Source organism: Macrotis lagotis, chromosome 5 (genome assembly GCF_037893015.1).
Source record: "Macrotis lagotis isolate mMagLag1 chromosome 5, bilby.v1.9.chrom.fasta, whole genome shotgun sequence".
NCBI classification, from domain to species: Eukaryota; Metazoa; Chordata; class Mammalia; order Peramelemorphia; family Peramelidae; genus Macrotis; species Macrotis lagotis.
Genome location: NC_133662.1, coordinates 256256382 through 256328470, shown reverse-complemented (window position 1 = coordinate 256328470; position 72089 = coordinate 256256382). Strand labels below are relative to the sequence as shown.

Sequence of the window (72089 nt, the reverse complement as noted above, 5' to 3'; positions counted from 1 at the left end):
GTTCTTTAAAACCACCTGGCCAATTATGGGGATCCCTCTCCTACTGGAAAATGAAAGTTTCTAAAGGAAATACATTAGGGATTTGGGGTTTTTTTTGGGGGGGGAGACATTTGGAAGCAGATTATTGAAGAAGAGATCATATATGAGACTGTTGGAAGGCCTCTGAATCATTAAAATGGGGAGGAATGGGGAGGAGAATTTGGCCTCCAAGCAGGATCTTAAAGATACTTTAATCCCTTCACCTGAAAGTAAAGGAAACTGAAGCACATAGAGCAAAAGTGACCTGCAAAATGGCCTTTGGAGAGCATGTAGGTACATCAGAAAGAGCATTGGACTTCATTTTCCTCAAGGAGGAACTAATGACAAACACACACACACACACACACACACACACACACACACACACACACACACACAGAGGCATCTTTACTCCCATTCACATTTCAGATCAAACATTTCATATAAATACAGCATTTTATAATGGAATGGAACCTGAGAGGTCATTTGAATCAATCTCAGTCAGGTAATAATGACCAAAAGTGTTCCAATGGAAAGTCAACTTCCCTTTCTAAGAAAACTCCCCTCACCCATAAAATGGGAACAATAATAAAGCATAATTCTATTGTATCTCATTTCTGTCTCTACCTGTGTATTTTTAGGTAAGTCAATGAATCTCACTTGACTTTGGCTTTTCCTTGGTAAAATTAGTGGGTTGGGCTAGAGGACCACTATAGTTAAATTTATGGCTGTATTCTTTTTTTTCAATTGATATTTTATTTTTCCAATTACATGCTATGAAAGTTTTTCAACATTCATCCATATGCATATGCTAAGTTATATAATTTGCTTCCACCCTCCCTTTCTACCTCTTTCCCCTCAGTAGTGAACAGTCTGGTAAATATTGTACATACACATTTGCATTTAATATGTTTATAGATTAGTCATTTTCTGCATGAGGAATTAAGATTAAAGGAAAAGAAAGAAAGCCAGGAGATAGGGGGGAAAAAACGAGAGAAATTTTTAAAAAGTGATTGTAGTGTTCATTCAGATTCTGTAGATTTTTTTTGGTTTCGTTTTGTTTTGTTTTTCTTCCTCTGGATGGGGATAGCATTGTCCATAGCAGGTCTCCTAGAGTTGTTCTAGCTCTCTAACTGCTGAAAGGAGTTGCATCCATCAAGGGTGATCGACTCACAATGTTATTATTAATATTCTTTTGGTTCTGCTCCCTTCACTCAGCATCAGTTCCTGTAATTCATTCCATGCTTCTCTAGAGTCCAACCATTTATGGTTTCTTATAGCACAGTAGTGCTCCATAACATTCATGTACTATAACTTGTTCAATCATGGGGTTTCTTCAATTTCCAATTCTTTGTATGGCTGTATTCTTATTAAAATTCATAAGTAGCTTGTTCTGAAATCTTATTAGGATTCAGCTGGTTGTGATGGCTCACATCTGTAATCTCTGCCGCATGGAGATGTCAGTCTGGTGGAGTATTGGAAGTGAGAAGAGTTAGCTGATGGACGGGTAAATCTCTTTCAGATAAAGTTAAATCCTACAAAAATATGGAGACACCCCCCCCCCCCCCCCGGAGCAGAGGGCCACCAGGCTGCCCACAAAGGAACAAAGAAAACTTGGGAGAAGGTCAAAGTTTCTGTGCTGATCAGTTTGGGGATGGAACTTGTGAGAAACCACTGCATTCCAGCCTGGGTCAAATACAAAAATTTAGTCTACAAAAAACCAAAAAACAAAACTATAAATAATTCTTAGAAGCTGTGATCTCATAAAATGTCATGGTTTACGAAATATTTTATGGATTCAAAGTCTGTCTCTGACATTTAATACCTGTATATATATATATATATATATATATATATATATATATATATATATATGTATCTATAAATGAATAATATATTATATATAAATAAATATAATATATACATAAATATATAATGTTTGACCTAAAGCAATTCTTTGATTTTCTTGGACTTGAGTTTTCTCCTCTATAAAATAAGAGGATTGGATTACATGGCTCCTTCTAGCGCTAAATCTATAATCTTATAATAATTAAAATTCCTATATGGTATGACTCCATAGCATTTTAAAGCTTGTAATGTGTTTTTTCATATAAGGTTCAAACATGATGTTTCCCCAGTTTACAGAAAAGTAAAGAGAAGTTCAGAGAAGTTATGCTATATGATCAATAACCATCTGCATTAGACTTCAAACCGATGTCTCCGGATCCCAACTTCTGTGTTCTTGCTTTTTAAAAATCATTCACTTTGTTTATACATCATCTTCATTTCCAAACTCATCTCTCCCCAATCCCTTTCCTCTGTAACTAGGAATGAAAAAGAAAAGGGAGAAAAACGATGCAGTTGAATTCCAACTAATTAACGAATTAACCAAATCTGACACCATAGGCAATTCCTTAGTCTGCAAAGATGGGAAGAAGATACTTTCCCCTCTCCTCTTCCAGATTCATCTTGACCATTGTGATGACACAATACTAGATTTAGAGTGGGTTTCTTGTTATTTTTTGCGCTACTATTGTAACTGTAGTGTATATGGGTTTCATGACTATGCTCACTTCTCCTTATGTCCCCTAAGTCTTCCTACACTTCTGGATTTTACACATTCACCATTTTGGATGGGACAGCAATTTCTATTACATTCATGCACCACAGTTTGTTCTGCCATTTCCTAAAGGATGGGCCTCTTCGTGTTTTCAGTTCTCTTCCTCCCTCAGCTATGCCTCCATCCAATCCAACAAACTTTTTATGAAGTACAAGCATTATTCAAGGCGTTATGGATACCAAGTTAGATCTAAAAGCACTCATGCCTCAAGGGATGTATAATGCTTCCCTCACCCCCTCCAGAAGAAAGTATTGTCCTCTTTTAAGCATTAGAAAAATGGGAACATTTTTTATGAACGACAAGTGCAGAGCTAGCGAACAATGGATCAAGAACTCAGACGTCTTAACCCTGCAACACATTCTCATTCTTGATTAATAAATTATTTATAATATTCAATAAAATCATATAGCATAAACACATATGGGCAACAAAGTGATATCATAGTGTATAGATCACCAGACATGGAGTGAGAAAGACTCATTTTCCTAAGTTCAATTAGCTGTGTAAGCCTGGACAAGCTACTTCACCTTGTTTGCCTCAGTTTCTTTATCTGTCAAATGAAGAAGGAAATGGCAAGCCACTCCAGTATCTTTGCTGAGAAAACTCCAAATGGGGTGATGAGGGGCTGGACACAACTGAAAATGACTTATTTATAAAAGCTCACATATTCATAGGCAGTCTTCCTTCTATCATTTGTTAATCAAAAGTAAAAATCAATTACTTTGGACAAATCAAAAGTTAATAAAGAGTGATAGAAAATTTCATTCATGATGAAATTATTTCAACTTCTTCTAAAAGCTCTAGACCATACAACTGCAGTGATCAAGCTTGGTCCTAAAGGAGAGAGAAGAAAATGCACCTCTCGGCAGCTAGGTGGCGCAGTGGACAGAGCACCAGCCCTGGAGTCAGGAGGACCTGAGTTCAAATCCAGCCTCAGATATTTAATAATTACCTAGCTGTGTGGCCTTGGGCAAGTCACTTAAGCCCATTGCCTTGCAAAACAAACAAAAAAAAAAAGAAAGAAAATGCACCTGTCACTTTTCTTTTTGCAGAAGTGGAAGACTCCAGGCATTGATCATTATATAGCTGTCAGATTATTTAATTTGTTGGTTAATTTTGACAAGCAGCTTTCTCTTCTAAAATCTTCATTGCAAGAGAGTTCAACAACAGAGAGGGGAATGGAAAAAATATATTTGGAAATTCAAATGATATAGAAACAAAATATACCTTAAAACAGTGACAAATTAAAAATAAAATAAATAAAAATTAAAAATAAAACAGCAGCAGCAAAGCCAGTGGGAAATTATGCTTCTTCAAGATATCCAAGGTGGAAGGGGAGGAACCATTTCTTATTTTGACAATAATCCTGCTAACACAGCTATTGTATTCACAGACAGGGTTATTACCACCCTTCCTGCTCAGAGACTTGGAGGCGTTGAACTCTATGTCATCAACTGAAGTCCCTGACTCCAAAGCCAGATACACTACTACCACAATAAAATAGACATCTATTTATTCTCACTCAATAGGTCAGACATTCATCTCAGTGAGGTAGGGGCTTGCATCAGCTAACTATTCAGGACTCCTTCTTGGGTTCTGAAATATTGCAAAGCTCTTGGTCTCAAATGAGATCGAATAGTCCTTTATTTGGAAAATCCATCTTTATATGGGTAATGTTGGGGACTGGCCAGTGAGAGCCATTCACAACCTATTCTCCCCAGCAATAAACCAGAGGGAGGTTTGGTGAGCCTGCTTCTGGAAATGCCTCCTGGAGGGGCCCCTCTTCCTCCCTAGACTGCACCTCCAATCTAGACCCTTGTCTTCATGACTGCCCATTTGGCTTCAGACCAGCCTAGTTCTCCTTTTCTGGTGCTTTCCCATGTTTTCACAGTCCCCTCCCTGGCTCTGACCTCTTTGGGTCTGCAAAAATTTATAGCAACCTTATTTCTTCAGAGACTATTTTCTCCCTCCCAAAAGGGAAGGAGATTGCATTTTAAGAAAGGGGCCTGGGGAAGGTAATGTTGAGCCCAAAAGAATGACTCTCTAAAGGTTAAATTATAGGTGTCAGGTTCTTGAGAAAGATTCTTCTGGGGGGAAGGTAGAAATAATAACTTTCTCAAAGGCCCTCACATTACACTAATAGGCTATTGTGTCCTCTAACCACACGTATCTCTTTTATGAGCTGGTTCAGATCTCTCTCTGGATCACTTTTTGACATATTCCTGACCCCTGACCCCCATCTTGATACCTGACCAGGGACATTAAATTCATACTTAGTATTCATTCTCCCTTTTCCCTCAAAGCTACACAGAGGAATCTATAGGCCTATGGAGTCATTTGTCCGAAAAGATGAAGGGCAGAAGGGGTACAACTATGGGGCTCTGTCTTACTTGCATCCCAAGTTAAAAGCATTGGGTTGAGAAAGAATATACCCATTATTTTTTTTTTATATTTTGCAAGGCAATGGGGTTAAGTGACTTGCCCAAGGCCACACAGCTAGATAATTAAGTGTCTGAGGTCAGATTTGAACTCAGGTATTCCTGACTCCAAGGCCAGTGCTCTATCCACTGTGCCACCTAGCTGCCTGAATATACCCATTATTGAGGAGATAGAGTTTGGAGCCTGAGTCTGTGGATCTGTAAAATGGGAACTGAATCTGTAGTATATACCACATAGAATCCTAGAGAGTTTCAAATGAACTCTAAAAGAGAAAACTGAAATTCTTAAAAGAAGTATATAAGTCTTCAAACACTGCATAAATGTCAGCTATTGCAATTCTTCTTACATTATTGCCATGTTTTTGAATATTAATATGCTATTGTTGTTAAAGTTTCAGAGACTTTCAAGGCCTTCATAGCACCAGTATTTAGAGAACGTGCAACTTCCCCACTTCTTATTACTTTGATTATAATTTCCCAACTGTATTGGTGTTGTCCCTCCCTATTCATGGCATGGATGATGAGTTGGACTTTGGAGAGGTGTTGTTATTATGATTATTTATATTTAAAACATTTTTAGAGTACATTCAAATAGATATTGTCCTGAGACCAGTCAATAGCTTACAGTTTATAGCTAATGTCTTAGGTGAATAAAATATTTGCAGTTGAATGGAAAAATTAGATTGTCAGTTCACCTTCTCTTGGCTTACTGAAAGCATCCATGTGACAAATTCAGAAGCAGTCAAGATGATGGGGATGGCCTGAGCCTCATCTGTTCTCACATGACTTTGATTTATTCTTCTTGGTCTCTATGTTTAGAAAGCTCTTTGTTCCATACGCCTTGGATGATAAGTATTTGGGATATTCTGGGGATTTTAAATTTTAAATATTTATAAATTTTCAATAGATCAAGGTGAAATCCAGGTAACTGGAGACAATTGTTTAGTCTGGTCCTGGTTCCAGGACAGATTATTTGTTGAATTTTCAAGAATGTGTAGAGGTTTATATTCATTATTGTTACCTCATTCTCATCATTTAGATAGCAAGGGGTCAGATTTGCTATAAAGTTATGATGCCTTTATAGTCACTATCTTTTTTCTTTGGTATTTATATACTTAATGTCCAATTAACTACTTAATAAACGCTAACTTTATGATCTCTCTATATCCACCTATTTATACCCCTATCTCCTGTCTATCCATCATCTATCTAAAACTCTGTCTTCCAGGTAGTAAAACAATTGTTTTTTTGTAATTAAATAAAATACTCGAGTAGCACACTGGCTCATCCTGCTTTACATGACTTTGTATTTTCTTTGATTAGGTCTCCATATTTGAAAAAAAATTTTATAGTGTAGAGATAGTGATGATTTGAAACATAGGGTTTTAAGATTTATAAAATGCTTTACACATGTTTTCTGACTTGAGCCCTGAATAATGCTGTGAAATAGGGGCTTTTGTTGTTCCCATTCTAGAAATGAGGAAATTGAGACTGAGAGATGAACTAAGTCTTTGAGGCAAGATTTGAATACAGGCCTTCCTGACACCAAGTATAATGCTCTAGCTACTGTACTACCTAGATGTCTCATGTGATAATAATCATTAAAATGTTCTTATATTTTATGTAAGAAATGAAATCAAAACAGTCCCGAGGTTTCACCTATCTGGAAAATTGAGAAAAAAAATGACAAAAGATTAGAATAGACCTGGTAGAAGGGTTGTGGAAAGACAGGTACCATAGGGAATTGTTGGTGGAGTTATGAACCAATATTATCATTCTGGAAAGCCATTTAGAATTACAGAAATGAAATGGGTAAAGATGACCATTCCCATTGACCCACTGATTCCACTGTTCGACATTTCCGCCGAGGAGGACATTGACCTCCACGTATGCCTCTTTTTGGAGAAAACCACATACACCAAAATATTTATAGCAGTGCTATTTGTGATGACAGAGAATTTAAAACATAATAGACAAAATAGATGTCGATCAATTGGGAAATCACTAAACAAAATATGGCACATGAATGTAATGGAATACTCTTAAAATGTAAGAAACCGTGTATGTGGTGAATATAAAGAAGCAAAGAAAGCCTTTGAATGAACTGATGCAAAGTGAAGTAAGCAAAATTATGAAAATAATAAACACAATGACTTAGAGCCATAAGGATGAAAAGAAAAATAACCACAAAACTGTTTTAAAACAATGTTGCAAAATTATAAAGAATAAGCTTTTCCCAAGTAAGAATTATGAGAAGATACCCTAAATCTTTTTAGAGGAATGGAAGCACAGGTGTCAAATTTAATTTAATTGGAATTTATCTTACATTTAATATCCATTTTTTTAGTGTATTTGAAATTTTAACCAAAAAACCCTCATCATTCTCTTTTCTTAAAAAAAAATTCTTTGTTGTAAATGATGGTTTTCTGGGATGGAGAGGAGAGTTACAGGGGAAATTTAGATAAAGTAAATAGATATAAATAAAATATTTCTAAGTGTCGATAGATCACTATTATATCAATGTATTATAGATAAGAGGTCACAGTCTTTGATAATGCTCTAGTTCTGGTGCAGGGGATTTGTTGAGTTCTCAAGGATTTTCTTGGGGCCTGTTTTTGTATGAGAATTTATCACCTGTCAGTTCCTGAAAGATAGTGGACTTTTGAAATACAATTCTTTCTACCGGGTTATTTCTGATAGAGATTCAGCAAGTGCTAAATTTTGGCAGTGAGAGGTTGCACAATTTTTACTGTTTTTCTTAATTATCTGTATTGATCATCAAGCTCCTTCAATCGAGCTATCAGAAATAATTTAAGTGCTTACTATGTGTTGATCACTATACTATACTAAGTACAAAGACGAAACAATTCTTACTTGGGAAGACCTTCCATTCTAAAAGGAGGAAAAGTATATACAAAACAAATATATCATGAATACAAAAGGAATAGATACAAAATAGTTGGGAAGGAGGCTCTAGCTGGGGGGGGGAGGGGGTGACCAGTAAAGGCTTCCTATGGAAGGTAATGCCTAAGAAGCATCTTAAAGGAAAAGGGGAGCGCTAATAAGGCAAAGGTAAGGAAGACAGGCATTCTAAGTGTGTTAACAATTGGTGAAAAAACATAGAAATGGGAGATGGAGTAACATGGATGAGGAAGAGAGAGAAGGCCAGTGTGGCTTGATCAAAGGATGTCCAATGTAGTCAGAAAGACTGGATGATGCTAAGTTGTGAATGACTTTCAAAGCTAAACAAGAAAATTTAAATGTTTTATTTCAGAGGCAATAGGGAGCTGGTAGAATTGATTGAGTAGGTAAGTCATGTGATCAGATCTACCCATCAAGAAAATTACTTTGGTAGCATTGTGTTGGATGGATTTGACTTAAAGCAGGGAGACCAATGAGAAGTTGTTACAATCACCTAGGTCACAGGTGATGAGAACCTGAATTAAGGTGGCAGACCTTAGTAAAGAAAAGGATGCTATTTATTATTCATTCAAGAGATGTGAAGGCCAAAAGACCAAGATTCCTCAGCTATTTGTCTATGTAGTATGAGACAGTAATGAGACAAGGAGAATTCTGAGTTTATGAATTTGGAAGACTAGAAAGATGGCATTGCCTTCAACCAAAATAGGGCAGTTTGCCAGGGGAGACAGTTTGGGGGATAGGGGTGGGAAATTAGTTCATTTTTGGATACGTTGAATTTGAAATGTCTTTGTGGCAATCTGTTTAAAAACATCCAATGGCAGTTGGTGATTTAGGACTAAAGTTCATATTGAGTATAGATAGCTGAAATAAAGTGATAGAAATAGAAATTAATAGATTTAAGTATAGCTATGATAGCTATGGATATTTATATAAGTGAATGTGAATTTAGATAAAGATATATCCATAATGAATATCCATATAAATAAGTATATAAAGATATGAATATGAATGTAGAAATTATTATCTGTAAGTCATCTTTACATGACCAAGAGAGAATATAAAAAGGGACCACATAACCCTTTTAAATTTTTGTTGGCAGTAATTTGGTCCTAAATTTCTTTCATTAAACTCTGTTTCCATAAAAAATTTGCTTGACTATTTTTTGGTAAAAACTGCTCTATCCTGATATTCTTATATGAGGGCAGGCAGATCTCACCCACATAGGGCCTTTTGATTTCACTCTTGGATTTAGCCAATTTTAGGACTTAGCGGGCAGAAAAGTTGTTTAGTTATTTTTAATAAATTCAGCACCACATATCTGTTGTCAGCCTTTGCTATTGCCTATTGAAGCAATGTCTTTTGTTCCAAAAATGGTTTTTTACTTACTCCGAGAACATCTATCAATCTTCCTCCTTTTTAGAAGGAGAGTATTAATCTTTCCATAGCCACTTTCAGGGCACTATAGAACTGTCTCATTCATTTGGGGAGGTTTTCATTAGAATACTTTCCCAATCTGCTAAGATCTGTTTTATAGCTCTGAAGAGCTATGAGCAGATATTTGGTCATTGCGAATTGTTGTAAATCTGTTCTTCCCATTCATCTTTGATTTTAGGTTGTCAGTACCTCTTTTAATATACTCAGCCATGGCCTTTTCTTTGACATGATTGAATATGATCCAGTTTTCACTTTCATCCATTGATTCAACTTGACCTTTGGATGCCAGTCTAAGCCTTCAGTCTCTACCATTCCCCGGCGTATATGGAGGATTTGACCCTTATTAAGTAGAAATGATATCTTGATATCAACTGTGAAAAGACTCAATGAGAGAGGAAGGAACGGTCAATGAACCTTTCCATGGAGTCATAGAGTTTGATGTCATCCACATGCACTAAGTGACTATACTTTGGTGCCACTGATGCTTTAATTTGGGAGTTTGGGGGCAGTTAGGTGGTGCAGTAGATAGAGCACTGACACTGGAGTCAGGAGGACCTGAGTTCAAATTTGACCCCAGACATGTAATACTTGCTTAGCTGTGTGACCTTGGACAAATCACTTAACCCCATTGCCTTGAAAAAATCCTCCCCAAAATTTGAGAGCCATCTTACTTTTATTATGAGATCTGATAACAAATTTGAGGCAAGGCAAAACACTAATCATAAAGCTTATCATTTCCATTATTATTGGAATGGGGGGTGAAATAATGTTGTGGAATGTAGATATAGCAATGGATTTAAGAGGATCTGGGTTTGAATTCTGCTTCTTACTCATTGTGTGGCCTTGGACAAATTGCATTCCTTTTCTCTGCCTCACTTCCTTCGTGTAAATAAGGAGATCAGACGAGCAATCTGAAGTGCTTCCCCACTTCAATGATCTTAGGAAGTCCTAGAAAAGGAGAAGACAACCAAGGGCCTGCAAATGAGACAGATTGAGAGCAATGATCATCAAAAGGGTTTCTCTGGGGAGAAAAATGACTTTCCTGTGCATAGAAACTCTTCAGAAGTCAGAGATAACAGCAACAATAATAGCCGCAGCAACAGTAGTTAGGATTTATATGGAAGCTACTATAGAAAGCACTATGGTAAGTGCCTTACAGATTTCATCTCATTTGAATCCTTAAAATAACCTTGGGAGGAAGTTGAGGAAACAGAGGCAACCAGAGGTAAAGTGACGTGTACAAGGTCACACAACTAGTAAGTGTATGAGACTGGATATGAACTCAGGTCTTCCTGACTCTGGGCCCAGTTTCTATTGACTGCACCATGAGGAGAAAAAAATAGTGTTTGTCAAGATTGTAGAGGCCATCATCTTAACGAAAAGAGAAAGGGTTTATTACCAATTCCCTAGTCTCATCCAATAAATTTGTATTAAATGCCTACTATGTGTAAGTTAATTTGTTTGGATAACAAGACAAAACAAAAGTCAAGTGGAGATTCTTGAGATGAAGCTGAAGTTCTGTGCCGATGAGTGACTGACCACACCCAAGGCAATCTGTACTCCTCTGTCCCTTTGGTACCTGAGACCCCACCATTAAAACTCTCTCCTAGGAGGAAACCTCAGAGGTTGCCTAATAAATCCTTTCATTTTACAAGGGAAGAAATGGAGGCTTGGAGAGATGAAGAGACTTTCCCCAAGGCTCCTAAAAGTCCTAAGTATCTGAGGCGGGATCGCTTTCCTTTCAGAATCTTCCTCTTCAGACTCTTGTGTTAAGGATAAAATCCTCTTGGAAGAATTTGAACATTAATCCTTCTAGAGGGGGAAGCTGAGGAGACGTCTTCCCCAGGCAGAGGGGAGGCCAGCACAGGCAGGTAGCTCGTAGTGTCTGGCTGTACTGCTCCCTAGTGTGCCTGGGAAAGAGGCTAACTAAAAAGCATCAACAAACATTTTAAAATGCACAGACTAAAATGAAAGGTGTAAAAAGTAATATAAATGGAGCAACTTTATTATCTTCTTAAATTTAGTCTGTTTATTTTTAAAACTCTATGTAACAGAAACTCTTATTCCTGTGATACAATGATTTTTGTTGTTAAAATGTCACTATGGTTATAAAGCACTCATTAAATAAGAATATTTTAAAGGAAAAAAGAAGGGAGGAAAAAAGAAAGAAAAGAAAGAAGGAAGGGAGGGAGGAAAGAAAGCAAGAAGGGAGGAAGGAAGGAAGGAAGGAAGGAAGGAAGGAAGGAAGGATGAGAGGGAGGGAGGGAGGAAGGGAGGGAGGAAGGAAGAAGGAAGAGGAAGGAAGGAAGGAAGGAAGGACAGAAGGAAAGAAGGAAGGAAGGAAGGATGAGAGGGAGGGAGGGAGGAAGGGAGGAAGGGAGGGAGGGAGGGAGGAAGGAAGGGAGGAAGGAAGGAAGGGAGGGGGAGGGAAGGAAGGAAGGAAGGAAGGAAGGAAGGAAGGAAGGAAGGATGAGAGGGGAGGGGAGGGAGGAAGGGAGGGAGGAAGGAAGGAAGAGAGGAAGGAAGGAAGGAAGGAAGGGAGGGAGGAAGGAAGGAAGGAAGGAAGGAAGGAAGGAAGGAAGGAAGGAAGGAAGGAAGGATGGATGAGAGGGAGGGAGGGAGGGAGGAAGGGAGGAGGGAAGGAAGGGAGGAAGTTTGGTTAAGAGAAACGCAAGAAGAGAGAGAAAGAGAGAAAGGGAGAGGGAGAGACAGACAGAGATAGACAGAGACAGGGAGGCCAGAGAGAAGGGGCGAGGCCCCAGAGGGGAAAGGGAGCACCCCCAGTCAATGCTGTGACCTCCACTGAGTTTGGCCTGGGCCCGGCCCAGCGCCTCAGCTCACTTACAGGGGCCTTGAAGTCCTCTGCCCGCGTTTTTGGCTCCAGTGCCAGGGGGTGAGACTCCTGCGGGCCTCTGAGACTTCAGCTAAGCCAACTCCCCTCCCCACGGCTCCAGAAGCCCCGAGTCTCTCCCAGGAGGCGAGGCCGAGTCCCCCAGCCGCCCCGGCCCCCACGGCTGTCTCTTCCAGCAGAGGCGCCCCTGCCCCAGGGAGGCCTCGGCTCCTGTCCTGTCATGCTCCAGGTGTGCCCCGCCACCCCAGAGACCTGGAGCAAACTTCCCCCCATTTTGGGGCTCTCTTTCCTGGCAGGTTGGGCCCCCCCAGGAGATGGCACTGGGGAGTCGCTGGTGGGCCAGAGACGGAGACGGAGGCGGAGGCCCAGGCCCTGGCCACTCACACACTCATGCTTGCAGACATGACCAGGCTGCCCTCTGCGCGTGCACACACACACACACACACACACACACCCCTTCACACTCACATACCACACTCACACACACACACACACACAGTCACCTACTCATATACACACTCCACATAGATACACACACACTCTCACACACATACTCTGCACAGGCACACACACATTCACATACTAACCATACATACATACATACACACACACTTACACACCACTCACAGACAGACCACACACACACACCCTTTCACACACACACACCACATACACATTCACACACTAACCATACATACAGACACACTAACCATACATACAGACACACACCACACACATCACATACACCCCTTCACACACACACCACACACACATTCACATACCACTCATAGACATGTACCACAATACACATTCACTCACTCAAACCCTCAAATACACCACACTGAGACACATACCACTCACAGACACACAGACACACACATCCCTCCACACACACCACACACACACATACACTCTCACACACCACACACAGACACACACTCTCACACACCTTCACATTCATACACACTCTCACAAAGCACACTCAGACACACACCACACACACACTCACCCACCATACATATAGGCACACATACACACCATCACTCACAGACACACACCACACACATCACACACCACACTGAGACACACACCACATGCACATTCAGACCATCACTCACAGACACACAGACACATCCCTCCACACACACACATTCACTCCCACCCGCTTGGAACCCATTCCAGCCTGCTCTGCCCACAAATACCACCTTATAGAGATAAAAAGTCTTTCACAGAATCTCCCAGGAGGAAGGGGCCCCAGGAGGCCATTGGTCCGAGCCATGTCCATTCCAATGACCCCTTTGTTGTTCTCCTGCCAAGTGGCCAATCACCGGCTGGGAGACCCCCAGCAATGGGGAGCTCAGGACCCGCTAAGCCAGTTTATTAGACTTGGGAATCATTCTAATTATTAGGAAGGTTTTGCCCCCTTTTTTGAGCTGAAACTTTCCTTTCACTCACTTGCCGCTTCTGCTCCTTGTTTTGCCCGCTGGGGCTGAGCGGAACACATAGAATCTCTATTCTGCATGACAGCCCTTCAGACACTTGAAGTCAGCTATCAAGGCGATTGAATTGGACAGGCAGCTGCTATGGAAAAAGGCATCAAGCCGGGGTCTGGGGAGACAGAGACAAAAACCTGGCAGGCTGGGCCCTCAGGGAGCTTCTGATTTCCTGGAGGTACAAATAGGACCCTGGCCTGATAAATACAAGGGAATCTGAGGAAGGAGGCAGCATCCTAGAGAGGAAGGGAGCTCCCGGGCTGAGCCCTAGGAAGCCAGGGATTCAAAGCAACACTGAGGAGGAAGAAGTGCAACATTGCAGACATGGAGGGAATGTCTGTGCAACTCCATGGACAGGGGACGTGGAATACTGAATCAGGGGCCAGCCAGTCATCTGCTTTGGCTAAAGGGAGAGAAATCGTGGAATCAGAAGGTCTGCAAATGCAAGAGAGGACTCGATGGGGAGGACAGTAAATGCCAATCTGTATTTTAAGAAAGAATCACATAGCATACCAGAAGGGGTGTGTGTGTGTGTGTGTGTGTGTGTGTCTTGTATAAGAGAGGGTTTATGTGGTGTGTATATGATGTGTGTTAAAGAGAGAAACAGAGAGACAGAGAGAGAGAGACAGAGAGACAGAGAGTGATTTGTGAGACAGAGGAAAAGAGAGGGAGAAAGAAAGAGGGAGAAAGATTGACAGAGAGAGCAGAGGAACAGAGAGATTGAAAGATTACAAGTTGAGAAGAGTGAGAGAGAGTGAAAGGGAAAGAAAGAGAGAAGGGAAGGAGAGAGAGAGAGAGAGAGAGAGAGAGAGAGAGAGAGAGAGAGAGAGAGAGAGAGAGAGAGAGACAAGAAGACAAGAGAGAGGGAGAGGGACTGGAAGCATAGAGACAAGGAGGAGGCCACTGCAATAGTTTAAATGATAGACTTCTGAAGACCTAAAGTGGGGTGATAGCTTTAGGAAAAGAGAAAAGGGAGTGAATGTTAGAAATAACATGGAGGTTGAATCAACTGGACTTAGCAATTATTGGCTACTGAATGAGAGAGTGGAAATGATCTAAGATGACTTAAAATTAGAACTCAGGTGGCTTGGAGGATAGCAAAACCTTCACAGAGAGGAGGAATTTGGGGGAGGGGCAGGCTTAATTGAAAGGGGGAGGAGGAGGACTTCCTTTAGGAGAGAACACTCATACATATGGAAGCCTCCCCTAAATCTTCTCTTCTCCAGGTGAAGTATTCCAGGCTAAACATTTGCACACAGTGGAACCCTCATCCATATTGATGCACACCCACACAAAGCCTCCTGCCCTCACAGATTCCCAAGCTCACCTTACAAGTCACCCCTTGACTTCAAGGGGAAGATATCAGAACCAAAAGAACTGCAATCACCTTGACTGCAGCTGTGTAGACTGCCTACCAAAGCCAGAGCCCCAGAAGATGAAGTCGAAAAGGGCCTGGAAAACATGGCAAGTGGGCTCCAATCTGTGGAAATCTGTCTTCACATCCCTAGAGATGAGGGGAACAACCAGAGGTCACACAGACAAAAATCAACAGCCATGTGCATGTTTTCTATTTCATTTTATGTCCTTTTTATTGTCTTCCTTGTGTTCCTGATTAGCTAACTCTTTCCTGTCAAAAAGAAATTAGACTGGATCCATAAAGGGGAAGGGTTAGTCCTTTTCAATTTTGTTTGACTCTTCTTGACCCCATTTGGGGTTTTCTTGGCAAAGATACTAGAGTGGTTTGCCATTTCCTTTTCCAATTCATTTTACAGATGAGGAAACTGAGGTAGACAAAGGTAAGTGACTTGTCCAGAATCACACAATTAAGGATCTGGGTTCAAATTTGAACTCAGGTCTTCCTTGCCTCCAGAACCAGTGTTCTGCTGCCTTGAAAAAGGGAGGAACTTCAGGTTAAAAGACTTGAGTTTGAATCTTGCCTCTCTCAAATCTGGATCTCAGTTTCTTCCTCTGTCATATGAGAGGGTCAGGCTAAATGCTTTCTAAGATTCCTTCCAGTCCTAAATCTATGATGTGGTCAGCATAAGAATTATTGATAGGGATGTTCCTCCCCTCTTGTAATTCATGACCCCCCAATCAATGAGGAGACAATTTCTAAGGAGATCCTTGAGGTTAAATGACTTGTCCAGGGTTTTGTTACCGATTATTAAAGATTTCGAGATTGAAGACAGAAGGTTTAAGGCCACTGAAAAGGTGAAGGAATTCACACACTCTCTGGAAATTTAAAACTGCTCAGGATTTTATTAAAGCAATTTATTACAAATATACAGGCTAAAACTCCTAGAAAAGCTTTAAGAATAGGCTAGGTGAAGTTTGAGTTTGTGTGTGTGTGTGTGTGTGTGTGTGTGTGTGTGTGTGTGTGTGTGTGTGTGTGTGTGATTGTGTGTGTGTGTGTGAGAGAGAGAGAGAGAGAGAGAGAGAGAAAGACAGAGAGACAGAGAGACAGAGACAGACAGACAGAGAGACAGAGACAGACAGACACAGAGAGAGACAGAGAAAGAGACAGAGAGGAGAGAGAGAGATGACAGAGAGACAGAGAAAGAGAGAGAGAGAGAGAGGGCAGGTAGCTGTGAGGCTTGGCTTAGTCTGGCCACATGGCCTGGGGGCCATGGTGCTCCATGTGGCCTAAGAATGAGTGTGAGAAAAACCCATCTTGCTAAAGTCAAGGCAAGTCAACAAACATTTATTAAGCTAAGATTATTATCATCAGCCCATTTGACAGATGAAGAAATTGAGAACCAGAGAGGGAAAGTGATTTGTCCTGGGTCACACGGCTAGCAAATGTCTGAGACAGAGTTTGAACTCAGATCTTCCAGAGTGCCATGGTCTATATATCGAGACACTTGACACATAAGGTACATAGTTTCTAGAAGACAGAAGGATGTGGAAGATGAACTTTGCCTCATTTCCCAAAGGAAGTATCCCAATGGCAGAGCAAAGAGGAATCCGATCAGGTCATCCACTACAGTCATCTCCTACCAAATCCGAAGTGGAGGCTAACGTTATTATAATGACTATTGACTTTAACCACAGACTGAGCAGACAATGCCACCAGGGATGATGTCTATCTTTACCTTCGCTTTCAGGCTGATAACCGAAATCGCCAAGAAAGTAGAAAGAGCTTGGTACTATAGGGTTCGTTCATCTTTGCTGGGTCATGGATTTTCATGGCAATAGACTGGGGAAACCCATGGGTCCTTCTCAGATTTGTATTCTTAAATTTATAAAACGAAACACAAAGAATTACAAAAGAAGGAAATTGTATTAAAATCCAGGGATCCAAAAAAGAAAAAAGAAATTCATGGATCTGTAACTAAAAATCCTTGGAGTAAACAGACCCTATGTGACCTTCCAACTCTGAGACTGAGACTAAAAAGTCACTTCAATTCTTTGACCCTCAATTTCTTCATCTTAAAAATGGGAATAATTCCTCCTTACCTTCCTTACTGGATGTAGTGGAAATCAAATGACCTGTGGAATGTAAACATGCTTTTTTAACTGAAAAAGACCATGCAAAAGTCTTCTATTATTATTGCACAATTACTATAAGTTCTCTATTTATTTTTGTTTTTAATTGGGGATTTTTCAATGACTTCTTTCTTGTAGCAAAGTATCTTTGTATCCTTAAGGTTAATTGATGATAACTAATATATTGATCAATGAACAAATATTAATAGATTGTAAAGTATGAATGATCTACCTTGGAGCAAATGCAGGCATTCTCTGCAGGGTTCTAATTTATCACAAGGAAACTTGAGAGGAGTGGACTATAGATATTATGAACCAAAATACAGCTAAGGAAGCACTAGGGGATGGGGCATAGAGAGACAAGGATCCTGTTGTGGCTTTGTTCTAATTGGTTGACTCTTTGTTCTAGTTGCTATCTTCCCTCCTTACTTCCACCTCTTAAAATCCCTGCTTTCCTTCTAGCCTCATCTCAAGCATCATTTCTAAATGAAACTTTTCTTAATCCTCCAACTATTAATATGCTTCCTCCTAAAGCTCTCTTCTTGCATTCATTTTGTACATATTATCTGTGGGGTGTGTGTGTGTGTGTGTGTGTGTGTGTGTGTGTGTGTGTGTGTAAATCTTCTCTAATAGAAGAATGGACTATATCATTTTTTTTGTCTTGGGATTATTAGCACCCAAGCTAATGCACAGCCACAAAAGGAGTTTCATAAATGCTTGTTGAACTTAATGGTAAGATACCACAAAAACACGTTACCCAGCAAAACAAAAGATTTCTATTTTTATAGTAATTTCTCCCAATTACATATCATGAACATTTTAGCATTCATTTTTATAAGATTTTGAATTCCAAGTTTTTCTCCCTAACTCCCACCCTGACCCTTTTCTGACAATGATAGGCAGTTTGATATAGTTTATACATATGATATCATATAACATATTTCCATATTAGTCTCAGTTGTGGAAGAAGAAACAGAGCAAAAGAAAAAATATTTAATTTAATTTTAATGAACAACTATTTCTTTTTTCTCCTTCCCACCTCCTGCCTCCCTTGGAAAAAGAAAAGAAAAAGTAAATAAAACAAGCTGCAACCTTACATAGTGAAGCAAAACAAATTCCTACATTGACCATGTCCAAAATTGTATGTCTTTTCCATCTTGAGTCCATCACCCTTCTGTCATGCATCCTCTGGAATTGTGGTTAACCATTGCACAGATCAAAATTCCTAAGTCTTTCAAAGTTACTTGCCTTTGCAATGTTATTATTGTATAAATTGTTCTGCTAGTTCTGATCACTCTTCATCAGTTCATACAAGTCCTCCAAGGTTTCTCTGAAACATTCCCTTTTGTCATTTTTAGGGCACAATAGTATTCCATTCAGCCATTTCCCAACAGATAGATTACCCCTTACTTTCAATTCTTTGTTACCACAAAAATAAGAGTCACTATAAACATTTGTGTGTGTATATATATATATATATATATATATATATAGGCTACATAAGAATGAACAAATTTAGGTGATAATGCAAGAGATGTGGGCAGGCAGTATATGCCAAGGCATCAATAGTTCAACTCACATTTCTTTAATATTTTATTATATGTAAAGCAATTTCCTCCCAACCTGTTGCACATATTATTGGCCTTATTTTACATACAACCACCAGGAGGTGCTGCTGACCACCTGCCTGAATCTGCTCAGTATTCAGTCACTCACTCAGTTCCAGCAGGTATGCACTCCAAGCCGTGCTACAGGGATTTCTGGAACGATGCTATCATGGTTACTTTTATTCCATGGTTTTTATCCCTTTATAGGCAGTAATATTGGTTTATGAGTCTAAGTATGAGTGTGCATTTTTCCATTCAAGTCTCATAGCTCAATCCTCATTCCACTAGACTACTCTACCCTTCTCAACCTAACTTTTCAGTGATGTTTATTCAGCAAAGCATGTCACCTGCACCCCATCCTCCTCCCCATCCTCCTCTTCTTAGAGTCTTGAACTCTGTCTCATGAAACACATTGTGCCCTGACAGATAAACTTCCACCTTACCTTGTCTGGAATCAGGTTTCTACATTGCTTGATGGCCATTCAAAAACCAAACCACTACAAAATGTCCCCTCTTTCCAATCCTCATTATGTGTTATCTTCCACCAATAGATTGTAAGCTCCTTGAGACCAGACCCTGTCTTTATTTCTACTTATAGTAGGTGCCTAGGAGCTGTTACATAGCAAATGCTTAATAAATTCTTATCATGTGGCATAGGAAGGGCTGGAGGAAGATATAAAAATAAAAGTCCTCCAACAAAAGCATTTTTAAAAATAGATTTCTACTGATACCTTTTGTTCTAACAGTGTCTACATTTCCCACTTCTCCCAAATAGCAATCCCTTATGATATTTTTAAAAGAGAAAAAAATTTGAAAAAACCAACAATACATCAAAAAATTCTGACAATTGTCCACACCCGTGGACCCTCATTTCTGCAAATGAGTGGACATCTTTTCATCCCTCTCATCTGGAAGCAAATGTACTCTTAATAATTTCACAGCTCTTTCTTTACTCTTCTAAAAAATTTCTAACAAATGCACAGCAAAACAAAATCAACCAAAAACATAACAATGAATAAAATCTTAAATAAAGCATTTAACATTTAAAGATAGAACCAAAGAAGTTAGTAATGAAATTACAAAGAAAAAATGCATTTGTTCCAAGTCTCTGATTTGTCCAAAGCTCAGGTCCTTTTTTGTTGTTTTTGTTTTTTCTGTTTGCATTGTTGTAATCATTGTGCACATTTGGAGCAGTTTATTTATTTGTTTATTTATTTATTTTTAGTTTTTTCAAAGCAATGGAGTTAAGTGGCTTACCAAGGCCACACAGCTAGGTAATTATTAAGTGTCTGAGGCCGGATTTGAACTCAAATACTCCTGACTCCAGGGTGGGTGCTCTATCCACTGCGCAACCTATTCACCCCCCAGGAGTTTATTTTCTAGTGGACTCCAAGTCCCAGGTTTTTTCTTACTTGCTCAGATAATCAAGATTTCTTTTTTAAAAAAATTTACTGAAGACATTGGGACAGCATTATGCATGGAATCTAGACATTTGAGTTTTGCTAATTACTCCTGCATTGCCTTGGAAAAGACATTTCCCTTTGCTTGTGCCTCACTTTCCCCATTTGTAAATTTAGTCAACAATCACGTGACAGGCATTGTTGATACTCAAACTGTGTTGAACTACATGTTCTCTATGATCCTTCTAATTCTAAATCTTAAAAGTCTAAAACTACCTTTAGTCTCTTGGTCATTGACCCAAGGCCAGGAAACACACAACCCAAACTGGGGTAACAGCCAGTAACTGGAGGAAGTGGACAACCAAGGTAGCTATTGCTGGTTTCCTAGAAGATAAAAAGCTAGGCTGGAATTTGAGCACCCAGTTTTCCCCAAGGTTACAGCTGCCAGTTGCTTCAACCACAACAGAGACAAAGACCACTAATAACACTGAGCACTTATAATCTCCAAGGCAATTTACCAACATTAAATAATTAATCTTCACAATGCACCTGGCAAATAGGTACATCTGTAGCCTAATCCCCATGGCCCAGCCAGGGAATCTCAGGCAGAACCACAAAGAGAGTTGGGAGAGGCAAAGGCTTGAATGAGAACTCTGGGATGGAAAATTCAATCAGTCCACAGTTTGTCTTCAAGATACCAAATTGGTTTGAGTAATTTGAAGACTGAATTATTTGGCAGAAACTTAATGCCATACCTATGAAATGCTGATCATGTCTTATACTTGCCGGCCACTTTACAACACAATGACCAGCTTCACATACTCTTCTTTGGTCCTCATACCCCCATCCCTCCACCCCAAGGCAGGTGGAACTGGGATTATTGTACCCCATTTGCAGATGTGAATGAAAGGTCAGAAGCACATAAATGGCTTTAGTCCAGTCAAGACTTCTATCCAGATCTTCTAACACTAAGCCTTGAATTCTTTCTTTTATGCCACACCACTCATTCTGCTTATCCATTCAGCCACTCAACAGGCAAGATCTGGCAACCAGCAATGCTATTCAGAGGAGGAGATCTCCCTCAATTCTCAGTTCTCTCCATCTCCTTGTCTAACTTAGCAATATAAAGGTCCCTAGAAACCATCTAGTCCAGCTCCACATTTTAGAAATGAAGAAAAATGAAGGACCTAGGAAAGTTAAGTGATTTAGTGTTACAGAATCATGAATCTAGATCTTTTTTTGAATGTTATTTTATTTTACTTTTTCCAATTACATGCAAAGATAGTTTTCAAAATTCATCTCCTTATAAACTTGAGAGTTCCACCTTTTTCTACCTCCCTCCCTTCCTTCCCTCCTCCCCATGACAACAAATAATCTGATATAGGATATATAAGGCACCTTGAGGGTGAATCTAATCCATGCCCTTCATCTTATAGATGAGAAAACTGAGGCCCAAGAATGTCAAGTTACTTTTTCCAGGGGCACAGAAGTGCCAGAAGTAGAATGAATAAATATGAAAGCATTTCGTATTTGTAGTGAGGAAAAAATGAGATAATTAAGAGAGGCGAATGAGCTTTGAAAAGGTTTTTTTTATTTTTAAAGCTATGTAAATGTCAGCGATTGCTGATGATTTTGTATTGTTTGCTTTTACATGTCAATCTTCCATCCCATCCTTTAATATCTGGACTTATTGAGCAAGTATAAGGGCTCGGTATTTGGAGTCAGGAAGGCCCAGGTTCAAATTCCATTTAGGATATTTCTTAACTATATAAATTTGATCAAGTAATTAGCTTCTCTGAGTCTTGGTTTCTTCATCTGTAAATTGGAGGTATTTATGGCACTTGCCTCATAAGAGGTTGTAAAGTTTGAGTGAGGTAATGTCTGTGAAATGCTTTTCAAGCCTTAAAACATTTTGTGTCTGTGAACTATTCTCAGGATACTTCATCAAGGGATGGAGATAGAGGAAGAGGTAAAGACTAAATAGAGACAAGACAGAGGGAGAGAAGGGTAAGAGGGAGAGGGAAATTGAATGAGAGAAAAAGATAATGAGAAAAAGAGGAAGACAGAGAAAGAATGAAAGAGAAAGAAAAAGAAAGAGAGAGGAGAGAAAGAATGTGTGTATGAGAAAGAGAGAGAGAGAGAGAGAGAGAGAGAGAGAGAGAGAGAGAGAGAGAGAGAATCATACTTAACACTGAAAACATGATTTGATGAATAACACTAAATCACTTAACTTTCCTAGGTCCTTCATTTTTCTTCATTTCTAAAATGTGGGAGCTGGACTAGATGGTTTCTAGCCATAACAACTCATACCTTGGAGGCTAACCCAGCAAGACTGGATATTTCTATAGGGACATTACCAATATCCAAAATAGATAGTCAATCAGTGCTATAGTTCAGCAAAGTTTTATGAAATTATGATGAAACTTGGTTATGTCACCCCTTCATCCCAATTACTTTGTTCATAGTTTGTGTATCAAAATGAAAAATTAAGAGCCAAGAGGAAATTTAGTTCCATCTCATTTGAACCCAACATTTTATAGATAGATGAGAAAAGTGAGAATGAGAGAGAGATAAGTTGACTTTGAACCTAGGTCTCTTTCTCTGCCTCCCTGGTTTCCATATTTAAAGGGGACTAAGAGTTGACATAGAATCAGCATAAGTCAGGGAGAATGGGATTCTATGAAGTCCATTGAGGGAAATAAGAAAGGTAATATTTGAACTCTCACTTGGGTCAACTACCTGTCCTCTGTTTCCCACAATTTCTTGAGGTCCTGAGCAAGCCACTTAACCATCCTTGGCTTCAGTTTCCTTATCTGTAAAATGAAGGGGCTAGAACAGATGGCCTCTGAGCTTATGGTCATGTGATACTTTTTTTTACCCATAATCTATCAATGCAGAACTCTGCTGAAGACTCAAATATTCTTCATAGAATGACCCCTAATATGGCACAACTTCAACCATTTACACTTTCTTTAATGTAGGTTTCCTTCTGCAGATGCACCTGGCAATTGCTCCATGCCTTAGGAATTGCTTTTCATGAACTGCTGAAGCCAAACAAAATCCATCATTTGTTGGACAATCACCTGTGGACAGACCCAACCCAAACATCCCCAGGTCCATCCTTAGAATACCAATGCATATTATATTACCTGACCAGTTCTCAAAGCCTTTCCAGTTTGGTAGCAGCTGTGAACTTCTCCTTAACCTTCAGGAACCCAGGATTCCTGCCATACTATAATGAGGGAGATTAAATCTAAAAATGTTTTAAATTTTTCAAAAAGGGTTCAGGATCCTCAAACATACATAAATGACCGATACCCATTAGTCCCCTCTAATCTCTATATTTATTTACTCTCTCTGGGTGATTAGTGAGGATGATTTTGCCTTACAGAAACACTGTTCCCCTTCCCCTAATTAGTTCTGATAATTTAAATATTAAGGCATCATATGTTTTATCATGATTTTCTTAAGCTTGAGCAGTATGGAAGTGAAAATCACTTACCCCTTATCTCCTTGGGGATACTAGTTTTATATGGTCATCCTTTTGGGGAACTCTTGAGGCTTCTTTACCAAAATATCATCTGAAAAACCTAGGTTTGTTCCCTTACAATAGAGCTGTAGATTGGAAATCAAGAGGCAAGCTATGGGTCTCTGTGATTACTACTGTTTGACCTTGGTCAAATCATTTCTCTTTAGGTCTCAGTTTCCTCATATGTAAAATAAGAGGTTTGGATTACTAGAGAATCTCCAGGACCCATCCATTTTTAACATTTTATGTTTGATTCAAGGAGGTTGGACTATGGCACAGTAGATGGATGCTGGATTGGTTTCAGAAAGACCTGATTCAAATTCCACCTCTACTATTTACTAGTTGTGTGAGCTTGGGCAATTCTTTTAACAACCCTGGGCTTCAGTTTCCTCATCGGGAAAAGGAGAGAATGAGATCTGATAGCTTCTAAAGTCCTTTCCAGTGTTAAATCTGTGGTCTTATGATTCCTCCTCTGGTTCCTTTGCTGCTTTTGAACAAGACATTTCCTATGTTATTATTTCCAAACTTTGGCCTCACATTTTTGTTATTTACTAAATGTCAGAATGAAGGGAAGGAAACATTCCTTCTCTCCTCCATCAGGAGATGTTAGTAAATATTTCCATGTTCTGGAAGGTCTGATTTTAAAGCCTTAGTTGTGTTCAATAATTGAAGCCAGAACAACTCACACCTTGGAGGATAACCTGGCAAGACTGGAATAAGTGAGGGGAAAGTCTGCAGGGAGAAGAAAGACTTACCAGCACTGGCCCTTTAACTTCCTCATCTTTCCTTAGCAAAGAATGAAAGATAATGGGAGACCTCTGTGGTTCCCAAGTCCAGAGAAGAAACCCAGCCCCACCTCTGTCCTCTCACTAACTAACCAGCTGGCTTTCATTAACACCTTTACACAAAGGGCCTTGGAATAGCATTTTCCATTTGTGATGTCTTGGTTCTGAGCACTGGACAGTGGGATACTTACATAAACTTAGTGGGAGTCACTGTTAAAAAGAAACTCCAAATTCCATCTAGCAGTGGAGCTAGTTAGCTGGAATCCTAGATTCACCTTGGAATGGATTCAAGAAGAGCAGAGTACTTTCATAAGGCTCCAATATTCAAAGAAAAAGTCACAGAAAGTTTAGGAGCTGTCCACGTAGAGGCAGGAAAGGGTGGCTGGACCTGGAGTCCGGAGACTTGGGTTCAAGTTCCCATGGAGCCTATTAATCAATCAATCCATCACATTTTTAAGTGCCTACTATGTGCCAGTGCTAAGAACTGGATTATTAAGTAGACAGCTAGTAGCCGACTGTAGATAAGTCTCTTTATTTCCCTGAGTTGTCTCTTCATCTGAATAGTTAATAAAATAGTTAATTAAATAGTTAATATGTGAACTACCTCCTTCTCAGAGCTGTTGTGAGCAAAAGGCTTTTTTGTTTTTGCAAGACAAATGGGGTTAAGTGGCTTGCCCAATGCCACACAGCTAGGTAATTATGAAGTGTCTGAGACCAGATTTGAACCCAGGTCCTCCTGACTCCAGGGCCAGCGCTTTATCCACTGCACCACCTGGCTGCCCCTGCAAAAGGCTTTGTAAACCTCAACATTCTATAGAATACAATTCACGTCATCATATAATTATTTTTATTTATTAATTTATTTTTCCAATGATATGTAAAGATGGTTTCCAGCATTCATTTTTAGAATGTTTTCTCCCTTCTACCCTTCCCTCCTCCTGCCTTAAGATAGCAAGTAATCTGATATAGGTTAAACATATATAATTATTAACCCTCTTCTCTATACTAGGTGCTAGAGAGGCAAAGACAAAAACAAAATAATTCCTGCCCTCAAAAAGCTGACATTCTTGCACAGGACAATATGACATGTGCAACCAGGAGGATCATGTAAGGGTTTTTGAAGGGGAAGAACAGAAACAATGTGGGGGGGGCACTGAGAAAAGGTTTCAGAGATGAGGCGACCCAGAGTTGAATCTGGAAAGAAGACAGAAGGAGGAAAGGGGGCCAAGGAATGATTTTTAGGAACACCCAGAGGCAGAAGATGAAGTTCCAAGTTCCAAGACCAGCTAGATCCAAGACCAAGATCTAATGGACTAGAATGTTCACGAAAGAAAAGCAAATAACGTGAATAAGATTTGAGTGGGACACGAGAACAGATTATGGAAGACTTTAAAACCAGGCTTTGGAGTTTGTATTTTCTGCACAAGTTAAAGGGAAGCCAGGAATGGTCTTAGGAGTGGTTGAGTCACATAGTTAGACCTGTGCTAAGGCTCACAGTTGTTTGTTTTTATGAGAGAGATTTTCTATTTGTCTTCAAATGCTTTCCACAGGCAGCCATAATTAGGAAAAGGTCTCAGTAGTCACAGTAAATAAAATCCTTAGTCTCAGGAGTAGAAGGGATCTTGTAATTGTGCTTCGGCCCCAAAGAGAAAGGTAGATCCATGGGAGACAAATGATGACTTCATTGTTGTTTTAAATAAAGTTTTATTTGTATTTTGTATTTTTACATCATCTAAATTCTTGCTTGTATTCATTCCTCTTTTCCCACCCCCTAGCAAGTCTTTGTAACAAGTTATTTTAAAAAATTAGTAAAACCAATTAATACATGCCAAAATGGTCTGACAATATATGTAATTTTCCACATCTGTGAATCCCCCTACCTCTGCCAAGGGTTGGAGGGTGGGATCTTTAAGAAGAATTCCTATTGGATTTATAGTCCGGAAATAGCACAAGTCTACGAGTCATTGGGGATGCTCTCCCTCGCTCTCTTATTCTCTCTGTCTTTCTTGCCGGAAGAATCCCTATAATTCTGAGTCATGGGCTGCTTCAGCTAAAGCCATTCTTTAGACATCAGTTCCCATCTTCATTTCCTTGTGCCCATCCATCCTTCATCCCCATCTCCTGCTAATTTACCCAACATCCCCCTGTAATTCTCATTCCATTGCTAACAAACTGCCTTCCTTTAGACGTGTTCTTTTTTCACCCTCCCCAAATTTGCTTTATTTTTATGCTTTTAATTTTCTGTCTATGTTTGGATTCCCCTTTTAGTTTTAACTCTCTTCAGAAATTGTTTCATTTTTTTCCTTTTTCCAGCCACCTGTCAATGCATAGCATCTGATGGAGAGTAGGTGGTTTTTAAATGCTCATTGGATGGAAAGGAATCTTGAAAGCCTTCTTCTGGAGACTCTCCCTGCCATGTCATCGTCCTTCCTAAAACAGTGGCCAGAATTGGACACAGGGCTCCAGGTGAGGCATGGAAGAGTTCAGTGCAACCAATACCCTTATTCTCTGAAGCTATCCCTCTCTTAATTCGGCCTAAAATTGTATTGGCTCTTATTTTGACTCCCATAGAAAACCATTTCCTCATATTAAGATTCCATCATATGAAACTCCCAAATCTTTTTTCAACTAAACTGACCAAACCATGTCCCTCCCACCTTGTGTTTGTGGAGCTGACGTATTTAACCCAACAGGAAGACTTTACACTTATTCCTATCCACTCTCATTTTATCAGAGTCAACCCAGTGTTCTAGTTTGTGAATATTGGAATAGTGATTAGCGCCTGGTTTGTTATCACCCCTCCCAGATTTGTATCATCTACAAGTTTGACAGTCTATCAAGTCAGGTACGCTTTCATCGAAGTCACTGATAAAAGTCATCATTAGGACAGGACTGAGCACAGATCCCTGGGATATTCCTCTAGAGACCCCCATTCAAGCTAACATTGAACCCTTAGAGTCTAGTCATTTTTTTTTTTTAGGTTTTTGCAAGGCAAATGGGGTTAAGTGGCTTGCCCAAGGCCACACGGCCAGGTAATTATTAAGTGTCTGAGGCCGGATTTGAACCCAGGTACTCCTGACTCCAAGGCCAGTGCTTAGCCGCCCAGAGCCTAGTCATTTAACTAGACCTAACTCCACTGAATGATATTGTGACCTGGTCCATCTTTTGCATCAGAATAGGGCAAAGAATTCTCTACAGTGCCTCACCTACACAGTACAATGAAGAGTTCTAGTTTCACAATCTCATTTCTGACATTTATCTCACTGACCTTTGGCTTCAGTTGGTTTAAGGCATTTCCCAGTTAGAAAACTGAATTACTTCTACCAATATAGAGTGGCAATAGCCGAGCAATCTACAGTCTTAGAAAATCAGCAGGAGGAAGAAGGTGAAGAAGCAAGGGACTGGGCCCCAGACACTCAGGCCATCTGCCTGGGATAACCTGGGCATTATTCCGCATAATGGAGCCACTCCTGAGCAGAACTCTTCCACTAAGGCCAGTAAACAGGTCCCAGAAAAGCTAAGAGAGTTGAGTGAGAAGCAGAAAACAAATGTAATTCTTTATTTATGGCTATGAAGTCATCCTAGATAGTACAGGCACCAAAGGCTTCTTTCCAGAAACTACTCAGGAATAGTGAACAGAGGACTAGATTTAGAGTCAGGAAACCATTGGTTCAAATTCTGAAAAGGACACAAATTAACCCTGACCCAGGGAAGTGCAAATGAAGTTCTAAATCTATGATGCAGGGGGCTGCTAGGTGGCTCAGTGGATAGAACACCGGTCCTGGAGTCAGGAGTACCTGAGTTCAAATCTGACCTCAGACACTTAATAAACACCTAGTTGTATGGCCTTGGGCAAGCCATTTAATCCTATTGCCTTGCAAAAAAAAAAAAAATTCTATGATGCACTTCATAGGGCCTTTGCACACAATAAATACTCTAAATAATTCTTTTTCATTCATTTACATACCAACCTGCATTGGTCCGCCCCCTACTCCCACCCATTCTCCATCCCAATCTATCAAATTATAAGATTTCCCTCTTAAAACTGGAATGAAGGGCAGCTAGGTATGCAGTGGACAGAGCAGCGACCCTGGAGTCGGAAGGAGCTGAGTTCAAATCTATCCTCAGACTCTTAATTGCCTAGCTGTGTAGCCATGGGCAAGTCACTTAGCCCCATTGCCTTGAAAAACTAAAAAAGAAAAAAACTGTAACAGAGATTTTTTTAATCTGAAGAAAAACCAATTTCTCAAATCTTTTCCTCAGTCAACTCTATGGATGACAGGAAGCCTGGGGAACATGAAATGTATTATGTGTGTTTGCATATTTGTGTGTATGTGTTAGGAGAGGGGAACAAATTGATGACTGTGCAGAGAAGAGCAGCCTATTCCCTAGGAAGTCTATTCCTAGCCAGGAGGGAGTTGGAGGAGGTGAGACTTTAGAAGGATGGCTGTTTAAAAAAAGGACAGAGGAAGTGACCCTGAGAGTTATATTCTTGGAATAGGAAGTTACACTATACAACAGTTGGCTGATGAAATTACAACAAAGGAGGTCAGTTCCAACAGTCGCCATGGGAAGGATGTGCTGAAAATCCTTCTCGAACCCAAATCCCATTTGTCCTGTACAATTTATGTGTCTGCTCACACTTATCCATAGGATTGGCATTTCCTATCAGCTAAGTTGCTGTGGGACTTGTCCATCTTCCCATCATGGCCCAGGAACTTCATTGCTGGGGAATTTCATCAACTTACCCTTGAGACAAGGACCTTCTGCCTCTCTAATTGGAAGGAGGAATCATGAGCTCCAGAACCTCCATATAAGATAGTTCCTCATTTTACACTGCTTTTAAACTTCTCCACATTACCCCCAACCCAAGTCTGCTCCCTTCTTCCACTCCCTTGCTTTTCAGTATTCTTCTGTGTTGTCTCCCCCCATTAGATTATAAGCATCTTGAGGGTAGGTGTTGTCTTTTTATTTCTATTTGTCTCCCTAACACTTAGCACAGCTGACCCATAGAAGGTGCTTAATAAATGTTTACTGGCTGACTGAGCAGGCTGCTTGTTCATTTGGATGTAAGATGCTTTGGGAAGGCTCCTGTGCCAACCCCTCCCCAGGTAGCACACATATCCCCAATTCCACCATTATAACTTCATTCCTTTGTAATCAGCTTTGTCCTTTCCTGCCTCCCTTTTAAAAATGTAAATCCCCTGAAAGGATCATGTATTCTCTTCTTCATCTCTGAAAAGAGAGGGGTGGAACCTTGTCTGCTTCTTTGTCTGTGTAATCTTCCCGTGCGAGAATAGAAGGTCCTAGATGGCAGGGTTGTCTTTCTTCTTGCTTATCTTTGTACATCCGGGGCTTAGCTCAGTGAATGGAGCATTGTATTCTCTTCATAAAGTCTAGTTGACTTGACTTTCAGGATCTGGGAGGCTGTGGGCACTGTTTTGGAGTCAGAGAATTGGGTTCAAATTGGACCCTTACATGACCATTTTACCACCCTAGGCCTTGGTTCCCCCCATTATAAAATGGGGGGTTTGGACAAGATGACCTCAAAGATTCCTCCTAGTTCTAATTTGACTGTCCTGTGACCAAGAGGGAAGATTTTCAGGTCCTTTCCCAATTTCATTCTATTGGTGACTGGACACCTGGGGTCCCAGAAGACCTTGGATGTCCAAAGAAGGGAGTCAGATTTGGAAGGAAATTCCACTGATCTCATGATTTTACCCAATATATGTGCATCTATGTGTGAGTGCATGTGTGTGTGTGTCCTTGTCTCAATAAAACACTGCCATGCTTATGGACACAGTGCCAGAACCCAGACCCCACTAGTATTTTTCCCAAGCCCCTTTCTGGCACTGGCTCTCCCTGCTTCTCCTGGCACATTTCTGCCCTCCCTTTTATGTCTGTGTCTGGGATCTGAGGGTTCCTGAGTCTTGCCTTTGCTGGAGACAAGACCCTATCTAGTAATTGCAAACTACAAGCCCAGAGATGCCAGGGTGGAATGGATGGGCCCCAGCTTGAAGCCCTGCGGGCGAGCAACCTGGCAGCCCAGCCCAGAGAAGGCTTTGGTGTCTCAGGGCCCTGCTCAGGAGCAGCGGGCAACAAACAGGCCCAGCAAGTTCTTAAAGATGGGGCGCCCAAGCTTTTGGCAGGGATTTCCGCGAAAGCTGAGCTCCTAGAGAGTACAAAAGAAGTCAGGATGTGGCAAGGACCCAAGCCAGGAGAGGGAAGACCTGGAGACCAAAGACCCTTCTCTCTCTCTCTCTCTCTCTGTCTCTCTGTCTCTCTCTGTCTCTCTGTCTCTGTGTGTGTCTCTCTCTGTGTGTCTCTGCTTCTCTCTCTCTGTCTCTCTCTCACAAACACATGCACATCCATGTATAAACACACACTCACCAGTGCAGCACATACATGCATAAACACAACAAACACACATGCACTCACAATGCACATGTATGAACACACTCTCACACATAAGCATGCACTACACACATTCACACACGACCAAACTGACACACTCATAGTTGCACACTCATGCTCTCAACATATACTCACACACATTCATATCCACCCATACTCATGCTCACACACACACACACACACACACACATACACACACACACAAACACACACATATACACTGCTATCAAGCATTAGGAAAGCTATTCTATCCTTTTCTGAATTTTCCCCCAATCACCCTTATCCAACAAAGGAAAGAATTATTTATTCATTTATTTATTCAACTTATATTAATTGGAAAGACTCCCCCTCCCCTACTAAAACAAAAGACAATGAAGAAAGTCTAGAGTCTAGAACCTGGGACTTGAGCACTGCTTGAGACATAAATTTTCTTTTTTTTTTTCCACACATGGTGAATGCATGAAATGGTTTTGCTTACCTAACCTTATTTGTTACAATATCTCCCACCCCCAATGGGAAGAGGGGGAGATTGAAAAAAGAGAAGAGAAATATCAGTAGGATTCTCCCTCCTATTCCAAAAAAAGGTGTTACTGAAGTACTTAAAAAAGGATTCAGAAGGAGCCACAGACAAGAAGGATAGCTTTGAAACTTTGTTGGATTTATATAATTTTTGAAAGAGAGATGAATGTTAAACAAAATAGAGATATGTGATTTCATATGCAATTTTCTTTTTCCTTTATTTTGTATAGAAATACTTACTTTGTAAAGTCCAAAAGAACCTCCTAAATTATGTTTATTTAATGTGTATTTATTGGGGGGGGGGAGTAAGGGATCTTTTAATTGTTGTTGAATCCCCAGGACTTAGAACACTTGTACACAGTAGGTGCTTAATAAATATTTGGGGTAAAGTGATTTGCCCAAGGTCACACGGCTAGTAAGTATCAAGAGGTCGGATGTGAACTCAGGTGTAACTTCTTCCAGGGCCAGTGCTCTAGCCACTGCCCCACCTAGCTGGGTAGCACAATGGATAGAACATTGACCTTGGATTTAGGAGGATGGGACATTTGAATCTTACTAGCTGTGTGACCTTTGGCAAGTCACTTAATCCTGGTTGCCTCAAATCCAGAACGGTCTCTAGTCATCCTAATCCATATCTGGCCACCATACTCAGATGACTCTGGAGGAGAAAGTGAGGCTGGGGACTTAGCACAGCGCCCCCTCACTCAAATCTAATTCATGTGCTTGTCATGGCCTCACCTCCCTGATGTGGTCTTCTTTGAAAATGAAGGACAGCTATTTAATAAATGTTTATTGATTTATTGAATCAATTGATTCAAGTGCATTCATCAGCTTTGTCACCTTTCTTTGAGATCTCCAGAGTTTTAATGGTGTCCTTAGAAACTGCACTTTAGAAATGGACCCTAACTATATGTGGTCCAACTGGGGACTGGTCCAAAGAGTAAGAGAGCATCATTGCCTTCCTCCCAGATACCTCACCATGGCATGTTTTCATCCCAAGATCACTGAAGCTTTTGGGAATGCCACTTCACTCTATTGACTCATATCAAGCTGATAGTGAATTAAAATCCCTTAGCCATTATTCACATGAACTATTCCCTAGTCATGACTCTCCTCCTTCATCCAATATGTCATTGTTTTCTAGTCCAAGTGCAAGAATTTCCCTTTATCCCTATGATATGCTAATCTTCCTCCTTCTGATGCTTCACTGTGGGGTGAAGGTGATCCTAAGTTCTCAAAGACTATGCCAGTGGGGCACCAGCTCTGACTTGTCCAACCAAGTTGGGAAGATTCCAAATATAAACCAAGCTTATGGACTTTGGGTTTATTGTTCAAGGATCCACCTAGCTAAGTTTGCAAGTGGCCATCAAGGAGTAGGCTACTGAGCAACTACGGTACCTTTCAAAGGACCATCTACTAAGTATGTATTTGCCTCTCCCAACAGAAAACATACACACACACATGCACTCACACACACGTGTATATGCGTGAATCAATGTATAAATGTGTCTGTGTATGTCATCTCCTCTGACAGAAGGTAAGAGGGCAAGGATCACTTCACTTCACTCAGCATCTAACACAGTTTCTGATGCTTAGTGGATTGAATGAATATATTGTCTTCCCCCTCCCTTTGGCTTGGAAGCTCCTTGGAGGCAGGGATCTTTTTCATTTTTGTCCTTGTACCCCAACATCAAAGACAATGACTGGCATAACAAATGGTTGCTGATGCTCTGCAGCATTGGAAGCTATACCCATGTGGATAAACTACAAGAGCACATTTCATCTTATTAGATTTCAACCTATAGAGATCATTCAAAACTCTCTGTTCAATAATATCCCTAATTGCTTTCTCTCCCAGCTTCCTATCATCTACAAAGTTGTGAAACAAGCCATCCCTGCCTCCATCCAAATTACTGATAAAAATAGCAAGGCTAGGTCTCTGTGCATTACTAGAGACCTTTTTCCAGGCTCATAATAGTCACTATTCCTTGTGTCTGATTATTCAAAAAGCTCTACCTGGTGGTACTCTTTCCTCTTTTATTTATTTATTTATTTATTTTACGTTTTTGCAAGGCAATGGGGTTCAGTGGCTTGCCCAAGGTCACACAGCTAGGTCATTATTAAGTATCTGAGGTTAGATTTGAACTCAGATCCTCCTGACTCCAGGGTCGGTGCTCTGTCCACTGTGCCACCTAGCCGCCCCTCCTCTTTTATTTCTCAAGTGTACAGCCCCATCCCCCAAACTCTGGCTGTACTGGGGTCCCAGGATATTGAATGAAACCACTTGATCTCTGGGGCAAGGAGGTGGGGTATAAACTGGGAGGCTCCTACACATCTAAAGTGTACTTTATCAGATAAGCCAAAATCAGTCACTGAGATATAAGGGTGAGGGGCGCTGAAACTGGTAAAAAATTTGGGAACTAGAGGCAGGATCAAAAGAAATAATCAGAGCAAAGCCCAAGGTGTTTGGGTGCAAGCTCTCCAGATTCAGGTTGGACAAAATGTCCTCCTAAGATCCCTCCCAATTTCCAATCTATGATCCCAGGAACTCAATTTTGGAATGGTGGCTGCCTTCAAGAAGCTTATAGTCTAACCCAAGAATAGGTTGCTTTGAGTAAATCTATTTTAGGATAATATTAGTTCTGCAAAAGAGGTATCAATGAATCAGCAAATGGAAAAGTAACTGTTAAGTGCTGACTGCATGCTAAGTAATCGATTGTTGACGTTCCTAATCCAAGAAGACAATGATATCAAGTGAATGATGCCATGCCATGACCGTGATTTTGATTAAAGTGAGGGAGTGTTGCGCAAAGATACCCTTCTCATTGCTTATTCCAGAATTGTTTTAACCCAATGGCCTGATAGTTTAGGAAACAGGACTTCTGGTGGTTGACCTTGTCCTTTTAGATGTAGGTCTTTCCTTTGTCATCAGGACACCTTGGCATTATGGTAACATCAAGGCTTTGGGGTTTTAATTTAGCACCATTCAGTCAAAACTTCATAGCTGGTAGATGTACCCCTCCTTGGACCCTCATCCAAGTATAGATATCCCACCTACAAGTCTTTGTCGATAGGAATATCCACTACATGGGTCTACCATTCCATTTGTAGGAGACATCGTCAGTACGATAAAATTATCCTAATCGAGTCTCAAAACATAAAAGCTTGGAGATTAGACAGAAGGTGAGACAGACCCTGCCCTTCAAGAATGCCACATTCTAATAAGGGAAGGAAAGCCTATGGGGTGGGGTCAGCTGCAGGTACAGTTCTTGGGACACAATGGTAAAGCGGATTCCAATGAATCTTTAAAATCAGAGTGAGATTTTTGCCTTCCAGAAGGATTGATCTTAAAATTCTTATAAATAGGAAGCTTTCTTTGGGAACTTAGCTGCTATCCTTAAGGGTAAAGAGTAACCAACCACTGGGAGGATTGGGAATTTAGGGAGACCAACAAATCTATCCATCAATCGCTAAGTATTTATTAAATGCCACTGTATACAGGCACCAAGTTAGGTGTTGAATGGGTTATCGTTTGAAATTGGTCTTGTAAAAACCAGGACTTTCTGAAAACATCTGTAGTTATACATTGCAAAATAAACTTGTGCAATACCCTCAAGACAGACTAACCCAGAGTTTGATTCTACTTAAATATCTCATGTAAAAGGCCATGGAGGGGGAGAGAATTCTGGTTTCCAAAGACCCTTTATGATGAACCAGGCAGGAACATGGAGTCTGGCCCAGGCAATGGGTGGTTTGGGGGGGAGGGGGTGCCAAGATGTTTCCTCTATCCTATGGGCCATCTGGTGATCATTAAAACTGTCAATAAATTAAAAGAAACAACTCGTCAGGAAAATTCCAGCCGAAACCACCAAAAGTTTTTTTTTCTCTCTTAAGTGTGGGAAAAACTAACAAAATTGGAATTTTCAGCTTTTATCCATGCTAGAACATTAAAAAGAATAACTTTAACCTCATTTCCATTTTTTAATTATTATTTTTAGTTCTTTCTGGATGGGCCGCATGACATTGGGATGACTTTTCTTCTCTCCATCTCCTGTAGAAGCTTCCTTATCCCTTTCACCTTTGCCATTAATTGCTTCCAGAGGAGACACTGGGGGCTTTCTCCCCCCAACCTAGTCTTTCTCGTCACCATGGGTGATGACATAGCACAGGTTCTTGTAATCGAGATTACCGCGCACATCTGGAGGAAAAGCTGTAAACATCTGTTTGATCTGGAAAATAAATGCGAGAAACAGGCATGCACAGGGTGGAGGGGGGGAGGAGAAGAACCCTCAATCCCCTCCAGCTGGACTCCTGTTGGACAAAGACGTGCCTTGTCCGGTCTTACAAGGTCTGCAAGGACTCCGTTCAGAACCCTTACCCAAATCCACTGAACCCTCCCAGCCTTTGTTGACCTTGGGAGAGCCCCTTGGCTCTCCTCGCCACAAAGGTCCTAATGAGGTCTTCCTTGGAGGGTCCCAGAACATCACAGCATCCAAGGGTTGGTGGGAACCTCTGAGGTCACTGAGTTCAGCCTATCCCCATACCTTCCTTGAACTTTCATCAGTTAATGAAGGAAAGATCTGCCATTTTTCTTCCCAGTGTACAGTAATGTGTGAGGAATGAATGTGCAGAATTCTTTGGAGAATCCATTATTGGGACATCTGAGCCAGTGCCATTATTTTCCTCCAGAGTCACTCATCAGTAAGTATGACCCCCCCCCCCCAAAAAGAAGGCTGTGTCCCAACCCTCAAGAACTTTAGAGTCTGCTTTTTTAGCCCAAACCTGTGATTTCATCAATATAGGCAGCTAGATGCATGAGCAGATAGAGTACTCCACATTCATATATTCAGCTGTGGGACTCTGGGCAAGGCACTTAAATCTTTGTTCATCTCAGTTTCCTCAACTGTAAAATGAGGAACATAATAGCACCCAACTCTCACCAGACTGTGGTAAAGATCAAATGAGTTAATATTTATAAAGGCTGAAACACAGTAGGGCTACAGAAATGCTTATTCCCATCCTGTTCCTGGAGACTCCCACTGAGTCAACTCCCTCTACCAGCTCAGAGCAGTATCTGCTCAACAGGATATCAGTCTTAGAGAGTAACCTGGGAAGGTCACCGAGAAGGAAAATGACTTATCCAAGGTGACACCATTGGTATGTGTGAGAAAACAGACATATCCTCCTGACTCTTAGGTCAGGACTCTGTCCACTGTCTCATGATTGCCTGTCTGCAGTCTAACAGGGAAATGTAATAATAACAATTCATTTACTGAGTATTTTACAAAGTACATCCCTCACACAGCCCTGCAGGAAAAGATAATAAATAGAAGCACTGGCCTCACTCTGTGTGATACAGAAGGAATATTTGTTTTTGACAGTGTAGTGTATCAACCAATCAATAACTCACTTTTCCAGGTGATAGAAAGGAGATCCCCATCCCGAGAGGAAAGGACCTTAAGTGGTCATCAAGTTCATCCCCCTGCCTCTGGGAAGGATTGCACTAAGTAAATAAAATAATCAAAATCTACAGACCAAAAAAAATGGCCTTACCTCTTCCTCGCTGAACCGATCTGCCTGCGTCATAAGCTTTTCTTTGATGCTGTTAAAATAAAAAGCAAAGCAAGTTACTTCATGTCCTGGAACCTCCTCCAGGTTCCTTTCTCAGCCTCAGTTTCTTCCTCTGTAAAAGGTGGAGAATGAGTTAGATGTTCCCTAAGCTCCCTCCTGGCCTCGTGTGCAGGGATGGTTCCAAAGATGGTTTCGTGAAGCCCCATTTTGGTCTAGTCATGGCCAGAGACCCCCCACAGCTTCCTCCCCGGTGAGGACACTGGCCACATTTAGAAACAGCATCAGGGATTTATCTCTTTCCTTCCCATGTTATTTATTACTGAAGTTATTTGCCTTGAAACAGAATATTGTTTTCTCCAGCTAGTTAACTTCTGCTTTTTATTCCCCAGGGTAACAAGCTACAGATGATCATTTCTCCCAGTTGGTGATGGTTCCGTCTTCCCCTACAGCCTCCCTCCCTCCCGCTGGAAAATCTGCAACCATCACGAATTACTCAAGGTTAGAACCAGGGCGGGGGGGGGGGGGGGACCTTCACTGTACAAATGGCAAAACTGAGGTGGGGGGAAGTCACACATCCAGGTAACATGAGGATCAGAAGCAGATCCCATGCCTCCAATCTCCTCCTCACAGCTTCTTAAGAACCTTCCAAAGGATTCTCCCTTCAGAGATGCCCCTGCTTGGAAGGAAGGCTATCAGGATGAGATAGCATCATCTGCCTTCAAGGCCAGATCTAAAAAAAAATTCTCTCTCTCCCATCCTCTTCAAGACTTTCTAGATGGACTTTAAGGTATAGGCCCAGTCTTCATTTTACAGATGAGGAAACTGAGTCCCAAAAAGGCAATGAGGAAGAGAGGGTAGATAGGAACTTAGCACTCTTTCCACTACAAAGATAACTGGTTTTATCCAGGCTCTTCAAGAGCCTTTGTTTTTTGATGGAGGTAATTAGGGTTAAAGGACTTTCCCAAGGTCACACAGCTAGTGTCAGCTATTTGAGGCCAGAGTTATATCCTCCTGACTCCAGGACCAGCGTTCCAGGACCACCATGCCACTCAATTGCCCTTATCCAGACCCTTGATTGGGACCTAACACCAAGGCATTGGGCTATTTTTACCTCCAATCATTTGTTCTTCCATTACCTCACAGTCATCAAAATCACCCTCTTTCCTCGTACCAAGATCTTCCTCCAAAGCTACCTGGGAAGCTTCAAGAAGTGCTCCCTATCTCCTCATTGGAGCCAGTCCTCCAGTCCACTAAAGATGGCAGACTTCTTGCCTTGATTTTTGCCTGTTGAGATTTTTTTGAGGCTCAGGATTTACTAAACTTCTATGGGATCCAGGGACAAGTGATACAATTGTCCATGCTGCATGATATGGAAGGAGTCAGATAGTCTTCCCTTCCTAATCCCCCAAATTTCACTTGGGGTGGGACACTAATTCTCCGGGCTCAGTATTGCCCTCTCCAGGCCCCTCTCTTAAAATGCAAGCCCTACCATAAATCTCTAGCAGATCAAAGAAAGAAAGATCATTATGGCCCCCAAATATTTCTTGCATTCCATTCTGAAACAGCAAAGAGTTTGAAACAAAGGAGATATTCATCAATCTGGGAATGGCTAAACAAACATGAAGGGAATGGAATTTGATTTCCTTATAAGAAGTGATGTATGTGATGAGTGCAGAAAAGGATGGGAAGAAATGAAACGATGCAGATGGAAGAGAATAGAACACAAAAAACAACATACCCACTGCCTGCAAAAATGTAAATGAAAAGAACAAAAATAATATTGATACTATGATAATGATCATGCTTGAGTGACCCCCAAAAGATGGGAGAAAATGTATCCTCATTTTATAGATGGGGAAACTGAGGCTGATCCACCAAATTATTTCAGACTTTAAAATGAGATTGGTCATAGAATTCAAGGCTCCAGAATTTAGAACTGGAGGGGAACTAAAGGTCTTCCAGGCCAGCCCCCTCATTGTACAGATGAGGAAACTGGAGCCCATCAGACTAATGATTCCACATCCTACATGTAGAAGGAACCTAGGGGTCTAGTCCCAGTCTTTGTTTTATAGATGGGGAAACTGAGTCCTAAAAAGATAGTGAGGAAAGGAGGCTAGATTGGAACTCAGCGCTCTTTCCACTGCATGGGCAACTAATTTTTTCAGCATTTTCCCCTTAGGAATCTGTCATGATTTCTCTTGCGTTATGTGTCTCCAGCACTTCCTGCCCTCCTCTCCCCTGCCCTCACCACGATCTGCAATTTCTTAAGTCCTCAGAGATGCCATCCATAAATTCTACATGAGATGTCACCCTTTGTTCCATCAGACAGTAAAAACATCAGGGGTTGGAAAGGTCAAGGTCATGACAGTGCTCCTGGGGCAATAATCACCCCCCGATCATGGATATAAACTTAAGAATTTGGGACTTGATGGGCTTAAATTTCTACTGAAAATTTAAACTGAATGCTCTTATTGAAGGAAATAAGGGCATGGGGAGGGGTGTGGAGAATCTAGTGTCTAATTATAATCTTCTGGTGCCCAGCCCACCCTCCATCCCCTGGCAGGGGCACAAGGAAACCAAGTTAAAGACCTATGTGCATTTTCCATTATTTATTTTATAGGGGAAGGAGAAGTCACAGTTTCCAATGTTGAAAGTTATGTCCTTTTCACATACTATTTGTTTCTGGGAAAAAAAAGCTTCCCACCAAATAAGACAACAAGCAGAGCCTTCTGGTGCCTTTACAGAAATTCGTGAGTAAAGTCTTGATGTGGGTCTCTCACTGATGAACAGTCTGGCCAATATCAACTGGTTCTAATATTGAAAATATTTTGTTGTTCCTTTGATTTGCATACAATCTTTTAAAAGATTATCATTGGAATCTGTGGGGCAAGTGACTTCCCCTGAGCCAGCAGCACATGGAGCAAGGGCAGAGAAGAATGAAGGGGCTGGGGAGATGGGGGCCTCATCATGGGGATCTTGGGACAACCACATTATTGGGAACATACTAAAAGAGACTGCTGTCAACTCCATGAATCCACTCTCCCTCAACTCTTGGGGGGGAAAGATGCTGAGGGTTGGAAGGACATAGAAAGAACCAAGGGATCTGTTAGAAGTGAGACAAGAGGGTCAGGGTTATAAATTGGTAAAATGCACTGTCCCCAGCCCATCTGGAAGCCCATCCCAACCACCATCAGACGGACCACATGAGTCACAATTTTCCAGACAAGAGGTGAAAATATAAAAGGAGACAGGACACAAACTATGAACCCCCCCCCCAGGCTCGTTCATATGGAGATGAACAAAATAAATGTTGATTAAAGGTCACCAAGGCTTTTTTCCTAGTATTATTTAATTATTTTAATATGGAACATAATTATCATTAAAATTTAAAGTTCTAAAATATATTAATTAGGCTTGAGAGATCCATATCAAAATGGAGAAGAAAAGCATCAGCCCAAGAATCTGTAACAAAACCTTCAAATCTCTAACCCAGGGGAGCTCATGCGTACAAGTGAAAACCTCAAAGACATTTTAGAGATTGATTAAATGGTTTGCTCTGTAATGATCAGCATTACCCTCAGGTCTAATAAGGAAACATCACAGTCCCCAGTGGGGACAGACTAAAGCAACTGTCTCCTTTGAACAGAGGAGAGAGAAGGGAGCTCTGACCTTTCAAGAGAGAGGAGTCTGACTGGGAGGAAGAGATGTCTTCATTTTGACTATGAAATATACCATCTATAGGCAATAGCCCAAGAGCATTTGGACAGAGAAGGGCATCTGACTGCTGTCCCCACAAGGACACATTTTCCAAGTGGGATTGCCTCAGTATCTCGTCTTGACGTGAATGTCCAGAATTAGGAACCATTTCAGAGGCTCACCTCAGATTCGCTTCAGGCCATTCAACAGAACACACTTTCCCAAGCTTCTCTGGAAAATTATTTCATAAATAATCTCCATATTTATTCAAAAAGTTCACGGCCATTGCTATTGTTTTCAGTGTCCTTTCAAGACCTAGTCAATCACTAAAAAGGAAGACATTGAGCAAAACTCAACCCTGAATGACCTCTCAGGGTTGCAGGTTCAGCTCTAGAGTCCATGATTTCTGTGATTCTAAGCTTCAGAAACCTGGACCTTGAATTTCGGTCATGCCACCCACTCTGGATCCTGTGATCATTTATATAGAACCAGTGAATTCTAGAGCTGAAAAGGACCTCGACTATCATCAATTCATACTAAGGAGAGTTGGAGCCAGCTTGAATCAGCTCATGAGAACTGATATTTTTTTTTGCTTCTTGTTTGTTTTGTTTTTGCAAGGCAACGGGGTTAAGTGACTCGTCCAAAGTCACACAGCTAGGTCATCATTAAGTGTCTGAGATCGCATTTGAACTCAGGTCCCTTGATTCCAGGGCCGGTGCTCTATCCACTGTGCCACCTAGCTGTCCCAAGAGCTAATTGCTAAACATTCAATGTGAGCATTCATACCAAATGCTATATTTTATTGATTGTCTAGACTTAAGCAAGTGACAGAAAGAATATTCATAAAACAGATTCATCTTTAAGGTGAGTCATACATGCAATTTTTCCTAGAAATATGTTGCTAAAAATTTATAAGCCAGCACACCAGTGGAGGAACCCCAATGGCAACATACCCCTCCAATGGTTGACCAACCTTTTTATGAAGACTTCCAGTGAGGGGAAGCCCAGGGTGGTCCATTGAACTTTGATTGCTGGGAAGCTTTTGTGTCTTTCTGTCATCATTCAAATCCTCCCCTTTATAACTTCTACCTTGTTCTATCCTCTGGACCCAAACAGAACAACAGCGAATCCTCTTTCCGCATGAAGTAAGCACTTTAAATACTTGAAGACACGCTCATGGCTTTCTTAAATCTTCCTTCTCTTCTAAAGATAAGCACAGCATAGTGAATGTAATGCTGGCTAAGGGAATTAGGATGTCCAGGGTCAAATCTCTGTTCAGACACTTATTAGCAGAATGTCCCTGGGCAGGTCACTTAATCTTTCTCAGCCTCAGTTTCCTCATCTGTAAAATAAGAATATAATAATACCTTTCTCCCTGAATTGTTGTGAGGAGTAAATTTTATATACATATATATATATATATATATATATATATATATCTACACAGGTATATAAATGTATATAGAGATAGACATGCATATGTATTATGAATATATCTACACCTGAAATTTAGGCTCCACAAATAAAAACAAAGGCACTTACAGCTCAACTTGGATCCAATCCTCAGCTCTGATGCTATTTCTGCAAACTTTATCTACTCAAGGCCAAGCTACTCATTAAGTGTCCATGGACTTCTTCATCTATGAAATGGGGGTCTTGAATCAAATGAAGGAGTTAAGAGTTATCTAATGAGCCTCTGTTTGGTCTGAGAAGCCTAGGCTGGTGGGGTTTCTCCTTTTCCCCCCATCAAGGGGATTGCCAGCCAAATGTTCAAAATGACTGAATCTCTCCTACTCATTCCCTTTGCTCCACTCACACAGGCACCACCCCCATCACCTTCTCCTCTCCCCCCCACCCTTGACTATTGCAATAACTTCACACATTTATCTGCCACTAGTCTCCTTCCTGACCCTAATCCCAATTCCATTTTTATCATCCTCCACATATTATCATTTGCAAATCAACATTTATAAAACATCATTTTGACCATGTTACTCTCTTGCCCCTAGGATAAAATCCAAAGTCTTCTGTTGGCATCTGAAGCCTTTCACATTTTGGTTCAATCCTGAGGGATTATTTATTCTCCATCACACACTCTACATTTCACCAAAATAGTGCATTTTCTTTTTTCCTTCTCTTGTCTCCATATCTTGTATAGACGTCCTCCCCACCATGGGCAATGGAGAATGTTCTCCCTCTTTGCATTGGCATTCATAGGGTATGGGCTGCATATGAGGATGGACTCTATTTAGCTCGAGTTTCCTCACTGATTCAGTGTACAATCAACAACTTCTTTTTTTAGATCATAGCTAAAATGCCCCCTCCTACAGGGGAAAAAAACAAACCTTTCCTAAGTCGATAGTTCCCCTTCCACACCCAAATGTCTTGTATTTTTCTATAAATATTGTGCATATAAGTAGCTGTTTAGATATTGTATACCTATTCTAGCAATAGAATATAAGTTTCATGGCTTTTTTAAAGAATATAAGTTTATTGAGGTCAAGACTTACTTCATTTTATTTTCATATCTTCAGTGCCTAATATAGAATGAAACAGGGTTTCTTAATCTCAGATTTAGAGACTGAATAGATTTCAAAGTCCATGAACTCAAATGGGACAAAATTATATGTATTTTAATCAATAGACTTCTTTTGTAATCCTGGGGATTTTATTTCCTACATTCTAAAACATAATTCTGAGAAGGGTTCAAAAAAAAAAAAAAACAACCAAAACTCTTCACCAGCTTGCTGCCAAAAAAATTCATGGTTAAAAAAAAATGTTAAGAAACTTCTCAGGGCGGCTAGGTGGTGCAATGGATAGAGCACTGGCCCTGGGGTCAGGAGGACCTGATTTCAAATCCAGCCTCAGACACTTAATAATTACCTAGCTGTGTGGCCTTGGGCAAGTCACTTAACCCCATTGCCTTGCAAAAAAACAAAAACAGTTTCTCAATTTGACCTAAATTGAATTGAATTTGGAAACAGAGAACTTTGATCAGTCAGTCAATAAGTAATTTTGATATGTCCTAGGCACTGTGCAAAGAGCTGAGGTTACAAAGAGTGGCAAAAGACAGTCCCTATAGTCAAGGAGTTTACTGGACTAATGGGGAGAATAACAAACAAATAACTTAGTTCCAAACAAGCTATAGACAGAATCAATAGGAAATAATTAAGAGAGGGAAGGCATTAGGATTAAAAGCCTTTGGAAGGCTTTCTGCAGAAGATGAGATTTTGAGACATCAAGAAGAGATGTAAAAGATGAGGAGGGAGAGCAATTCATACCTCAAGGAGGGGCAGCCAAGAGATAGAATGTTCTATTCATGCAGCCACTGCTGGAGGTGTACCTAGATCAGAGCACATGGAGGGGAGTAAAGCAGAATAAGACTGGAAAGGGAGGAGGGTGCCTGGTTAGGATTTCATCATTAACCCTGGAGGTGATAGGGAGCCTCTACAATTTATTGAGCAGGGAGTGTGACATGATTGGACCTGTGCTTTAGAGAATCATTTTGGTGACTGAATGGAGGATAGATTAGATTGGAGAATGGGGAGATACTTGAGGCAGACAGACCTCCTCCCCCCACTCTCCCAAGGAGCTATGAAGTAATGGGAACCTGTATTCGAGTAGTGGCAGTATTAGAGAAGAGAAGGGGGGTGTATTCAAGAGATGTTACAGAGGCAACAGATTGAATATGGGGGGGTTTACTGGAGGGTGAGATAGTGAGGAGTTGAGGATGACATCTAGATTGGGAACCTGAGAGCCTGGAACATTGGTGTAACCCTCTAATAACAGGAAAGGCAGGAAGGAGGTAGGGTTTTAGGGGGAAAGATACTGAATTTGGGTTGGGACATATTGAATTTAAGATGTCTGAATGTCCAGTTTCAGATATCTGAAAGGCAATTGGAGAGGCAAGAGTGGAGGTGAGAGCAAGATATGTAGATTTAAATCATCAGAGGTAATTCAACCCAAAGTTGATAAGATCACCAAGTGGTGTAGGGGGAGAAGAGTAGACAGCCCAGGACAGAACCCTTGAGACACCTGTGCTTATAGGGCATGATTTGGAAGAGGGTCCAGCAAAGGAGTCTAAGAAAGAGTGGTCAGAGATAGAGTGGTGTCTTCAAAACCAAGAGAAGAGATAATCCAGGAAAACAGAGTAACCAGCAGAAAGAGGCTGCAGAAAGGTCAAGGGAAATGAGGATTGAGAATAGGTCATTGGTTTGGGCAACTAAGAGAGCATTAGTAACTCTGGAGAGAGAGATTTGGTGAGATGAGAAGTCCAGAAACCAGATTGTAAGAGGTTAAGAAGAAAATAAGGGCAACTAGGTGGTGCAGTGGATAGAGCATTGACCCTGGAGTCAGGAGGACCTGAGTTCAAATCTAATCTCAGTCACTTAATATTTACCTAGCTGTGTGACCTTGGGCAAAGTCACTTAACCCCATTGCCTTAAATAAATAAAAATGTTTTAAAAAGAAGAAAATAAGAGGTAAGTCAAGGTACCTATTATTATAGATTTCTCAAGGAGTTCAGTCACAAAGGGCAGAAAAGATATAGGGATGGAAGGATCAAATGAGGGGATTTTGAGGATGGGGGTACATGGAAATGTTAGGGATAACAGAGGGGGCAATCTTGTGGGAAGAGTTGGATGGAATGGGATGACTTGAGCAGGTAGGCCCTTGGTAAGGAGAAAGGCCATCTCATCATGTGAAGGAAGAGATAACGGCAGAAGGCATCTTGATATGAGATTAGGAAACAGGAACCCAGCAAATGTCCTCAATTTTATTTTTGTAAAACATGATACAAGCTTCTCCAGAAGCAGGTAGAGGGGATCTGTGGGAGATTTGAAGAGATGAAAAGATTTAGAAGGACCACTGTGGAGAATGGGATAATGAGTTGATGGGAGAGTTGCAGTAGGAATGCCTGGCAGTAGTGAGGGCCTGATTGAGTTTGGGTTACATTATTGTGAACCCAGCCAGAAATCTTGTCTCTTCATTAAGTAATTCCTCTGGACCTCAGTTTATATTTCTGTAAAAGTGGGAGGGTTGAACACCATAATCCTTAAGGTATCTTCTGGTTCTAAATGTTTGATTTTTATGCACTATCCTCTTTTATATCTCTCAATGATGTGCTATTCTTCTTTTGTGAAGGGTTATTCCAGATATGGAGAGTCAAAGATAAAATTGATTACTTTCACACTTTAGCCTTAGCATGGTCCCCTTTGGATAATGTGGAAATATAAAAAAAAAATCTTCTCAGGAGCCACAGACTTTAAGTCTACACTGGAAAGAAGCATCTAAAGGTAAATATTTTCAAGAATTAGGTTCTTAGCAAGAAATATGATTGCAGCTTTCATCTGATGGATATTATGATCACTAATGTGTATTCAAAAGGTGGAGATTTAGGGATTAGGGGTTGATTTCTTTCTAATGGCTACAATATCTAATGCCCATAAATGTCTGGAATTTCTCAAGTGACCACCTATTATCCTGATGGATTCATTTGGGGAAGGTAGTATTAGGAAACTATCCATCCAAATTCCTGTCTTTCTGCACAGGATGAAGAAAGAACACATTTGTCTTAAAATGAATCTTTTAATAAAGCCTCAAAGTGGGCTTTATTAAAACCTAGATCTAAAGAAGAAATGAGAAAATCTCCTTCCCTTATGTGTCCCAGAGATGATTCCATAATTGTCTACCTATCCAAGGATGGAGATGAGATGAAGAAATGCCTTCCCTTCCGTTACTCCAGATGTGAGGAGCCAAGCTAAATGCTGTTTGCTTCACACTTCTCTTTTCCTTGGAGAAGAGGACTATGGATGCAAAATTTTTCATACATTGTGGGATGTCATCACTATAGTGATGGTCTTGCTTGATTGATGCTCTGTTACAAAGGAAGTCTTATGAGGTGGGCAGAAATAGGGCGATTATATCTGGAATGACTTTAAAACCATCGATAAAATGTTCATTTAGACAAAAAAATGAAGGGATCATTTTGAAAGGTATACTCACAAGTCTGCCTTAAGGAAACCTTTTCCTTCAACATCAAAAATCTTGAAAGCATGCAGGATAGTCTCTTCTGGATCTGTGCCTGAAAGGACAAAACAGACAAAGCAGGTGAATGTTTCATGTACCCAGGAGTCCCTGCAGAGAGACCATGGCTAAGGAGGCATAGGGATCTGCTTCAATAGAATCAGAATGATCATGGTAAAGATAGACTTCACGAAAGCCCATAATTTTTCTCTCCCCTCCCTCAGTGTATAGATTAATTTATTTTTTTTTGAACTGGTCCCTTAAATATTTTTCTAAATTAACATTTCCTGGTGCCTTAAAAAAAGAAAATAGTCATTCCCCTACTCCTGCCCACCCAGTTAGCCTTCCTTTGTAACAAACTAAAATAGTATTGGAAGGGACCCTAGAGATTAGACATCCCCACACCCAACCTCTTGGTTTTACCAAAGAGGAAGGCAAAGCAGAGTGATTTTGAATGACCAATCCAAGGTCACAATTAAACTAATATCAGAATTGGAGGCATTCATGAAGATAGGAGAAAACCAGATGACATCAGGGACCAGCTAATAGCTTATCTTGCCTTGTACTAGCATGAGTATGAAGAAGAATAGTGAAATCCAGTGGGGAAGGTGGGCTGCTATTAGGATGTAAGGTCCCTCAATATTTTTGTCCTCATGTTCATGGGGGTCACTGAATTTTTTTTAACAAGAAAGTGACATGGTTCATTAGAAAGACTGAAGCAATGGTTGTTGGGAGGATGGAGTGTTCATGTTTATCATCCTCATTCACTTTAATTGCCACTTATCACAACTTGAAGGTTTGATATAAGCCAGATTTGGGGAGAGGGCAGTGAAGGAGTTTGAAATGCGGTCAAATACAGCAAATGAGAGTTATTAGTCTTATGATTTACATGAACACACCTTGCCCAAGGTGATCTCTTCTATTTTCAAAGGGTAATGGACATGATTGATTATTGCTTAGTGAATTTACAGGTAGTTAATGTTTTTAAATTTTGGAAACTGTTAAAGGTGCTCTTTTCTTGAGAATTGGAGCAGTGGAGAGAGCCTGAAATCAGGAAGACTTGCATTCAAATCTGACCTCAGACATTATCTAGCTGCAAGTCACTTCACCCTGGTGGTCTCAGTTGCCTTATGTTGAAAAAAATGAGCTGGTGAAGGAAGTGACAAACTACTCCAGTATCTCTAACAAGAAAACTCAGATGGGCACAAAGAATGGGATAAGACTGAAAATGACTGAATAACAACATTTGTGTAGGGATGCAGAGAGGCTAAGACCATCCCTGTTACAAGGGCTCAACAGGGGCAGCTAGGTAGTGCAGTGGATAGAGCACCAGCCCCGGAGTCAGGAGGACCTGAGTTCAGATCCAACCTCAAACCCGTAATAATTACCTAGCTATGTGACCTTGGTCAAGTCACTTATCCCCATTGCCTTGCAAAATCTAAAAGGAAAAGAAATGAAACAAGGGGCTCAACAGTCTAATACTGGGAGACAACGTGCAAACAAATATGTATAAACTACATTCAGGATAAGTTAGATCAACATAGGAGAAGGCATGATTCCAGGTCCCCCTTGATGGGTCTATGAATTTCAAGGCCAGTTGCAGGAATGATCCCCATTTCCAGGGTGGGGATGGGACCCCTCTGGAGCCAGACTCAACTGGGCTGCGTGTGGGCAGGAGATGGTTTGTGGGGGTGTAGGGAGGCTTCCTTTCTTTCCTTCCTGCATGCAAACTGCCTCTTCTCCCTTGCCCTAGACACGAGGCCCTACCCAGCCGGCCTGCACCAGCCAGCCTTTATTGATTAGCTGGTAAATAGCTCGGCTCTTTTGATGTGTTTGCATCCCTGCTTTTTGGACAAATTGCATTACTCTGTTTCCCTGTAGCTACAGTTCCATGTGGATGGCATTAACATAAATGGAGTTTTGTTAGCTGTTCATCTGGCACCGCAATCTCCATGTACAAGGCTCGGTCTTGTCTCCAGGATCCTAGCTCACCCTTTATGACAGAAATCAATTATGGTGCTGCAGTTTTCCCAGGGAAGCACCTTTCAGCATCCTCTTGGAGCAGTGGCTAGCTAATGAAAATCACAGTCCCATGGCCAGGTCTGGCTCCCTGGTTCTGCCCCCTTCCTGAATCTCTGGTCCCACTACAAAGGCTCTTCATCCCAATTAGCTTTGATTGGCTCGGAGCAGCCTTTTGGCTCAGCATCGTTTGCATGACAAAAGCCCAGCCAGAAGGGCCTGACAGGCCCAGCTGTTTCCCCCTTGTCAAATGAAAAAAAGCTGGCCTGCTCCTGGCCAAGAGGAAGTCTGAGGATGGTTGAGTGGGGACGTGGCAGCCCTTCTCCAGGCCTAGGGCTCTCGGTGGGTGACATGAAGGTAGGACACCGTGGAGGGACCAAGGTTAGAGAAGCAAGAGGGGGAAGATTAGCAGGACCCCAGCTGGTAAGTCCAGAACTGGAGATGCCAACTTGATTGACCCATCATCCTTCAGGGGAGGAAATTGAGGCCCTGGGTAGAGAAATGACTTGGGATCATACAGTTGGTCATACCAACCTCATGGACCTGGAGTTGGAAGGGACTCTTAGAGGCCATCTATTCTAAACCCTTTATTTAATGGTGAGGAAACTGAGGCCCATAGTGGTGAGGTGATATAGAGGATGATAGAATGACCAATGTAGGTCAAGAAGGGACCCCAGAAGTCACATAAACTAGCTCTCTCCTTTTACAGCTGAGGAAACACACCTAGAAATGTCTAGGTGATTTGTCCCAGGCTGTACAGGTGATAAGCATCACAGGAGGGTCCTGAATCCAGATTCCTTGACTCCCTAAAGCAGTGTCCTTTCTGCCATACTGAGCCGTCTTGAGCCACGGGGGAAGTCGGCCCACTTCTCACTCAGCTGTTTTCATCAGCTACTTCCTAGATAGCACCTTTCCCCTGAGCACTGTAATGCCAGACCAGTCCTGAATTGGAGGCAGTAAAGACAAAAATAGCTTGTAATTCAAAACAACTTAGAGAAATTCCCTTTTGTTCTTAACCCGAACTATAAGATAATTCCAATTCAGTTGAAATGATTCCCCCCACCCACCCTCGCCAATCCCTTGTGTTTCCTATTAGCAAGATTTTGCTGTATCTTTCGGATAATAGTTTTCATAGGAAAAACAGAAAACAAACTAACTCTAAGCTTATGGAAAGAGGGCATCCCTCCTGGTCACTTCTGAGTTGACTGACCCTCTCAGATGGAGCCAGACCTAGTCATATGCTTCTCCTTGAGGAATTAAGAGGCCCACTGGGTCGTGGAAGGGGGAAAATAGTAACCGATTTTGGAAGGTGGAAAAGGGAAGAGGGGGGAGGGAAAGGACAGAGATTGGAAGAGCAAAGAAAGAGAAGGGGAGGGAAGGGGAAGGGGGAAAGGGAAGGGAAAGGAAGGGAGGAGAAGGGGAGGGAAGGGGGAAAGGAAGAGGGAAGAGGAGGGAAGGGAAGGAGTTAAGGTCATTCTTACCTTCTTCCCATCCTTCCCTTCTTTTCTTCACTCTTCGCTTCCCCTTTTCTTCCTTTTTTCTTTCCTATGCTTTTCTCTTCTCTCCAACTTCCCCCCCCATTCCCAATTTCAAACTCCTATTGATTTTCCCAGAGTTCTCAAGTCCAGAAAAGGAGGAAAGTGAAATTAGCACATGGGTAGTGGTTAGAGAAAGTCCTGAGGGGTGGAGGGATTGTAGGTCTTTTTTTTGTTTGTTTGTTTTAGGTTGGTTTTTTGCAAGGCAAATGGGGTTAAGTGGCTTGCCCAAGGCCACACAGCTAGGTCATTATTAAGTGTCTGAGACCGGATTTGAACCCAGGTCCTCTTGACTCCATGGTCGGTGCTTTATCCACTATGCCACCTAGCCGCCCCGAGGGATTGTAGGTCTTTATGATGTCCCAGAATCTGTTTAAGAAAAGTGAGTCCTAGGAAGAGGTAGAATGATGGACAGTGACTGATGTGCTAATCACTACCTCTCATACTTTTGTCATATATCAAGATACACCTTACCTCCAAGAAAAAGCATCATCTCCCCAAGGACATAACTCAAGTCCATCAACCCCTCTTCAGCTCCCTCTTTCCACCTGTAGCTGGGAGTTCAAGAGGCCCCAAAGGATGGAGGGGACAGATGGAGCCAAATGAATATCATCAGACAGTCTAGCCATATGGAAAACCTGTGAGCCTTTCATTAGCACTTGACTTGTCTACCCTTGTTTCTTCATCTGTAAAATGGGAGCACCTACCTAGCAGGATAGTCATCAGGAAAAAATGAAATAATACTTGTAAATACTTTGCAAACCTTAACACTAAATATTCCAGTTATTGCTATTATTTTAAGACAGGAAGCAACTTGTAAATAGCTTGGTAGCTACAAGAGAGATAGAGAGTAGATGGAAGAGAAGAAGGTTCTAGGAGCTGAGAAGAAAGAGAAAAGCCTTCTCTAAAAGACAATCTTGAATTTAGCCGAGGAAACAGAGGTAGAAATGAAGAACATTACAGATAGAGGGAAGGAGGAGAGAAGAGAGAGGACAGGCAGCACAGAGTTGATGGTGGATGATATTAGAAGACCCACAAGCAGCCAGAGCTTGAACATGACCTCCGTCATTCCAGTTTCAAGACTCTTCCCAGAAAAACCTTCCTCCAGGCTACACCTGCCCCACCCTCTGCCTGTCTCTGTTCTTGCTGCAAAGAATATTCACCTTTCAGCTTCTCACCAAACATGGTCAGGAAGACAGTGAAGTTGATGGGACCAGGAGCCTCCTTCACCATGGCTTCCAATTCCTCATTCTTGACATTGAGACGACCTATGAGCAGAGGATCAGAGGGAGTTATGGCCATCTGGACCTTGAAAAGGGAATTGGATTCGGAATCAAAAGAGGAAGGCCTAATCTCTGACTACTACTGGCTACTTGAGTGACCTTGGGTAAGTGACTAGACCTTTCTTAGCCTTACATTATCCATTTATAAACTAAGGTTAGAAAAACTATCCATAGGGGCAATGAGTTGGGACAATGGATAGAATGCTGGGCCTTGAGTCAGGAAAACTCCTCTTCCTGAGTTCATATTTAGCCTCAGACTTGTATCTGTACGACTCTGGACAAGTCACTTCACCCTGTAGGCTTCAGTTTCCTCATCTATAAAATAAGTCGGAGAAGGAAATGACATTATTTTTTTTTGTTTAGTTTTTGCAAGGCAATGGGGTTAAGTGGCTTGCCCAAGGCCACACAGCTAGGTCATTATGAAGTGTCTGAGGCTGGATTTGAACTCAGGTCCTCCTAACTCCAGGGTCAGTGCTCTATCCACTGCACCACCTAGCTGCCCCAAAATGACATTATTTTTGCCCAGAAAATCCCAAACGGGGTCACAAAGAGTCAGCCACAACTGAAAAAAATGATAGAAATGAATACAAGGCTCTCAGTGGCCTCTCTGCCCCTCAAATTGAAGAACCTAGAGAAGTCCGATTCCCATTAGTAAACCCAACCAGATAAAGTAAAACTTGTTATAATAGCTCAAAGCACCTCTTCTCATTGTCAGAAATCTGGAAAGTAGACCCAGTTCCCCAGGAATTCTCCCCACTCCTGAAGCAACACCAAACCCAAACCAAAGTACAGACACCAGGTCAACATACCGCCCTCCCTCCAATGTTCACTCCTTCTTGATCCCAATAAGAACCACTTGACTTTCTGACTGTTGATAGCCTAGCCAATGGCATTCACTTTATTCCTGAGTAATCTCACTTTTCTTTCTTTCCTCTCTCATCATATTACTCTCAATTAAACTTGCTTGCCTTAATGTCTCCCTTTTTTCCTATCTTTTGTTGTGTTCCATCCTTCATAAGCATCAACAGTTGACCAAGACTGGGTATTCACCTCCATAACCCAAGCCATAGCTTGGCGAACAGAGGAAACATGTGGGTTGTCCCTGGGAGCCCTAAGTTTCCATAGTAAGGCCCCTTGTGATGGGGGTCCCTCACTTGCTTCTTGGACACTTTCCCCTACAACAACTCTAACTCAAAACTCCACTAAAACAGGCCCTAGCTCCTAGCATATGGCTCTCAATAGAGTATGGGTTTGTTAAATACTGAGCAAATGAATATTTTTACTACTTATTTCATAAGGATATTGTGAAGATGAAACAACTACATGGTGGAATGACAGTAAATCATTCTATAAAGTTGAGCTATTGTGACCATCATTATAATTCTTTATCTCTGAACCTTACCAAGGGCAGCAAAGGTGTCTCTCAGGTCATTTTTATCGATGAAACCATCCCGGTTCTGATCCATGATGGTGAAGGCCTAATAAAAGAGCAAATGATCTATTAGTACCCAATTCTTACTTGACCTCCTTTTCCCCTTACTCCCTCCGAGCAGTGAATCTGATTTTTTTAATCATATGAAAACAAGGGCCCAGATTCTGTTCCACATTATTCATCTCTCTTCAGCCTATGAAACTCTTGGGATTCTATACTTTCAACACATCAATGCATGTTGGTGAGAAGCTTAATCAAGTCCACTCAAACTTCTCTTTACCAAATTAACACTTGGGGAAACATGGAGTTGGGTTGCAGCCAATGCTGTTAGCTCCAAGAATTTACTCTTTTAACCCAAGAGGGCTTTTATTCATGAAATTCAAGGGATGGTGTTCCAGTGACCCCAACCCTCTTCCTACGCAGGCAGAAGGAAAGTCAAGTGGGAAAGACTCAATGGTCCTAGCACAGCAAGGCAAACCTTGCCATCACAATGAACAGACAGGGTTCAGAAAGAGCCATTTTGGATCAGAGATTTAGAGAAGAGTGGAACCCCCCATCCAACTTCCTCATTCTACAGATTGGGAAACTGAGGGCCATAAATGAAATGATACCCAAGATTTTCCTTAACAACCCAGATGCAGTGGGATTAAGTGATGGACCTAAGATTCTCTGACCCACCCACATTCTGCCCTTGAAACCACTCCTTTGAGGTATCTGTACCAAGTCCTTTTGAGATGGGGAAAGCCCACATTTTTGAATCATGGGATGATAGTTTTAGAGTTAGAAGGGGACTTGGAGACCAATTTCAACTCCCCCATTTTATAATGAGGTCTAAGTATAATGACTGCTCAAGGTCTCACAGGTATTAATGGTCAAGAGACAGGATTAGGAGCCTGGTCCTCTGACTGTAGCGATCGTTCTACTTCACTCTACCGCCTCCTCAAGTATACCTCACTTTAAGAAACCAATGTTCTCTTCAAACATTGGGCGTAAGTCAACATTGCTTGAGTCCAATTTCATGTATACTCAGGGACTAAACCTGGGAGTTGACAATCTATAGAAAGCTTTGGGGGGAAATTCTAGAGCATATTCTAGACATCCCTAATCTGTTTCTCTTTCCTTCCTCTTCTCTCCTCTTCTTCCCCCACCCTCCCCATTCTTCACTTCACTTCTCTCCTCTCCTTTCTTTTTTGTCTCTCTTTACCTCCCCTCATCTCTGTCTGTTTTTCTATATCTGGATTTTCACACACAGGGTTTACTAATAGAAACAGATTTTTTATTCAAGTTTGGACAGGTGGGGGCCCCGACTCCATTTTGGAAGAACTAACCTCTTTAAACTCCTGGATCTGGGATTGGTCGAACATGGAGAACACATTGGAGCCAGCTCCTCCCTCTGCCCTCTTCTTTGCCTTTTTGGGAGCCTACAATGAACCAAAGTAGATGTGATGTCAGTCATTACCACTTCAAACATGCAGACACAAGCATTGGCAGCCACCACAGCCCACGATTTCCCTACATGGGGGCAGAAAGTCCCCATGAAAACACCTTGGAGAAAAAAATAAAAGTCCTATGTTATTAGAATATATAATTACCATCCCAATCTGTCTTAATATCCATTCTAGCTCCCCCACTCCCAAAATGGGGGGGGAAGCAAAATCTTAGTGAAGTATCGTAAATAAGTATCACATCTTCCCAGTCCATTACTATCTAACCAGTCCACCCACCCTTGGAGCATAAGGGAAGAAATAAGGTATAGGGTAACAGTATTCCAAAGGATGTAGCAATCTCCACCCTCAAGGATTCAAAGAATAGAATCAGAATTTTCAAGCTTAGAGATCATCTAACCCAGTTCTTTCATTTTACAATTGAGAAAAGTAAGGCTCATTCTAATTGCCATGTCCTAACCTTTAAATGTCCACATTCACTTCCCGACCCAAATTCTCCTTGCTGAAATGTTCTCCATCTTTCATAGATCACCCTGTCTGTCCATGAGGTTCCCCTCTTCCCATTTTTTGGGTGGGGGGGAATGGGTGGAGGGATGAGATTCTAGTTATTTCTGTCCTTATAATATTCTCTACTAGATAATAAACTTCTTGAAAACAAGGACCAAATCTAATTTATGGGTTAAATAAATGATGAATCACTGTCAGTTGGACAAATGAAGATATGGCCAACCAACAAAGATGGCTGACTGTGTATGGATTTTAGCAAAACATCTGACAATAACTTGGGCACAAGTTGGACAGATGCAAGTATGATAATGGTGTGGTTGCATTGATTCAGAAATAATGAAATGACTGATATTCTCCAGCTGATTGGCCTCATGAGCATTCCACCTCTTTCTCTAAACTTCTGTCTCTCCTTATCTACTGGTTTCTTCCTAACTGCCCACAACCACACCAGGATCTCCTCCATTCTTAAAAAACAAAAACACCTTCACTAACTATACCATCCCCTCAAGCTATCATCCTGCATCTTTCCTCCTTTTTTAAAAACAAACTCCTTGAAAAGGTTGTCTGTACCCATTGCTATCACTTCTTCTATTCTCACTCTTTAGAACCCACTACAATTTGCCTTCCACCCTCATAACTCAGCTGCAATTGCCCTCTCCAAAGTCCCTAAAGTCTCTTCCTTGTTAAGGCTGGTGACCCTTTCTTCATCCTTGTCGTCTCTCAAATATTTGAGATAGTTTCACTTCTTTAGACATTCAAGACCTCATTCTCTCTTAGTTCTCTTCTTATTTCTCTTACTACTCCTTGCTTTCCTTTCAGGGATCATCATCTACATCATGCCCCCTAACTATTGTGGTACCCCAAGTCTGTGGCCTGAGCTACTTCTCTGCCATTCTCTCTCTGTGTCTGTTTCTCTGTCTCTCCTGAACCCTGCTCCTCCTTTATGATCTTTCAAGCCATATTATATATTACTTCCTTCAGATTTATGGTTAAACACTGTGATCCAGCGAAACTGCATTCTATTTCCCATCTCTATGACTTTGCAATGCCCTCTCTCCTTACCTCCACCTCCCAAAATACCTACTTTTTTTTTATAAAGTTTTAACTCACTTGTGACCAATTTGAATCATTCCTTGATACCCTTTGTGGTTAATGATGAGGAAGCCTGGTATTGATCTTCAGTGGCATTTGGGGTATTGCCACAGATAAAATACATCAACATATGAAATTTAGTGTAAAATCCTGTACAAGAATCTAAAAAATCAGAATGGAAGAATGAAAGGGCATGATTGGGCTAATAGTGATGTCAAAATGATCTTGACTTTCTAGTGGATCTCCAGCTCATCATGAGTCAACTCTATAACATGGAGTCAGTTAATTAGCATGATAGTTGATTAGTTAATTAACACGATAGTTAATGCACTCTTGGGCTGCACCAAGAGAGGAAAATTATCCAGAAGAAAAGAGATCTCAGCCCTGCTGTCCTCTATTCTGGTCCAATCACATGGGGAATGTTGTTTTTTCCAATCTGGGAGTCCCACTTTTAGGAAAGACATTGACAACCATGAATTTATCCAGTGATGGGGAGGAGACCAAAGACCATGCTACTTCAAGATCAATTGAAAATGGTAGAACTATTTGATGTGTAGAAGAGAAAATTTGGGTGAGGGAGGAAAGCTGTCTTCAAGTATTTGAAAGATTGGATTAGACCTAGCCTGCTTTCCCCTAAAGGGTATAAATGGGAACAATGTGTGGAAGTTACAGAGACTGATTTCAGTTGATGAAAAGAAAACTTCATGATAATTAGAACAATCCCCCAAAGGAATGGGCTGCCCCAGGAAGTAGTAAGTTCCACTTCACTGACTAGAGGCCGAGATGAGCCTGAAAGACCACCCATCGGTTTTGCTGTAGAGGGAATTTGGTTCATGTAAAGCTAGCAGTGGGGTAGAGCTCCATTATGGATGGAGAGCTGTCACTGGAGTCAAGGAGAACTGGATTTGAATCCTGTCTCTGACACAAACTGACTATTTTGCCTAGTCTAATTTGCTTCACCAATCAATGCCTCTAAGAGTGTCTCTCAAACTGAGGAGGAAATATACTGCTTTAGGAGAGAGAATCCTTCCTCACCAGATCCCTACAAAGTTCCAGGCTAAAAATCAACAGTAACCAAATAGAACTAAACCGTTAGACTCTGAGGGTGAAGAGTGGATAGAAGGAAGTGTGGACACATCAACAGTTGATCCAGCCTGTTGATTATTTTAAGAATTTTGAAATCACAGCAATAGAAATTAGCTCCTGGATGGATGAAGGTGAAGTGTGTGTGTGTGTGTGTGTGTGTGTGTGTGTGTGTGTGTGTGTGTGTGTGTGTGTTTGTGTGTGTGTAGGTGGCTCAACGAATAGAATGTTGGATCTAGAGTCAGAAAGACATCTTTCTGAGTTCAAATCCAGCTTCAAACACTTCCTAGCTATGTGATGCTGGACAAGTCACTTAGCCCTGTTTACTTCAGTGTCCTCATTTTTCAAATCTACTGGATAAGAAATAGCAAAATAATCTAGTATTTCTACCAAGAAAACCCCAAATGGGCTCACAAAGAGTCAGATATGACTGAAATGAATCAACAGCAAGAAAAGTGAAAACCCTGGGGACAAAGATAGAGGATAGACTCCAGAGGAACAAAGGCTTGACTCTAGGAAAGTCAAGAAGAATGTCTAAATGGGAGAAGGGTGGTCACCAAAGACAAACTTCTTGCATCTGTCAGTTATTAATAGAAGTTGCCCTGAGTCCTACCAATTCCCCATTGGAATGACTGCTTGGGAATCTGGTTTTCCAAGATTCCAGAATATGTGAGACTCCACTCATCAGTGTTCCCTGAGTTCAGACTAACATCCAAAGCCTGGATCCTAATGGGTTGGAAATTGATCTGATTTATTCTGAGGAACAGGGAACTATAAACATGAAGAAATGCAAGTAGCCAAGGATGAAGGGAAGATAGGATCAGATGGAGCCCCGGATACTTGACCTTATAGCTGTGGCACAGTAGAAAAGATGTAATGTTCAGAGTACAGTGGTCTGGGTTCAAATTCCATCTCTTCTGCTTACCTTGTGTAAATCACTTACTCTCTTATGGAATTCAATTTATTACAAGGGAGTTGGATTGGGTGATCTCTAAACCTGGCCTGTGGGTAAATGGATCAGCCCCAGAATGGGAGGAGGGCAACCTCCCCGGAGTGATTTCTGCTTCTCCAAAGATCTCTCTCTTTGCCTGATAGACAACAACAGGTGGGATGGGTAAACTTGGCACCACTGAGAAACCAATCCAAAAAGAGGGAAGCCCTTGCCAAGAGAATATTGGCTAAGCCAAAATAGCATGTAATTCAAAGCAACTGCCTTTTCCCAGATTCCAAGACACACGGCTGTTCTTTAATTAACTATTGGGTCACCCAGGCCAGTCTTGTTGTACCTTCCTTGGGAGGAAACTCATGCGTTGTAGAATCAGAGGCCAGAAGAGAACATGGGGACCATCTGACCAACCATCTCTGAAAAAGAGCACCTCCTCCTATATCCCTGCAAAATAAATATTCAGAGGCAGAGCAGTAGTACCATGGGGGAAAGACCCCTGGTTCTAAAGTCAGGAAGACATGTGTTCAAATGTAGCCTTGACACTTCCTAGCAATGGAGCAAATCACTTAACCCTGTTGGCCTCAGTGTCCCCAAATGTAAAATTGAGATATTGCCAGTATCTATCTCAGAGGATTGTCATAAGGATCCAGTGAAAAATATTTGAAAAACAATTTTGAAACTCTATTATTATATAACTTTTACCCACTATGACATTATATGATTATAAGATTACAAAAACTAAATCGGAGAAGGACCACCTAGTCCAAATCCCTTCATCGTACCCTGGAGGAAATTGAGCCCAAGAGAGTCATAGATGTGACTTGTCCAAGATCATACAGCTAAGAAGATTATAGGATCATTGATTTGGAATGGGGAGGAACCCTAAGAGACAAACCAGTCTAACCGTATTTTATAGATAAGAAAACAGAGACCTTGAGTGGAAAAGAGATTCACTCATGGTCATAGAGTAAACCTAAAATGATATGTGAATCCAGGTCCTTTGACTTCAGAGTTAGTTCCCTTTCCATTGTGCTATCAGAAAGCTATCCTGTTTGTTAGTCATAGCATTTAGCATTGGAAGGGACTGTAAGATTGGCTCCAAACATCTCATTTTGAAGATAAAGAAATTGAGGCACAGAGAGGTTAAGTGATTTATTTGTGCAAATAAATCACTTAATAGGTTTGCTCACCAAACAACTCCTTTCAGTTTTTGAAGACAACATCCCAATTCCTTGGACCAGTCCTCATATGGCATTTCCAGTCCTCCCATCATCTGAACAACCTCTAGCTCATCCATGGTCCCTGTGATTTCAACGGTGTAGGGAACTTCCCTGACTCTTTTTTGTTTGGTTGGTTGGTTGGGTTTTTTTGGGATTTTGCAAGGCAAATGGAGTTAAGTGACTTGCCCAAGGCCACACAGCTAGGTAATTATTAAGTGTCTGAGGCCAGATTTGAACTCAGGTACTCCTGACTCCAGGGCCAGTGCTCTATCCACTGTGCCACTTAGCCACCCCTTTCCCTGAGTCTTTTTTTTTAGGTTTTTGCAAGGCAAATGGGGTTAAGTGGCTTGCCCAAGGCCACACAGCTAGGTAATTATTAAGTGTCTGAGGTCAGATTTGAACCCAGGTACTCCTGACTCCAGGGCGGGTGCTTTATCCACTATGCCATCTAGCTGCCCCCTCCCTGACTCTTAATAAGCTAATATTCAATTTACAGCCTTAGAAAGTTGGCTGTGACTTTGGGTTAGGTGACTTTCCCAGGGTCATACAGCTAGTATGTCTCAGAAGTAAGATTTGAACCCAGGTCTTCCTAACTCAGAGACCTACTTTCTCCTAATACACTAAGGCCCCTCACCAATATCCTGTTGGAAATGTGGTCCTCGAAACAGAACACTGTTCTAAGTATGGCTTGTCTTGGGCAGCATGTAAGGGAACTATGTCCTCCTTCCCTGAACAATCTCCATCCATGCTTATTTTCCAGTTTCATGGAAGCTTCCTCAATGAAGTCCAGTTGGCTCCCCATATTCTCCTTCCTCACCCTGGGGAGAGGCATTAGAGCCAGGTGCCTAGGTGAATTTGGAAGGCTTGTAGAACCCTGGGGGAGGAAACAGCAGGAGGGCTGGGCCAGCCTGGAATGAGGTGGTTTATATTCCTTCTTGCATCCCTTAATCACCCCTCTGTGCTGAACAGCACAGTTCCCTTTGCTGAATAATTAAAAAGTCAACTTCATAGCAGCCTCTAATCACTTTATTATATCACAAATGCTAATGTTCTTTCAACTGGGCTGTTTCCCAGAATCTTTTTTGTTATTTTTAGAATTTAAAAAAATAGTCATAACAATAATAAAAAAATAATCAGCATCTCCTGACCCTATCCCAGACTGGGTACCTAGGCAACACATTGTACCAGCCAGTCTCCTTCCTCTTCTCTCAAACCTTTTGTCTAAATTGTTAGATTTTTAAGAACTTGGAGGTGTGGAGGAAAAAAGTCTACTATATGGACTCAGACATATCAAAGCAAAAATCAGCCCTGGGCCCTCCTCTGGTGCAATGACTCGTATCAGCGAATCACTGGATTTGAGAATGGAAAGAGACCTCTAAAGCTCCAGGTACATGATGGTGAGGATGTAGAGAGTTGAGAAGGGCATGACAGGGAAACGTTGGGCAGAGTCATGATGAATTTGAAGGGCGTTATAACTGTGGAAGTGTGGCACCGATCCAATATCACAGGTCCTCGGGGTTTAAGATTGGAAAGAATTTCAGAGATAACCTAACTCAATTTCCTCATTAGATGAAAACGAAAATGGAGGCCTAGAGAGATTCCCTGATTTGTCAAAGAGTCACATGTACATAGAAAGAGGACTGGATTTGGAGTCATAGGACTGGACTATAGGGAAGGACCCTGGATTCAAATCCTGCCTCTGATATTCATTCCCTGCCTCTGATACTCATTTCGCCATAGGCCTTCGTTTCCTCTTCTATAAAAGGAATAAGATGATCACCAGGGTACCTTCTGCTCTAGAATTTTGATCCTATTCTCTCCCACCCCATCCCTGCCTCTTACTTTTCCTGCTTTCCTATAATATCCTGCTCAAATTCCACCCTGTGTAGGACCACCTTTACGGTCCCTCTAACTGCTAATGCCTCCGCTCCAATATTGTGTCTATCAACTTTGTATGTATCTTGTATCTCCCCCTTTAGAATATAAGCTCCTTGAGGATAGGAATTGCACTTGTTTTTCTTTGTAGACCTAAGATTTAATCCAGTGCCTGAGCCTTTATTACATGATTGACGGTATGACTCGGAAGCCTCTAGGTACCCTTGCTAAGTTTGCGGTCACAGAGATTCCAACCTCAGACTGTGAACTGAACCAAGCTCTCTGGCCTCTGTTTATTCAACTAAGGAGGACCCTGAGCTACAGCAACACCGAATTTCCTTCCAAATCTAAATCCCATTAACCTACAATCTTGCATGTGTCCTTCCTGCTTGAGGCTGGGGAAACCTCCCCACCAGCACCTCCATCCAAGGCTAGTCAACATTTCCCATTGTTCACTCCTTATCTACCGATTACCTGGCCATCTTATACACCCCAGTCAAATATCGCCTTCTCTCTCCACTAGGACCACTTTATTTCTATGTTAGTCTCAATCAGACATTTACCGTGCATCATTTTATGTTATAAAACTAGGTGGCACAGTGAATAGAGCACTGATCTTGGAATCAGGAGGACAGGAGTTTGAATCCAGTCTTAGACGCTTATCACTTAGCAGCTGTGTGATCCTGGGCAAGTCACTTAACCCTCATTGCCTCGCATCCAGGGCCATCTCCAATTTTCCTGATTCATATCTGGTCACTGGACCAGATGACTCTGGAGGAGAAAATGGGGCTGGTGACTTAGCACAGCCCCACCCCCAATCAAATCCAATCCATGTGCTTGTCATGGCATCACCTCCCTGAAATCATGATCTTCGTCGAGAATGAAGGACAAACATCACTTACTTTTACATCCATCACTTTCTCCTATAGGCTGGGGGTGGAGAGGGGTAGGTAATAGGATTGCATAGCTTAAAAAATAAGTTTATATGTATAAATATATTATATATATATACCCACACATATAGAAATTAATTAATTATTATACCATCGTTCAGTTGTGTCCAACTCTTTGTAATACTGTATGAGGTTTTCTTGACAAAGTGGTTTGTCATTTCCTTCTCCAGTGGCAAACAGAAGTTAAATAACTTATCCAGAGACACACAACTAGTGACTATCTGAGACTGAATTTGGACTCAGTTTAGTGAGAACTATCCACTAAGTTAGCTGTCTCTAATCACTCTTTATATTTCTGTTTATATTTTACAGATTTTTTAGGAAGAAAATAACACTAGTTTCTAACTGACTCAACCAGGGAATGTTGAAAGAAGGGGGGGGTAGTGATGAAAAAAACAAAAGAAAAGAAAGAAAAGAGCATCAATAAAATATTTTTAATTGCACCAAAATGAGCAAAAGGAAATTTAGGAGGGGACACAGACAAGCGTTGCTGGTACAATCACAATAAATTTAATAAACACTTCATGGGAAAAAAACAAATTGTATTTAATAGATTCATGGCTTCTTCTCCAAATCCTCTTTTTTTCTGTTCCTCGTTCATTTGTTCATTTTTAAGTTTGCAATAAGTAATTGATAATTTAACCAAAAAGAAAAAAAAAGAGCAGAAAAGGGCAGAGAGAGATGAAAGAAGAAGGAAACAGGGGAAGTTTGCTTTAAATAATCCTGACAAATATGTTTTATTCATTGAGAGAATAAGAGATTGATAATAATTCATATTAGTCTTAGACCCTTCTTCTATTTAAATGGGGCAGCTAGGTGTGCCATTGTGCAAAAAGCACTGAGTTCAAATCCAACCTCAGACATTTGCTGACTGTGTGACCCTGATCTAGTCACTTCCTTTACCCTGTTTACTTTGGTTTCCTTAGCTGTCAAATGAGCTGGAGAAGGAAGTGGCACTGGGTTCCAGTATCTTTGCCTAGAAAACCTCAAAGAGGGTACCAAAGAGTCGAACGCGACTGGAAATGATGGAACCTCTTAATGTAATCCTTTATCTGGCTGCTGGATCTTGCTGTGGATGGATGGATCTTGCACCCCACAAAAGCTCCCAGGATTTTTTCACCTGAACTATGGGCTAGTTGGTCCTAGAATTGAGCAATCCCCAGGGAAAGAATGTCCTCAGGCTGCTTCTAAGAGCTGGGGCCTGGGCCTTGAAGGGTAATGAAAAGACCACGATGAATATGCAGTCAAAAAGACCTGGGTTAAAGTCCCAGCTCTGGCACTTAACAGTGGTGTGACCTCGGCTAAGTCTTTTGCCTTTCCAAACCTCAATTTCTTCATCTGGAAAATGGGAATATGTATATGTATTATCTATCCACATGGCCAATGTGAGGATCAAATGAACAAAACTGTATGCAGAGCAGGTGGGAAAGAAGCCATGCAGATGGAGGGAACGGCATGGACAAAGATAGGGAGAGGGGAGAATTCACCAAGAATTTACTGGCCTGGCTGGGGCAGAATTTTTTATAGGTGAGAAATGAGGTTTGGCAGGTAAGTCAGAGCCAGAGTCTAGGGGGCCCTCAAGCTCAAACCGAAGCCTCCTGTTTTTCCTGTGGTCTTGCCATCTGAACGCTCTCCTGAGAGTGTCATATCCTCTATGAGGGTGGGGGCCGGGGGGGGGTGCCTTCATCTCTGTTGGCCTCACTCATTAGGAAATGAATGAGATGCCCCAGCTAGGGGGCAGGGCCCTGCTGCTCGTGGCTGCTGGCCCTGTCTGGGGCAGGTGAGAGCCAGATGCGCCATCAAAGGGGAGCTCTGGTCGGGAGGACCCAGGAGGAGGTGGCCTGGGAGACCTCCCCAAGGACACCATTTGCATTTCAAACAGGGGTTGCCTTCCATTTAAATGCAATTAGCATTTGCAGGAATAAGATGCTCCCCCTTTCTTCATCAGCCCCTCCAAAATCAGTCCTCACCTCCTCCTTGGGCTGCAGCCCAGAATTACTCACAGGACCTGGTGACTTTCTCCCATGCCCGGGGGCTCCTGGGGAGCAGCGGCTGCAGCAGCACCCCATCTTCTTCCTGCCTCCCTGTCTCCCTGCTCCTAGATTCCTCTGCTTTTATCTCCTTTTCTTTGTTTTTCCAAGCTGAATTTCCCTCTGTTTGTTTCTCTTCTCCTTTGTCCTGTCTTTCCATCTCTGCCTCTGTCACACACACACAATCACATTTTCACACACAACACAACCAACCCATTTCCCTTCTAAGCCCACCATCCTTTCAGCCAAAGCCAGAGTCCTAGGGCACCCCACCAAAGGGATCAGTCCTTTCTTTGTGAGGCAGTTCAGGATGGTGAAAAGGACCAGAATCCAGAGAGTATTGGGTGCAAATCCCACTTCTGAGGGCACATATCTGGATGACTGTGGACAAGTCACTGGAGCCACCTGGGCCAGAGCTTCATCTGTGGAGGGAGCTAGACCATAGCCGTCCTCTCCCCCCCAGATGCCGATCCCCCGCCTCTGGATAGGCAGGGTCTCCTTGGAAGCTTGCCAGTCTCTGCTTAGATCAGAAGGGATATGGCAGATAACTTCAGAGGTTACAAAGCCCTTTAAACTGAGACCACCGCCGGCCTCAGTTTCCCCATCTGTAAAATGGGAGTGTCAGGCCAGATGCCCTCGGCGTTCTCTTCCAGATTCAGAGCTGGGATCTCTCTCTATTTTGGAGGAAGGTGAGACAAATGGCAGCAAGTTTGCCTTTTCTCACAAACAAGGTGTGAGGGGACGAGCCAGATTCTAGACTGGGGCTCAGAAGAGGCTGACCCAGCCTCCTGGGCCCAGACGGCAGACACCCAGGCCTGGCTTGCTCTTCTGTCTGGGAGACACGCCCTCCTCCCAGCCCTCTAGTTCTCTCCAAAGGCGGAGACCCTGAACCCAGACCCCCAGACGCCCAAGGCAAAGGGGAGACCCTGCAGTGAGATTTGTTCACGGGATTCTCTGGTTCCTCTGAATTCCATTCCAGAGGCTCTGTGTGGTCTTCTCTTGTTCCCTAAGTGATCCCCTGAACCCGTCCATCTCACCCTCTCTTCTAAGACTGTTTGTCAGAGCCTAGAAGCACTCTGCTGACTTGTAATTATTTTTACTATGGTTCTTTGTCTCCACTAATCCTTTGAAAGAAGCTTTACTGAACAGCTGAAATATTATGATGCTATAAAACCTCTGTAATATTTATAAATCCCTTAAGACATCATAAAGAAAAAAAACCTCCCCACAGAGTTCATCTAACATAATTACATATACATTTCCCTCTGATTAATAAAAAATGATCACTTCCTTATGGAAAGATAGACTGAGCTCTCTTTCCTCCCACTCCCCCTCTTCCTTGGGTCCTGCTCCCCCTCCTTCCCTTTTAGCCTTAGATCTTTCTCCTTTCTCCTCTGCAGAAAAAGGTGTCAGAAGATATAAGGGCCTGGCCCACCCCAACAGGACTCTTCTCTCCCCAGCTCCTGCTGCCTCAACAACAAACAGGGACCGAGTTTTAAGAGCAAAAACCTTTGTTCTCCCAAGATTAGAGGGCCCACTTGACTGGGTGGGGGGATTCAGGTCTCCTCATTGAGGCAGAGGAACCAGCCACCTTCATAGCAGGCTGTCTGTGCTAGCCTTCTGGAGGCCTGCAGTTCCCAGGTTCTTGAGATAGAAATAATTTTAGTAGGAGACTGTGTTGCCCAGTGGGCAGAGTACTGAGCCTGGAATCAGAGGATCTGCTTTCATATCCTGCTTCTGAGCCAGGTGATGCAGGATAGGGAGCCAGAAAGTCCTGCTTTAGACACGTACCAGCGGCATAATCCTGCACAAGTCACTTAAGCGTGTTCAGCCTCAGTTTCCCTATCTGTAAACTGGGATGATCACAGAACCCACCTCCCAGAGCAGTTGTAAGGATCAAATGAGGCGATCCATGAAAGGCCTTTATAGGCATAATGTTTGTTCTTCATTTTCAAAGAAGACCATAGCATTGGAGAGGGGATAGCCATGACAAGCACGTGAATTGGATTTCAGAGTCCTCTGGGTCCAGTGCCCAGATATGAATCAGGAGGACTGGAGATGCGAGGCAATTAGGGTTAAGGGACTTGCCCAAGGTCACATAGTTAAGTGGCAAGTGTCTGAGGTCAGATTCGAACTCTCGTCCTCCTGACTCCAAGACCAGTGCTCTATCCACTGCACCACCTAGCTGCCCTTAACATTAGCTCTTTCGATTACTACCTGTGTGACCTTGAGTAAGTCCCTTAATGGACAAAGGTTCACTCTGGGGCATCCCTTTCTTCACATCTAAAAGGAGCATGCTGCTGAGGTCCCCTCTGGTCTTATATTTTTAATCCAAACCCCTCATTTTGTAAAAGCTGAACCCAAGGACCAAGAAGAGTAAATGACCAACCCACCATCACACAGGTCATGAGTCACAGAGCCAATATTCTACCTCAAATGTGGGACAAGTTCTCCCCGTGCTTCCATGGATCCTAGCCCTAGAGCGGAAAGTGAACTTAGAAAATCATTTTTTCCTACTGAGACCTTCAGTCAAGTTCTTCCCTTCCCTGGGCCTCAGTTTACTCATCTGTAAAATGAGGGAGTTAGAGGAGCTGGTCCCTTTTAGCTCTAGGAGATCTAAGATCTTTCTATTGGCACCTCCTCCCTTTGGGTCCAAGCCTACCTTTCCAGGTGCTCCCCATCCCTCCTGTGAGTCACAGGCAGTCTCTGGCCTACAAATGAGGGCGTCCGATCCCTTTCTCCCTGCTAGCAAGGATTCAGGATGGCCGAAGCTTGGGGCTCGTCCAGGAGACTCTGCTCAGCCCTCCGGCTAAACTCTCAAACTGGAGGAATTCCAATCTCATAATTCAGTGGGCAAGTAGGACCCCAGGAGTGAACCAAGAAGAATCACTCGTTTCAAGCTTGGAGGGCCTTCTGGGGACATCCAGTGCAATCCCTTTTATTGCACGGATGAGAAAATGAAGACCCAGGGGAGTGAAGTGACTTGCCAAGGTCACTCAGCTAGCCAGAAGCAGAGACAGGCTTTCTGACCCCAAATCCTCTGTTCTTTCCCACAATGCCACATTGCCTTAAGAGGAGAAAAAAGGACAGAGAAGGAAAAGAGCAGTCCTAAGATGCTGCTTGGAGAGTTTTTAATTCCGCCCATAATAAAAACTCTTCCTGCCTCTCCCTCTCTTCTCCTCCCTCTTCCTTCCTTTGTTCTCCTCTCACCCCCTTCTTTTCCCCACCACCAGTTCTCTCAGCTCCCCATAAACCTAGAAAAAAAATGTAATTGTTAAACAAATCAAAGTCAGCAAATAGTTGTTGCCAACTGATGACAAAGTGGGTGACAAGCTTCAGATAGATGGGGTGTGGGCAGAACTAGGGTGAAGACAGGTTGGGGCCTGAGAACACAGTTGGAATGAGGTGTTAAGGCCAGGGGTGAAGGGGAGGCAAGGTTTTAGAGGTGACGTGAGGGTGAGGTTGGAGGTTGGGGGGTAGGATGAGGTGATGTTGGAAGCTGAAGTTAAGGATGAGGGAGGCATATATATATATATATACATATATATATATATATATATATATATATATATATATACACACACATTTACCTTAAGGATATGATTTCTTTCTCAGCACATTCAATTTAGATCAGTGTTATAGTGAGGAAACAATGTAAAGACTCCCAGAATGCCTTCTGGGGGGGGGGAAGCGAGATTAGGGGAAAATTTTTAAAATTCAAAAATAAATAAATAAGTCAAAAAAGAAAAAAAAGAATGAGGGAGGAGGAGGGAAGGTCAGGGTGGGGAGGATGAGGTCAGTCGTGGGGGGGGGAGTTGGAGCTAGAGGAAAGTGGCCAGATTTGTGGGTGAGATGGGGGGGATTGGTGGAATGAGGCCAGGGTTAGGAATGAGGACAGGATTAGATAAGATCAGCTTTGAAGGCATGAGGCGAAGATCAATGGGATGGGGTCTGTGTGGTTGGGATGAGATCCAGGGTGGAACCAGGGTCCGATGAGAAGGTTAGGGGGGGCTTTCAGGGGAGTTGAGGGAAGACAGGGGCAGGGCAAGGCTGGGAATCAAGATGGAGACAGGAGTGTAGAAGAGAGAAACCACCCTGAGAAGCCCAAAGAGATAGAGAATCTGGGTCCCTAGTTGGCTGGGGGTAGTGGACTCCCAGCTCCCTCTGGGGATGGCCTCAGCTTAGATTGAAGCTACTTGGGCTCTCCAGAGAAAGTGTGTATTTTATATCTCTATCTGAGCTCCTGCTGCTTCAAGTTTCCTCCCTTCAGGATGAGCCAGACAGAGGAGATGGAAGAGAGAGTCTGGGAAACAAAGAGGGAAGACACACAAGAAGAATGGGCTAAAGGGAGGGAAAAAAAAGGAGTGAAATAAAGAATAGAGAAAAATAATCACACCCTACCTACCATAAAGCTGTTTTTTCTGCCACCTCTGTTGTGCCAACCTGCAAGATAACACATTGAGGGGCAATTGTCTCTTTTATAGTGTTGCTGACAATGAGGGCAAATATGCCCGTTCCAAGTTTAGACAATAGATGTAAGGTGGCAAAAGTGTGGTAACCAGAGCCCAAAAGAATCTCTGGCATCTCATCTGTGGAGGACTTGGGATTTGCCCAGTAACAAAGCTGGAGATGAACATTGGTCTAGGGCTGCCCTTGAGACATGCCCCCTTCCAGAGAGTACCAACTGGAAACTCGGAAAGGCATGGCGGACGAGGGACGTGGAAGAATCACCATGCCTTTATCATAAAACTGAAAGGAACTCTAGAGATGGACTTTCCCAGAGAGGAAGATGACCTCCTGAAGATGAATTCTGTCAGACCATAAAGTCTTTGACTTCAGAGGGGCTACATCTGGGGTTCTTTGGGATTCCCCTACAGACACTAGCCTAGGAGTCACCAGTATCCAATGACTACTGATCATAATAATAAAAGGAAGGAAAGAAGGCACTGCCATCTGCCCTTCTTGCTGTTCTTCGCCTTTGCCATTCTATCTCCCATGTCCACAATTTTGGAATGGCTATACTCCATGCCTCTTCTTAAAAACCCTTCTTTTCATCCAAAGTTTGTTCAAGGGCGGCTCAGTTGGAGCAGTGGATAGAGCGCTGGCCCTGGAGTCAACAGGACCTGAGTTCAAATCCAGCTTCATATAATTATTAAGTATTAAGTACTTAGCTGTGTGACCTTGGGTAAGTCACTTAACCCCATTGCCTTGAAAAAATAAACAAAAAAAGTTTGTTCAAACACTCCCTTCTACATGGGGGGGTTCTTTGCCTCTTTTTTTTTAACATGCCATGACCAAATTTGGCAATCTCAAAGACTCTCAGAATGTTTTAGGTACCTAAAAATAAACTACATCATATCCCAAGGGATACCACACACTGTATTCAAAACACCAGAAGTCCCACCTTCATGACTCCCAGGTTAAGATCTCTTCTTCAGGAAACCTTTCCTGATCCCCTCCCCCAGTCATTAGCACTCCTCCCCACAAATTCAGCTTGTGTTTATTTTCTGTGTATTCATTTATGTGGAAAGCCAGATGGCACAGTGGATAGAATGCTGGGCCTAGAGTCAGGAAGCTCATCTTCCTGAGTTCAAATCCAACTGCAGTCTCTTACTAGTGGGGTGGCCCTAAGCAAGACACTTGGCCCTATTTGCCTCAGTTTCCTCATCTGTAAAATGAGCTGGAGAAGGAAATGGTAAATGACTTCAGCATCTCTAACAAGAAAACCCCAAATGGGGTCATGAGGAATTATTCACGACCATTAATGTTTTTTTGTTCATCATTCTCAAAGAAGACCATGACATCAGGGAGGTGATGTCATGACAAGTCCCTGAATTAGATTTGAATGAGGGTGAGCTGTGCTAAGCCACTGGCCTCACTCTCTCCTCCAGAGTCACCTGCATCCAGTGGCCAGATAGGAATCAGGCCAACTGGAGATGGCCCTGGATGCGAGGCAATCAGGGTTAAGTGACTTGCCCAAGGTCACACAAATAGTAAATGTTAAGTGTCTGAGGCTGGATTCAAACTCCCATCCTCCTGACTCCAGCTGTCCTTTGAATGATAAATGATTGAACAACAAAAAAATATTAATTTATGTATATCTTGTTACCTTCAAATAAAATGTGAATTCTTTGAGGTCAGATACCCCAACACCATCACCAGGCCAGGCAAAGTAACTGCTTGCTGATTGAATGATTGCTCCAGGCAGCCAGAAGTCCAACCACCCTCCTTTCCAGCAGGTGCTGCCCATGCCAGGCTAAGAAGTAGTGCCCATGTCCCAGAAATGCCTCCCACAGAGATACCAAGCTGATTTGGCCCCACCTCCTTGGGTTCCTCAGCTCCTCTCTCTCAGAACTCTCATAAGCTTGAGATCTCCGGAATAGAAAGGAAAAGTCACTGCCTCTGGAGTCAGAGAATCTGGTTAAAATAGGTTAAAATGGGCAAATCATTTTATTTCTTCATTTCTCTCTTTTCTAATTTATAAAATAGCCAAATTGAAGTAAACAACCTTCGAATGTGAGGTCCTTCTGAGCAAGGGTGTTTTACAGTCTGTGTATACAGTAAGCACTTAACAAATGCTAGTTGCTTGACTGAAGAGTCTTCTTCGGTCCATAAGACTGGAAGCGTAGTCTGTGCCAGGCCCTATGTGCTAAGCATTAGGGATCTAAAGGAAAGGTGGAGATGGGCCCTGCCCCGAGATTCTGATCTTCCTCTCTTTCCTGAAGACTCAGGAGACACGGACAGGCAGCCGCAGTCTCACCGCCTATGATGGGACCCTCCCAAGAATCCAGTGAAGTAATGGAAAGGGTGCTGAATTAAAGGCAGAAGTCCTGGGTTCAAATGCTGCCCAGCTTAGACAAGTTAACTAACTCTGAGTCCCAGACTGTGCACCTGAAAATAAGCCTGGGTAAGGGAGCTGGGTACAGGAGAAAATATGTCGTGAGTTATGTGGTCTGAGTTTGAATTCCAATTTTTCCACCTATTAGCTCCCACCCTGGGCCTCAGTTTCCTCAACTGTAAGATGAAGGCACTGGATTCTCTGACCTCCAAAGTCCCTTGTGGTTCCAGCTCTATGATCCCTGACTGTCTCTGGCCACAAGGGCTGTTTGGGGGCCACCTGGTCAGATCCTTCGCCAGGGATCACATAACTTTATATAGATTAGAGTCTGACCACGTCGCCAGGAATGTGAGGGCTTAACTGTCCCATGGGGAGAGCATCAAGGCTCATAAAGCCTGGGGAGGAACAGTGAGCATTGTGGTCCAGAGTTTTCTTTTGATGCTGCAATTGGGATTCAGACTGGAATATATGCCAGAGCCTCAGTCCTGGCAGTTTAGGGGCAGGGATGGAGGCTTAGAGAGACTTTTCCTGGTGGTCATGGAGAGAGCCAGGAGCTTTCTGCCTGCCCGAAAGGAGAAGGATGATTGTGTGCGACCTTCAGCCCTGCCCATCCATCAAGGCTCACCTCCCTCAGGAAGCCTTCATCTTCAAGGTTCCGCATCCCCTGGTGCTAATACCTCCCCCAACAAATAACCTGGTCTCTACTTTACATCCATATTGTACAGATGACTCCTGTAGAATGTAAACTCCTTGAAGGCGGGAACTATTTCAGAGATCCCACATCAAAACCTGACAGGGAATCCAGAAAACATAATTTTACAGAGGAGGAAACTATGGTCGAGGAAAGTTAAGTGACTTTTTCAAGGTAATACCAACTGGGTGATCAGTTGGAAATGACTTCCAAACCCCTTTCTTGCCTGGTTAATTTTCCCTTATCTCCCCACCTAGAAAAGAATCTAGATGGATTTTTTAAAATACTTGTTGATTTATAGGCACAATCCAGGTAAAAATGATATGGTCCCTG

At 41.9% G+C, this 72089-nt stretch overlaps 1 protein-coding gene across 1 annotated transcript; it reads right to left on the bottom strand.

The window, feature by feature from the left end:
* Positions 1–35581: 35581 nt before the first annotated feature.
* MYL10 (myosin light chain 10) lies at positions 35582–54491 on the bottom strand. Its single transcript, XM_074190420.1, has 6 exons — positions 54405–54491; positions 53047–53122; positions 51525–51629; positions 46787–46865; positions 37070–37118; positions 35582–35745 (listed from the first exon to the last, which is right to left on the bottom strand). The coding sequence occupies exons 1-6, from the start codon at positions 54438–54440 to the stop codon at positions 35647–35649; spliced, it is 444 nt and encodes a 147-aa protein (XP_074046521.1). The 5' UTR covers positions 54441–54491; the 3' UTR covers positions 35582–35646.
* Between the last annotated feature and the right edge of the window lie 17598 nt (positions 54492–72089).

Excerpts from the sequence above, each read along its gene's own strand:
- MYL10 (XM_074190420.1), bottom strand. The coding sequence starts at position 54,440 with ATGTTCGACCAATCCCAGATCCAGGAGTTTAAAGAG. Across the intron at positions 53,123-54,404 it reads AGATCCAGGAGTTTAAAGAG|GCCTTCACCATCATGGATCA; the intron begins GTTAGTTCTTCC and ends CTCTTTTATTAG. Across the intron at positions 35,746-37,069 it reads ATCGGTTCAGCGAGGAAGAG|ATCAAACAGATGTTTACAGC; the intron begins GTAAGGCCATTT and ends TTTATTTTCCAG.